The 61232-nt window shown below is 43.2% G+C and overlaps 1 protein-coding gene across 1 annotated transcript; it reads right to left on the reverse strand.

The window, feature by feature from the left end:
• Nucleotides 1-34875: 34875 nt before the first annotated feature.
• On the reverse strand, nt 34876-59768 carry SLC2A8 (solute carrier family 2 member 8; the record flags this gene model as incomplete). Its single annotated transcript, XM_077479190.1, is given in 8 exon segments — nt 34876-35762; nt 36530-36675; nt 42558-42722; nt 46020-46128; nt 46212-46361; nt 46452-46663; nt 46744-46843; nt 59562-59768. Coding segments are annotated over 8 exon segments (1269 nt in total), but the record flags the coding sequence as incomplete, so codon positions are not given.
• Nucleotides 59769-61232: the final 1464 nt, after the last annotated feature.

Raw genomic sequence — 61232 nt, forward strand, 5'->3', positions numbered from 1 at the left:
GGTAGTACTTTACCCACTGGAGGCCTCCTGGGCTGCCAAATTCTGTTGCCAAATGACCCAGAGCAAGTGGCCAGATGGCTTTCGGCACTGCAGCCAGTGTTGTGACACTTTCTGGATAAAAGCCAGTGACGTCTGTTCTGTGGCCTACCGTGTGAACTGCATGTCGTTCCCCCCGCCCCTTCCCCCCCTGTTACCTGTCTCAATGTGAACTCCCAACACTATGACGAGCCTTGAAGAGAACATTTAAAAAAGAAAAAAAAAATATTTTTTTGCAGATTTACATATTTATTATTAAATGTTTAACTTGGTGAATGGAAACATGTTACATTGGCAAGGTTTGTACAGTTTTTTGTTTATTTTTGTTACCTTTTCCCCCCTGTCGGGTCAGCTTTTATTTGTTTTCTTACACTCCCAGAACTTTTTGCAGTGGTTTTGTATCTGATTCTGTACTGTTAGACTGTTGCTGAACTTCTGTGATACAAAAAAAAAAAAAAAAGATTACCACCAAGTGTCTTAAACTATATTGTACTTCATTGTTTTTAAGCCAAGTGATAATGTAAATGTTTTGGTGTTTCAGACGTGGCCTGTATAGATACCGAATTATTGATAAATAACAATTATTACCACAATATTTTAAAGTGCTGTGGGGTCACTGCTGTGGAGGTGGATATTTTTGTTCTGATATATAATAAATATTTATGAAATTTGGTCTCAGGATTTATTGCACTTTATCAGTCAATAAAACGATGGAGCAGAGTTTGGAGTGTTAATTGTGTCGCCGTACAATTCTTTTCATTTTTCATTCCCTAGGTACATTCACAATTAAGCGTCATGTTTTCAAGCTTTTTTTTTTTTTTTTTTTTTTTAGCAGAATTGCATGTTTTTTGCAGCTTTTATCAGGCGTTTTTCAACTAAAAGGTGTGGAGTGCTGCTGAAAAGGGGCATGCACAACAAAACCCTTAAAAAATGTTCAGAAAAAGTACATGTTGTGCTTTTCAGGTGTTTCCATTGAAGTCTATGGCAACAAAAACACTAAATTCTGCCTGAAAAGTAGCTTGTGTATTTTTTTTCAGTGATAGTTTGCTCCGGTGAGTACAAGGGCTATTGAAAACAATAAAGTAGTGACTTTAAAGAGGGATTCCACCAAAAAAAAAATATTAAAAGCCAGCAGCTATAAATACTACAGCTGCTGACTTTTAATAAATGGACACTCACCTGTCCCGGGTTCCAGCGATGCCGGCAGCCGAGGCCGATCGATCGCTCGGCTCTCGGCTGCTGTCACCACCATTCTAGGTGAGGGAATCAGGAAGTGAAGCGAATCGGTTCCCTACTGCGCATGCGCGAGTCGCGCAATAGGAAATCTCCGCGCTGTCACTGGGACCCGTGCGTGTCCCAGCAGACAGCGCGGCAGGGCAGGAAATGGCGTAGACTCCCACGGGAGTCTATGCCCGGAAGTGGGTGAAAATACCTGTCTTTGACAGGTATCTCCACCCCCCTCCCCCCTGAAAGGTGTCAATTGTGACACCGGAGGGGGGGAGGGATCCGATCAGCGGAGGTTCCACTTTAGGGTGGAATCCCGCTTTAAAAACATACTAGACTATGGTTGCTCTTATACTTATTCTCTGAGCTATATTGGAACATCTTGCTGGAGTATATTGTGACAGAGATCTGAGAGTGACCCCCTGAGGTCCCCCCTTCCACCCCCTTTCCTGGGACTCCTGGTATATCCAAGAGGATATTTTATATAGCGGGAAGGTAATTACCCAGTGTGCACACTTATGCGTGGAATCACCTATGTGGAGGAAGAACCTCCGATACATTTCCCAGCACAGAATCACTTTAGATGTTTATGTGACATCATCATGGGACTGTGTTCACGTCATTAACAGCTGGATATAGTGCAATTTTTTGCACACAATAATTCTATAGCTCGATTATTATATGTTTTTTAGTAATATTTTGTGTTACACCAAGCACTTTGCTAGCATTTTTTGCACTTTATTTTTGCTTGCTTGCATTTTTTGCACTGTAGTTTTGCATATTTTTGCACTTTATTATTGTCACTAGTTTGCGCTTACGTAGCCAGTAACTGTTTATATTTCAGTCACTTTGGTTTTGCTATGATGCACTCAGCACTTTCTGTCATAGAAGTCTGATTTATAGTTCGACCACTGTATGTGGTTTTGCGTACACACTGTTGCAGGCACTATTGATAGAAGAATTTCCACATTAGGATAAGAGTTCTCCCTTACTACTTTACCATACTAGTTTGAATATATACCACCTGACATATCTCCATCTGAATAATTAGCTCTATAACATTTTCGTGTAAGGTCCCATTTTTTTGGAAGCGCAGCACCACCATTTTTTCTTTTAGTCTATATACATGAGCTGGTGTCTCGTGAAAGTGCTTGCGGCATCCACTAAAATAAGAGCATTCCTCACAAATCCCATTTAAGCGCAGGAGTCCATTGAATATTTATTGAAAACAAACATCCACTACTTACTGGCCCTGTAATCTACTTTTCACAAATATATTTATTTCTTAGTGTTTTTTCTGTCTCTTTGTACAACCCCCCCACAGTCAAGTGCACTGCTCTATGCATACAAATCCCATAGTCCATCTCAGGAGCAAGCAAGAGAGGGTGACTGCGTTCCCATATACATTGGGACCATGGAGAATGAATATAGCCCCCCCCTCTAATAGGAAGTCATATCATAGGAACAAAAACACATTTGGGGGTATCTGAGAGCAATAGAAGGGACTGTTTTTGCGTTAAAGTGAGAGTAAACTCCCATTTCTGACTTGTACCTATAGGTAAGCCTATGATAAGGCTTACCTATAGGTATTGTAAATGTCTTCAAAAGGTGCACCATTTAGGAGATATTTACTGTACATGCAACTGATGACGTCGCTGGCACATGCGCTCTTTCAGGAATGGGCACCCATGCATGCTGGGGGGGGCACGTCATCGCGGCTCCGGCCAGTTACACAGCTGGAGTCTGTGGACCCGTAAGGAAGACCGGGTGAGGATGGAAGCGGCCTCCTGCGATGACAGCACATCGCTGGAATGCTTAGTTTTCAGGCAAGTTTCCACATAATGTGCGAGGATGCGATGCATACTAGCACATTTTGCCTTTACCTTTCAGGTAAACAAAAAAAATCACCCAGCGGTTTACTACCACTTTAAGAATATTTATTTCAGGTACTTGTATAGCGCAATCAATTTAAGCAGCACTTAACATATACATTGTACGTTCGCAACAGTCCTTGTCCTCAAGGCGGTTACAATCTAAGATCCCCATCTCACATTCATACATATACTAGGGCCAATTTAGACAGGTGTCATTTAAACTACCAGCATGTCTTTGGACATTACTTTTTTTAAACAAGAGTTTACTACCACATTTGATGGTCCTAACGTTTAATTTTCATCAAATTATTTCCTGTCAAATTTTTTATTTTTTTTTTAAATATAACAAAGATTGACAAATTGAGTACATACAAGGAGGATGGCGATACAATATTCAAATAGCAATAAAGCTAAACATATTGATTTATGAACAGGATGAGTACATAACAATGTAAAAAAAAAGTAACGAGTAGAGCAACGAATAAACCAATAAAGCATTACATCGAAAGCATTCAAAAATTCCATCAGAAGGAAAAAAGTAAGCTAGTGACTCTTGGTACTTGCAAGAGCAGTAATTAGGAGATCAATCTAATAGGTATATTTTAAAAACAGAAGAGATAATGTGTTTATAATTACTACACAATATTAAAAGAAAGGTAGAAAACAAAAAATAGGTGTAGATAGAGAGTTGAAAAAAGGGGGGGGGGGGGGGGGGTACAAGTGGTGATGCGATCCCAAATGAATAGAAAGTATAGTGAAGGCAAATAGACTAAAATTACCAAGGCAATAATAGCCTCTCATCAAAGTCTGGAGGTAAACAATGCTTAACCCAAGGAAGCCAGAGTTGAACAAAATTTACTAATTCTTATCTAATTGATAAATCTCTTTATTGCTTCCATTTTGGCATGAATAAGAGCTTCATTAGTTCTGTGTAATTCAGCTAGAATTAAATAACAGGATTTTTAAAACAGCTTACCTGTAAAATCCTTTTTTTTTAATGTACATCAGGGGACACAGAGCTATAGTACTTACTATGTGGGTTATAGGGCCACTGATAGGTGATGGACACTGGCACGCCCGAAGGCAAGACGTGTACTCCCTATATAACCCCTCCCACTACTGGGAGTCCTCAGTTTTGTAGCCAAGCAATACACGTGTACACCAAGATTTTACAGGTAAGTCGTTTTAAAGATCCTGTTTTCTTTTCTTACATCAGGGGACACAGAGCCATAGTACTTACCATGTGGGATGTCCCATAGCAATGGCAACTGAAGGGAGGGAGATACAACAAAAAAGGACGCCAGAGGACTCATACTGCAACCTGCAGTACACTGCGCCCGAAGGCAATATCCTCATGACCTTTAACATTTGATAAAATCTGGTAAACGTATGAACTGAAGACCAGGTTGCGGCCTTATAGATCTGAGCCATAGAAGTCCGATGATGTACCGCCCAAGAGTCACATATGTGTTTTCTTCTGCGCGCAAGCTCGTTGGGATGGGGTGTTTAAAAAAAAAATAATAATAATTCTTATTTATTTTATTTGATTTTATTGATTTTTACACCATTTAAAAAAAATAATAATCTGGATAACTTTTATTCCTATTACAAGGAGTGTAAACATCCCTTGTAATAGAAAAAAAGCATGACAGGTCCTCTTAAATATGAGATCTGGGGTCAAAAAGTCCTCAGATCTCATATTTGGACTTAAATGCAATAAAAAAAAATGGCATTTGAAAAAAATGACATTGAAAAAATGTTGCTTTAAGAGGTATGGGCAAAAGTGACGTTTCGACGCCTCTCCCGCCGCCGATAATGGTGATCTCCATTATCCTAAACGCGACCGCCTCCTGTAAAGATGGATGTCTCGGTTGTGGCAGCAGCTGCTGCCGTTATCAAGATATCCCTCTTCAAAGTGCCGACGTATATGTACAGGAGGCGGTCGGTAAGTGGTTAATGGACTGGGATACACCAATTGCGGCAAGAACTGGCTGCGCTACCGAGCTTGCCAAAGACATATGGCTTTTAGAAAGGAGTTCCAACTTCTGATCTGTTGGATCCTTTAACATTAGCACATTATCCACCGGACATGTGAGATTCTTGTTCATTGAGGCAATTGGTGCAGGTAGTGTAGTGGTTAGCACTAGAGGTCGACCGATATTTGCCGTTTTTTAAATAATCGGCATAGGCTGATTGTGCTGATAAAAAGCCGATTTAGAACTACAGTGGGACTTTGAAATGACTTCTGTAATAGAAGTCAGTGTGAGTTGCTGAGTCTTCATAGCAACACTTTCCTCCTCTCTGGGCAGACTGCCAAGAAAAGAACAGAAAGATACAATGTTTACACTTCTGAATGAATGAAATCATCTCTGTGTGTAGAAGTTCTCAGTTTAACCATTTAAAGACTAAATCTTTTCTGACACTTGTTGCTTACAAGTAAAAATCCAGTATTTTCTGCCAGAAAATCACTTAGACCCCCCAAAAATTATATATATTTTTTTAGCAGAGATCCTAGGGAATAAAATAGCGGTTGTTGCAATATTTTATGTCACACGGCATTTGCACAGAGGTCTTTCAAATGCATTTTTTGGGGAAAAAAATACACCATTTAAAAATAAAATAAAAACAGTAAAGTTAGCCCATTTTTTTTTTTCGTCCAAAAGTTTTGACTACCTGTTTTTATTTAATACATAGGTTTTTTTTTTTTTTTTTTTTTTATCTAAATCATACATACAAGTAAACTGATTGGAGGTTTGTTTTGTTTAATAAATGTTTAAATGTAAGAAATTTTCTGTATCACTTATGAAGACTGCTTTCACACTGGAGCGTTGATGGTAAAACGCAAGTTTTAGCGGCTCTTTACCATCATTTTAGCGGTGCTATTTGGCTGCTAGTGGGGCACATATAACCCAGCTAGCGGCCAAGGAAGAGGTTAAATGCGCCCATGAAGCACTGCTGCCAAATCGCATTGCATGCGCTTCGGCAGTGGTGCCCATTCATATCAATGGGCAGGAGTGGTGGAGGAGCGGTATACACCACTCCAAACGTGCTGCTTGCAGGACTTTTTTTTAAGATCCTGCCAGCGCATCGCCTCAGTGTGAAAGCACGCTGTCTTTCACACAGACTGCAGGGGAGCCATTTTGCAGGCACTTTACAGGCGCTATTTTTAGCCCAAAAGTGCCTGAAAAACGCCCCAATGGGAAAGGTGTGTTAGATCAAGGGGATTAAAAAAAAAAAAAAAGGAAAAAAATAAATAAATAAAATAAAAATCGGCCTAACATATCGGCCCAAAAAAAATCGGCATCATATATCGGCTATCGGCCGCCATGATTTCTAAATATCGGCATCGGCATTGGCCAGAGAAAAACCCATATCGGTCGACCTCTAGTTAGCACTCTCACCTAGCAGTAAGAAGGGTCGCTGGTTCGTATCCCAACCACGACACTACCTGCCTGGAGTTTGCATGTTCTCCCTGTGCCTGCGTGGGTTTACTCCGGTTTCCTCCCACACTCCAAAGACATGCAGGTAGGTTAATTGGCTTCTGTCCAAAATTGGCCCTAGTATATGAATGGGGACCTTGGATTGTGGGCTCCTTGAGGGTAGGGACCAATGTGAGTGTGCAATGTACAGGGATAGGGACAATTGTAGACACTCACTCAGGTTGGACTGGTGTCTTTATTCAACCTTACTAACTATGAAACTATGAATTGCAGCATCAATTGCTGGAACCCCCCCATTTTTTATAGAAGTCCTCTTCCATAGGATAAAGTGTGGAGAATTTCTTAGAAGGAAATATTGTTTATCCGGATGTTCCCATTCAGCATACATAAGCTTCCTTAGCCATGCATGAATAGGAAAGGCATCCCCAGATGGAAGGTGTTTTAATGATTACAAATTAGAGGTGGGTTCATCAAGAGCCTGCGCTCCAGGCAGCAAAAGGTTGCACAAACCAATTTAGTAAGGGAGTGCACAAGCAACCTGTCTTGTGATGTCACTTCTCCTATATCAGGATCCTCAGAAGAGGATAAACAAGTATCTTCAAAATCTTTGTGAAGATCTGCTTGATCCCCAGCCTCCTGAACCTCCATAAGAGGGTCTTGAGCACTAGATGGGGATCTGCTACATTTGACCACACTATGGAGAGATAACATAGAAATGGTAGAAGAAAAAAACTCTCGTGTGATATACTCAGGGGCTGAAGTGTCTTGCATAGCTGCAACTACAGATTCCCCTGATGGCTCAATCTGACCAGCCGCATCACTCTCAGAGGAGGATGACATTCTTTTGGAAATGGTTTTAGTTTTTTGTGTAACCATTGACCCTTTAGAACCCTTAGAGGAGTTCCTGGTCCCTTTGCCACAAAGCAGAGGCACTACCAGCAAAAGAATGTACACTGCTAGGCTATAGTCCAGCGCAATAGCTGCTATTAATACTAGCCTGTTAAAGTGCATTGTGTCAAAGGGAATGCCTGTGTCACCAAACCTGATCCAGCCAACCTCCTGCTCTGTCCCTCCACAGCCAGCAGCAGCTAAACACACATAGCGCTTAAATCAACTTCCTGCGCGTGTGGCCGGCATCTGATGCCGTTAGCCACGCTCCTCCTTTCCTTTCAAAGGAAAGTGTTTTCCCACTCTAGTGGCTTCCTGTGGAACCTACAGACATGACGGGGGCTAAATCCTCCGCTGAGCGGCCGCGGTCTGTCTTTTTATTTTTTGCAAAAAGGAAACTACTTTGGCATCCTATCCCCCGAAGGGAAAAAAAAACAATATTGGGGACGCAGGAGCAGAACCAGACCCCCCTTAACGGAGGATCTGATGTGGCCGGAGGAGAGGAGAAATTAAGGCTTCTGTGCTGTTTCCAGCATCAGGTGGTGAGTGCTCAATACAGCCCCCAGTGGTGACACATAGGCATGACAACATTATACATAGAAGGAGAAATTCCTGAGAAAATCTCCCTTACCTTTTCCTCGCAGCAGGGTTATCTTAGATAAAAAACCCTATCTTCACCCTTCACGGTGGGCTCCGAGACACCTTAGGAAACCTTCAGGAACAGGGGAACCTCAGGTTACCCTCAATGCTGGACCTGCGACAGCACCCTGCCAGTAAAAACGTTATGGCCTTACTACCAAATAGTACTGGATCCCAGGGTCCAGCTCTCTGAAGAGAAGCATTCGCAAGCAAAACCTTGTTTCTTTGGACACGAGCCCTGGGTACCATCCATTTACCCATGAAAGGACATCAGAACGGATCCGGTCAGCTTGGCTAGCCCCAGCAGGGAAGCTTCCGGTGGAGCTCAGCACAGCACAGCACATCTTTACTAGTTACCAACACCTTAGACACTGGCGAAAAAACTGAGGACTCCCAGTAGTGGGAGGGGTTATATAGGGAGTACACGTCTTGCCTTTGGGCGTGCCAGTGTCCATCCCCTATCAGTGGCCCATATAACCCACATAGTAAGTACTATAGCTCTGTGTCCCCTGATGTAAGAAAATAAATTTGTTTTCCACGCCTTAGCAATGGTTTGTTTTGTGGCTGTTAGGAGCTGTAAAAGAAGGTGAAATTGATTCTGTGTGATCCCATCAGGTTTCAAGTTTAATAGGGCTGTATAGGTGTATCATGGATTTTGAAGGCGAAGTCAAAAACTGCCTTCCAGAATTTAGGGCCAATCCTACCAAATATGAAGTTGAGCACCAGACTCTGAATAACTGCAAAAACAAGCTTATTTTTCATCAAATATTTTCATACCATGTCTTTCTGTCTATTTGTAACGTCCTCTGTGAGATCCTGCACCTCACCCCCCTCCCCTCTCCCCTCTCCTCATTTCTGCTTGTTTGGAATTAGCAGGACATGTTGCTTGCCACCACAAGCACTGCTCTATGTACACTAAACATCCCATAGTTCATAGTCTATCCCAGAAGCAAGCAAGGCTGGCTACATTCCTACATACATTGGGACCATACAGAACAACCGTAACAAGAGTTCAACAGAAAGTTGGGTCACAGCAGGAAAACCGGAATCTGGAGGAGGACGACATTAGAAGGTACTTCTTGAGTTTGGAGTACGTATAACAGATTATTATTTTTTTTTTATATAAAAACCTGAGAGTTTAGCATAACTTTAACATTAGTAAAGCCTGAGAAAAAACTGTCATACTTAACCACTTGCCGACCAGCGCACGACGATGTACGTCGACAGAATGGCACGGGCAGGCAAATGGGCGTACCTGTACGTCCCTTTAAATTTGCCGCCCTGCCATCGGGAGCGCGCCGCCGGCGGCACGCTCCCGCGCTGGTCGGGACCCCCGTGAGTCCGGTCGCGGGACCCGCGGACTCGATCGCCGCGGGCATCCCCGCGATCGTCTCACGGAGCGGCCGAATGGAGGAAATGCTGTGTAAACAACATTTCTCCATTCTGCCTAGCAACTAGTGACGCTGATCTCTGCTCCATGTGATTGGAGCAGAGATCAGTGTTCACTAAATGAAAGCCCAACCCCCCCCACAGTTAGTAACACACCCCTAGGAACACTTAACCCCTACACTGCCACCCACTGGTTAACCCTTTCACTGCCAGTGTCATTTACACAGGAATCACTGCATTTATATAGCAGTGATTACTGTATAAATGACAGTGGTCCCAAAAATGTGTCAAAAATGTCCGATGGGTCCCCCACAATGTCGCAGTCACAATAAAAATCGCTGATCGCCGCCATTACTAGTAAAAAAAATAATAAAAAATTATTAATAAAAATGCTATAAAACTATCCCTATTTTGTAAACGCTATAACTTTTGCGCAAATCAATCAATCGCTTATTGCGATTTTTTTTACCAAAAATATGTAGAAGAATACGTATCGACCTAAACTGAGGGAAAAAAAATGTTTTTTTATATATTTTTGGGGGATATTTATTATAACAAAAAGTAAAAAATAATGCTTTTTTTCAAAATTGTCGCTCTATTTTTGTTTATAGCGCAAAAAATAAAAACCGCAGGGGTGATCAAATACCACCAAAAGAAAGCTCTATTTGTGGGAAAAAAAGGACGTCAATTTTGTTTGGGAGCCACGTCGCACGACCGCGCAATTGTCAGTTAAAGCGACGCAGTGCCGAATCGCAAAAAGTGGTCTGGTCTTTGACCAGCAAATTGGTCCGGTCTGAAAGTGGTTAAAATGGAAGTAAACCCTTCCAAACAACTTTGACCTACAGGTAAGCCTAGATTAAGGCTTACCTGTAGGTCCAAGTAATATCTCCTAAACCTATATGGTTTAGGAGATATTTGCCCGAAAATGGGCACCGCTGTCTACGGCGCATGCGCCGTAGACAGCGGCGCGCATGCGCACTAAATGCGGCAAGTCCAAGAATGGATTTGCCAAATTTGTCGACTCCCGTGCGCATGCGCGGGGGTGACGTCATCGCGGCCTCGCCGTATGACAGCGGCGGAGCTGCGAGGCGCGACTCCCGTGCGCATGCGCGGGAGTGACGTCATCGCGGCTTCGCCGCTGTCATTGGTCAGAGCTGCGAGACGCCACCAGCAAGATGGACGCGGCGGACTACAGGGATCAGCGGCGACTTCGCTGGCTCCTGTGTCAGGTAAGTGACACATAATGAGCTACTATGCGATGCATAGTAGTCCATTATGCTTTACCTTTGCAGGGAAAAAAAGAGGAAGTAAACCCATCAGGGTTTACTTCCTCTTTAAGCTTCTGGATAACTGCAATTCCCAGCATGCCCTTCAAGCTAGTTTGTGCTGAGACATTTAATTCTATATGAAAGAATGCCTAAACTCACTATCATACTAGTTGCCTGTTATTCTGATCTACTGACTTGAATACTTTTAACAAATCACTATGTAGCCAGTAAAGTCAGTACTTGTTTTAGGTCAGTGATAGGGAAGGTGTTCTATATAGCCAGAGGATCAGTAGGACTGCCATGTATTTTATGCATGTTATTTACCTGTAAAAACAACCCAATTGTGTAGACTGTGACGAAAACGGATGTCAGACCCCTGTCCTCACCAACTCATGACAAAGAACTGGACAATCTCAGAATGTGCTGTCCACTTACATAACAATACCACTTTCAGTTGCACCCTTCACAAAGATTTTCCAGCTCACAGGACCCAATCTAGGTGCCAGCAGCCTGAGAGTGATTGTCACTGGTCTATGTTAATTAAAGTGGAGGGCCACCCAGAAAAAAAAAAAAAAAGACATTAAAAATTAGAAAAAAAATCAAAAAAAAAAAAAAATGAATAAAATTATTTTTTTTTACTTACCAGAAATGCCTGTTGCTAGGCACATCATCCTAATCTGCCTCTTCCTCCTCCGCGGAGATCTTCTTTCTTCTCTCCTCGTCGCGTTGTCTTCTGGGTAATGGGTCGCGCTGTGTTCTGGGAACTGTGTGTCCCAGAACACAGCGCGTCCCATTCACAAAGCGCTGCGCGACTCGCGCATGCACGGTAGGAAACGGGCAGTGAAGCTGCAAGGCTCCACTGCCTGTTTCCCTTACATAGAATGGCGGCACTGGGACCCGAGAGCCGAGGGACGGGTCGGCCTTGGGCAGGTAAGTGCTTATTAAAAGTCAGCAGCTGACTTTTAATTATTTTTTTTTTCTATAAGCAATTAACCCTTTACCTGCCACCACCGTTTTTACCTAGGAGGAAACTCACAATCTTAGCAATAACAACTATGATTTTAAAATAAACATCTGTAACACACACTGACATCATAGACAGGTATGTTCAGTAGCACTCTTCAAGGCACAGGAATGGGATCGCAGGCATCATGCAAAACTAGCAAACCTGCATAGAAAAATAATAAAACACACAACATATTTTGAAAAAAAATGGAAATGCCCTGATTTATTGGTTTAAACAAATTAATATAAACATGAAATTTTATTTTCATAAAATAATTTTCTCAACCGAAATTCATTTCACAATAAACCATACTCCGCCCAGCCACTGAGACTTGAGCTGACTCAGCATTTATCATTGTTGTACACTTATTTCTCCCAATCGACAGAAGGGTTAACAGCAACCCTTCTGTCAACACAGCCCCAGACCGCGGCCGATTCTAAGCATGTTTGCAAATCTAAATTAAAAATATCCAAGCCTACGTCTGATAAATGTATGTCGTCTTGCCTATACAAACCCTGAACTCCGCCTTCAAGTTTGAAATGACAAAACATACCTAAATTATGAACAAGAAATTTCTCTATAGCCCTATTTATCCATTTATGGACTTTGTCAAGAGGTTTGAAAACCATGGATTCTAACGAACGTATACGCAGAATTATTTCAGAATAAACCAAAACTGCTATTTTCAGAAATGTAAACGTATCCTTGATATTAGAAATTGAATCTAATGTTTTTATTTTCCCAATATCTTTACCGTTACCAAGGTGAACAATAATGATATCAGGTGCATGAAACATGGCATAAAATCTGCCTAACTAAAAAAAAAAAAATCATCGCATTACATACCCCTACGTCCATGCCAACGAATGCGGAAAGACAATGGATCCAGGCCCAGATTTTCCGAATAAATTCTACCTGCTGCTCTTTTCTGTGCCCAAGAAATAAAAGAATGGCCCACAATCCATACTGTATGATAAATACCTGCAATAAAACAATAAAATGAATAAGGATGAATATATAATCTATAACAGTTCGAACTCCATCTCCCCATTTTCTTAATGGCGCTTTCTTCTAAACCAATCCGAACAGCTTCTGTGGCTGCTCAGATTAGAAAAGACCAAGTTAGACTTACCGGTAACTTGTTTTCCAGAAGTCTTTCAGGACAGCACCTGAGAGATAGCGACTCCACCCTCCTCGTTAGGAAACACCTTCTTCCTCCAGACTTTAAAGGGAGGCGCCTCCCTACCACACATCAGTTGTAGAAGAGAACCTCCGGCCCCGGCTGGAACACATAAACACATACGTTAGTCACAGCGTAGCATAATATAATACCATAGGGCGGGATGCTTGCTGTCCTGAAAGACTTCTGGAAAACAAGTTACCGGTAAGTCTAACTTGGTCTTTCCCAAGGCGTCTTTCAGGACAGCACCTGAGAGGATAACAGAGACTTACCCCTTAGGGCGGGACAACAGCTTGCAGGACCTTTCTGCCAAACGCCTGATCGCTGGCAGAAGTGAGATCCAGTCTATAATGTTTCACAAATGTGTGAAAACTCGACCACGTCGCCGCCTTGCAGATCTGCTCAGGGGTGGCACCAGCTCTCTCTGCCCACGTAGACGCCAGAGCTCTGGTTGAGTGTGCACAAATTCCTGCTGGAGGAGATAACCCTGCCTGGGAATATGCCTCTGAGATAGCTAATTTCAGCCATCTAGCTAAAGTAACTTTAGAAGCCTGAAAACCCTTTTTTCTTCCTGAGAAAAGTACAAACAGTGAATCTGAACGCCTGAAGGACTCCGTCCTTTCTAAATAACTCAGCAGAGTCCTTCTGACGTCCAAAGTATGGAAAGAAGTCTCCTTATTTCCTTTGGGGTTAACACAAAACGTTGGCAGTACTATGTCCTGTATACGGTTCTGAACTGAAGCTACCTTCGGTAAGAATTTTGCATCTGTTCTAAGAATAACTCTGTCAGGAAAAATGGAAAAATATGGTTCTTTAATTGACAGAGCATTTAGCTCACTGATCCTGCGTGCAGAGACAATGGCAATCAGAAACACGGTTTTTAATGTGAGAAACCTAAGGGAAGCCTCCACAAGAGGCTCAAAAGGCCCTTTTGTTAGAGACTGTAGGACTACCGACAAATCCCATCTAGGAAAAACCTTAACAGGAGCTGGCCTAGATCTTTTAAGAGCTCTAAAGAACCTGATCACCAGCGGATCTGAGGCCACAGATTTTTCTAAGAACACCGTCAGGGCTGCTACTTGCACCTTCAGGGTACTAACTGCCAGTCCCTTGTCTGCACCATCTTGTAAAAACTCCAAGATGGAGACAAGGCTCCCTGTCACCTGGGCGGCTGACAAACACCAAGTTTCATAACGCTTCCAGACCTTAGAATAAATGGCCCTCGTAACCCTTTTCCTACTTGCTAAAAGGGTCGAGATCAAACGGTTGGAAAACCCCTTGCTCCTAAGGAGCTGCCTTTCAGAAACCAGGCCGTGAGAGCCAGGCTGGCCACTCCTGGATGGTTCACTGGGCCCTGCAACAACAGATCGTGTCTGAGGGGCAGACGCCAACAAGGCTTGATTGCCAGGCCTAGAACTGTCGAAAACCAAGCCCTTTTTGGCCAAAAGGGCGTGATTAGAATAACTGGTACCTTCTCCCTCTGAATTTTTCTTAAAATTAACGGGATTAACTGAAATGGGGGGAAAGCATAGCAAAGACGAAATTCCCATGGATAAGCTAGCGCATCTGTGCCCAGCGAGCCATCGCGACTGTCCAGGGAAAAGAACTGGGGAACCTGGGCGTTCACCCTTGAGGCGAACAGGTCTACTTCTGGTAAACCCCATTTTCCGGCAATCATTGTGAATACCTCCGGGTTTAGAGACCATTCTGCTTCCCGAATAGCGTTTCTGCTTAGGAAGTCCGCTACCCTGTTTAGATCCCCTTTTAGGTGGACTGCTGATAGGGATAACAAATGTTTTTCCGCCCACCGAAGAATCTCCATGGCCAGTACCTGAAGCGACCTGCTTCTTGTACCCCCCTGTCTGTTTAAATAAGCCACTGCCGTGGCATTGTCTGTTAGGACCTGGACGTGATGGGACTGCAGTTCCTGAACAAACAACTCCAGAGCTAAGGCAATCGCCTTGAGTTCCCTCCAGTTTGAGGACCTTATTGTCTCCTCTTTGGCCCAGGACCCCTGAGTGAAACGTGTTCCTAGATGGGCTCCCCACCCCCAGGAACTGGCGTCGGTTGTTAGTCTTTTCCCGACTGGAAAAGCCCAGACTAACCCTTCCGATAAGACCTCCTGTCTTTTCCACCACCATAGGGACCTTTTTACCTGGGTTGACATTCTCACCTCTGCCTCTAGGGATGCCACTGTGTGATCCCAAGATTTTAGAAGGAAAGCCTGCAGACACCTGAAATGCATTCTTGCCCACTGGACTGCTGGCATTGCTGAAGTCAGAACTCCCAAAGCTGACATAACCTGTCTTACTGTCAGATTTTGGCTGTTCTGTAATAAAGACACTGCACCGGAAATCCTGTCCTTTTTGTCTAAGGGAAGGAAGATTTTTTGCTCCACCGAATTTATTAGAAACCCTAAAAACCGAATCTCCTGAGATGGGTTTAGGGACGACTTTTGGAGGTTCAAAATCCAACCCAACGCCTCCAGATGGCTGCGAGCTTTGCCTAGATTGGTCTGCAATTCCTCGCTGGATGGGGCGAAAAACAGCAGATCGTCTAAATAAGGAATAACTGCGATTCCCTGAAGACGCAGTGGCGCTAAAGCTTCTGCCATTATTTTGGTAAAAATTCGGGGAGATGATGACAGGCCGAAGGGTAGGGCCCTGAACTGGAGATGATGAACCATACCCCCCAACCTCACCGCCAGCCTGAGAAACTTCTGAGACTGGGGAGAGATCGGAACATGTAGGTATGCGTCTTTTAAATCTACTGACGCCATAAAACATCCTGGCGTCAACAGGTTTCTGACCGAAAAAATTGAGTCCATTTTGAACTTCCTGTACCTTATGGACTCGTTTAAAGGTTTTAGGTTGAGAATCAACCGAAACTTCCCTGTCGGTTTCTTTACTAGGAAAACATGGGAATAAAACCCCTCCTGCTGTTCTTGCAGGGGTACCTGTACTACTACGCCCTGTTGCATCAGTTCCTCTAGAGAGGACTTCATGGCCAGGGCCCTTACTGGATCCCGCGGGGTGTTGGTAATCAGGAACCTTTTTGGGGGGTCGTTGACAAACTCGAGTGAGTAACCCTGCGCGAGAGTGGTCAGGATAAACTGATTTGAAGTTATCCCTGACCACTGCGGAAGAAATTCTTGTAGTCTTCCGCCCACCCGCAGAGACGAGTCATTGCGATTTTTTGGCCTGTGTAGGAGGACGGAAGAGAATTCCGCCTCTACCCTTCGGCTTCGGGGCGGACCAACTTTTCCTTCTCCCTTGCAACTTGCTGTCCTGATCCTGAGTTTTTTGAGGTCGAAAAAGACGCTTTGGTACCTGCTTTTTCTTTTTGACCGGAAAGGATCTCTTTTTATCGGCTGTCCTGTCAAGAATATTATCGAGGTCAGAGCCGAAGAGCAAGTCTCCTGAAAAGGGTAACCCACACAGCTTATTCTTTGAAGCCGAGTCACCCGGCCAGGTTTTAAGCCATAAGGCTCTTCTTGCAGCATTAGTTAGAGCTGCTGACCTGGCCGATATCTTAATTGCCTCAGCTGAGGCATCTGCAACATAGGCCACTGCCGTAATCAGGGTAGGAAAAGAATCTAAGATTTCCTGTTTAGGGGAATCTGCAGCTATATGTGACTTTAACTGGTTAATCCAGTATTCTAAATTTCTGGCTACACACGTTGTGGCCATTGCTGGTTTTAAATTGCTCATAACTGATTGCCACGATCTCTTGAGCAAAAGATCCATGCGTTTGTCCATCGGATCTTTCAAAACTCCCATATCCTCAAAGGACAGATCTGTGGACCTTGAAACCTGGGAAAAGGCGGCATCCAGTCTGGGCACCTTGTTCCATACTGCTGCAGGGTCCTCCTCGAAAGGAAAACGCCTTTTGTGGGCTTTGGAGAAAAAGGGCTTTTTCTCTGGATCCTGCCATTCTTTCCTAATGGCCTCAGAGATGACCGGATGAACTGGGAATGTTCGGCCCTTAGGCTCATCCAACCCAGCATACATGCGGTCATGGAGTGATAATTCCTTTTTCTCCTCACTTAAACCAAGCGTAGCATGAATGGCTTTAAGGAGCCCATCGACCTCTTCAAGGGACAGTTTGAATTTAGAGGGGGCTACCTCAGAATCCTCCAACTCCTCTTCCGAATCTTTAACGGAAAGAGCAGTGGACTGCTTTTCCCTATCTGAAGGGTCTTCAGGCAGAGATTCTAACACCGGGATTGAGAGAGACCCCTGGGAAGACTCTGAAGTGGAAGGCTGACTAGCAGCCGGGTTTGCTAGTGAGTCACGAAAATTCTGGATCGTGGCGTACAGCTCCTTCTTTACAGAGGCCACCAGATCCTCACATACAGAGGCAGATTCCTCTTTAACTAAAGAAGTAATGCAGGGACTGCATAAGGTTTTCTTCCAATTTTCTCCCAGCTTGGCCCTGCAAGAAGGACATCTTTTCTTTGGGTCAGAGCTCTTAGCCTATGAAGAAAAAGACAAAAAAGGGAAAAAAACCAGGGAACCCTTAGTGAGACCCAGTCTCAGCTTTGATAGGGATCACCACACAGGTGCACTAAGAAGAAACCAGTCAGCTTCTAGTGCCCAGACAGGCCCCTTGCCACCAGGGGGGAAAAAAGAAAGGAGAGAGCGAGACCAAACGCCAGGAAATAGAAAAAGAAAGGCAGACTTTAACTGCTGCCTCTTACCTGGGCCTTGCTGGTGCCTGTGCCTGTCCCCACCGCTGCAGACGCTGAATCTTCCATAATCAGCTGTGCAGAGATCCACTTGTGGCTAAACGCCGCCTCCGGAGTCACGCCGTGCAGCTGCACCGGACCGGAAGCGGAAATAGGCACCAGCACCTGTTCTCCCTCCTCCCCCCTGCGTCCACGCCGGAAACGACGTTTCAGCTGACCCGATGACCCGCTCTGTCACTTCCGGCGCGACCGCCGAAAACAAACATGGCGGCGGCACACGCGCGCCGCCGCGCCTACGAACGTGCGGGCCACCGAGTCTTCGGCTCTCTCCGAGCACAAGAGGGGAAGAGGAGCCCGCTTGCTACCGCTGACGAGGCGTGGGTAGGTCGGGAGGACAGCGGGTCTCTAAAGGAGGAAAAAAAGGGAAAGAAGCCTAGTCCCTCAGGAACACCTAAGAGAAACAGACTCCTTCCCAAAAGGTGTTCCCTCCGGGCCGGAGGAAACACAAAAACTGATGTGTGGTAGGGAGGCGCCTCCCTTTAAAGTCTGGAGGAAGAAGGTGTTTCCTAACGAGGAGGGTGGAGTCGCTATCTCTCAGGTGCTGTCCTGAAAGACGCCTTGGGAAAGAATGGGTTATCTTTAAATGACTTAACTGAATGTGTGCCAGACATTTTTTCAGTACCACTGAGAAGTGGTACACAGGCAGTGGAGAAACATCCCTGTGTATGAATAACAAATCTGAAGTGGTCTTATGTCAATATAATGATGGAAAGCTTTTACCGGGCAAATACTCCCATCTTTGCATTCCCTTAAATTGATCCAAGACCCAATACCTAAAGCATCTGTTTTACTAAAACGCAGAAAAAAAAAAAATGTAAACCCTCTTTAAACAATATATTATTGGACAATAAAATGCCCAGATTACTAGCCCGTGAGGCAGGTAACATTTCTGAAATTCTGAATGCAGCAAACAATGCCATTGAAAAAACTGAATTAAAAAGGGTGGCTTCATAACTAGAGGAGCAAACCAAGGAGGTTGCCACACAAAGCCCTGATAATATATTAGGCGTAATAGGAGACTTGACATCTTTGTGCAAAGTAACTCTTGTGTACCCCTTTAAAACCTGTCTCACTGAGAAAAAACTGACATGGAGGCAAACTATAAAGGTGCAAGAAAAAAAAAAAGAAATAACTGACAAAGTTTTACTAATATGAGACCAAGAATATTCCTTCTGAATTAACGAATGAAGAAATAAAAATACAAAATTCTCTGAATGATCGGAAACAGTAAGTTGTAATGACAATAGGAAAGTTGACCATAATAACCATGCAGAATTGTAATTCTTCCAAGTAGAAAAAGCCACAGAATTCTTAATGTTTTGAAAAATCAAATGAGATCCCACAAATGGGAAGGGCAAGGTGCCCCAACCAGCTCTGCCTCTGGCATTAACTCAAAAAAAAATGATCCATCTGCAGTTGAGAGACAGCATCAGCAATTATGTTATTCTTACCTGGGATATACTTAGCCTTCATCCAAATGTTCTACTGCAGGCATAGGAAAAACAAATAACATAAGAAACCACTGGAGGAGATTTGGATTAAAGACTATTAACAGCAAATGTTACACTCTTGTTGTCCGTGCTAACTAATAACCTCTTATTAGCAAAGGAATAACCCCAAATTTCTATTGAAACTATAATCGGGAATAGCTCTTAAAGCACTAGGTTTTTACAAAAAACATTAGTGATCCACCTACATGGCCAAGTGGACGCACACCACTGATTCTTCCAAATTGTTCCAAAACCAACTGAGCCAGCTGCATCAGTTGCTAGTTGAAAGTCACTATCAATAATAAAATCCTGCTGCCACAGCGTTCTCTCGTTAAAATGTTAAAAAAATTGTAACCAAACCAACAAATCCTTTTTAATATCCGTTGTAATTCTAATATGTGCTGATGGGTTTTTAAGACCAGAAGTGGATGAATATAACCTAGAAAAAAACTCTTCCCATTGGAAGAATTCTTGTTGTAAAGGCTAAATTGACCTAAAATGGATTGCATTTCTTTTAATGTCACCTTACCCTTTCTAATAAACAATCTCAATAATTGTGTAAGCTTATAAATTCTCACTAGGCAAGCTAAATTCCATAACTATTGTATCCAAAGTTATCGCTAAATAATTGCATACTAATTGGAACAAACTTATTAATTTAAGACAAATTGCTGGACCCTCCTGAACCCATAAATAAAAAATCATCAAGATAATGAATAAGGAAATGGGAATTGGCTACTGTACTTACCACCCATTCTAAAAAAGTTGCGAATGCTTCAAAATACAAGCAAGAAACAGAGCATCCCATCTGCAAAGATTTATCAAAATAAAACTGATCCTCAAAATTAACACCCAGGGAATTAAAACAATTTGAATTCAACAGAAGAAGCCTGAAAGCTGACTGAACATCCAATTTCGCCATTAATGCATTCTTCCCTAACAAACACAGCTTTTCTACCTCTGAATAAAAACATGTATATGTCACCGATGCTGAATCGGGGCCAATTTGATCAGTTAAAAAACTGCCAAAATGAAATAAGTCATGAATTAGCCAAAATTCATTCGGCTCTTTCTTGGGAACTAAACCCAACGGGGAAGTTCTAAAATTTGCGAAAGGAGGATAATCAAACGGCCACTTCCTCAAGTAATTTTTCTTACCAATTGTGGACATTCCTTGACGGACTGAAAATTTTCAACCAGTGTACAACCCAAACCTTGAAATATTGGTAACTGAAAACCCACCGTGAAACCTTTAATTAGCAGAGAAGCCATCTGCTGATTTGGATAAATTTGCAACCATGGAAGCATTCTTGGAAATATCACTGGAGTAGTTGCATTTTGAAAGATTTTCTTTTTGGGTTGCTTGCAGCCTACGAAAACACTTAGAAATCGGGTGATTACCAAAGCAAAAAGCACACTCATGCTTGCATTTGCATGCTGTCAATCGTTTACATTGGCTATCATTGTATGCAAAACACAAACCTTTTTTATAATTAGCCCCAGAAGCATGAGAAGTAACAGTACGAACTGAACCCACGAAAGGCTGTTTTTTGTGGCAAACATAAAGTAAGCCAAAGACCAACATCCTTAGACCCCCACTGTAGCGATGGTTGAACCGACAATTTTTTCTAAAAGCCTCATCATAAGATAACCATAAGAGACCACTAAAGCTCCTACATGGCTCCAGGATTATGTCAATATGCTGGAACAATGCTGAACTCTTTGCAGGAATTTTTTCACACAATACACTTGCATAGATGCAAAAAGCTTGCAACCAACTGTAAAAAGATTTAAATAACTGGTTTCCTTTTTTGTCCTCTGTTTTCTCATCTTTCTATCATATTTGGAAAATTCCCTTAAAAGAGAAAGTACCATGTTTAAATCTATGTAATCCTCATTCCAAATTTTCTCCTTCAGCATTGTATTCAAATGAAAACCCAGAGGCGAAAGTAAACATGGCAGACATTCTTTAACCCTTTTATCCTGCATATTTAAAACTGAACTGCTCTGAGAAGCCTGAGATCTAACAGCAGAGGACTGAGGTATAGCCCTTGGGTCTGCCAATAAAGCAACCCAGCATGGCCGCTGCTGTACTCCAGCATCTCCACTTGTTTCTGGTGCCGACTCCAAGCTTCATCCGCCTTCTCCAGCTTCTTGACCCGCAGGTAAGGAGAGGCAATCCCATGAGACAAAGGGAGTGCCTAATACGGCTTCCCCCTTTTTTCCTGCCATTCTTTTAGTTTTCATTAAAAGCTTTAGTGCCGGTTCATACTTGTGCAACGTCAGACATTGCATGTGATTCGCACCAAACTGCTGTGCAGATCACATGCGATGTTTGTGCGATGGAAATTCAGTCATACAGATTCATGGCTGGATTTACATCACATTAGGATCAAAATCGCACAGGACCCTTTTTTTTTTGTGAACACTCATGTGATCCGATTCTTGTCCGAATTCACAGTTCGCACTGCGAACGGATCTGGGGGTGTCATTAACTTTGTATTGACACCCACAGCAGTTCACAGAGGGCAGTGTGAACTTCTGGCGGCTCGGGAACCGGCACTGGACTTGCAGGTTTTCACACATCGCACCAGTGTGAACCGAGCCTTAGAGAGACAATTTCACACTTTGCAAAATATGGTTTAATAAGGAAAAGGTCAAAGTGCTGCAAATAAAATGTTTACAGAAAAAGGGTGTTACAAAAAAAAAAGAGAGAGTGCAATAGAGAAATAAAAGGAGTTGAAAATTAAGAATACTTGCAAATCCTGGTTTCAGCAGAATCCAGCGAATAAGAAAAAATGGTACAGTAGCCCTCACAAGTCCTGTTAGGTTTGAGGTTAACGAGAGCTCCCAAACTGTCCTGGCATTTCCCTTTTTTCTTGTATCAAATGGGAATTGACAGAGGCCATCTTACCAATTAAGCATCTGAGGAGTGATTTCTGGGATGTCGCTATGTTTATGAGGTTATGGAAAATACTGGGATAATGCATTCTACCGAGAGACAGATATGTGTATTCTAGGGTTGTAACTGAGGTATTTATGACCCAATGTCGGTTACCCCTCTAGTTACTGAGCCAAATAAGTTGTACACTTTTATGTGCCCACTTTTTCTGACAGCAGCTAAGATGTTGTGGATTGCATGTACTGAAAGGAAGAGAGGGAGGGGGAGATAGGAAAAGGACGCTGAGGCTTTTTCCTTCTCATGACAAAATGGCTGAGATGAGCTGGGATGTAACATTCGGCTTTTCATGAGCCCAATGCGCACAACCATTCCATAGACATCTATATGCATGAAGAGTGTCTTCTTGGAAATTATGTCAGCAGTCCCAGGACTCAGGTAGATCTCATTAGGGTCCCTGCATTGCCTACCCTCAAATGTTCCTCCCTCACCTGCAGATGGGTGCAGGGAAGGGATGCCTGCCAAAAAGCAGTCAAAGCTGACATTCAAGGTGGCAGAGCCATACCCCACCCAGCAGCATACCCCTTGCATACGTGTGGATGATGGGCAAGGAATGCCTCTGCGGCCTATGATTCACTGTCTGCTTTGACAGCTTTAAGGTGGGATAGCTTGGGTAGATTTAGGCTCTTGTCTAAACATGGCTGAGCTCATCCCCTTGAGTGTTCTGCACCAATCTCCACCAGCCCTCCTCTCCAGTTCATCCCAAGCGCATGTGAATGACATCATGTGGGATGGAAGAAAGTGTCTGGAAGAGTGCCACAGAACAGGTAGATCAATCACAGCAGCTTCCCTGCGTTGTTTTGTATGAGGAAACCGCTTCTGTAACATTCTTGTGTCCTCCTGAACCTACCTGTCCTCTGCCCTACTGACCCCTAGTCCTAATACTAGACTCACTGCACTTGTCATTCCAGCAGGATTAGGAGTTTTGGGACAAGTCTGTGGCTCCTGCAAGTCTAGAGACATTCCAACAGCTAAACAAAAGCCAGCGCCCCAACCGGATCATAAAACAAATACATGGTTTTATTGATATAGAAGGTAAACCATGATGATGACTAATGGCCCCTGTACACTGTTCTACTTACTACTGACCTCTGTACACAGCCCTACATACTACTTACACTGACCAGAAACAGGACAGAATTGCGGTCAGCCAGACCTGAAACAAATTGAACAAGTCAATCCGCAGTACAAATTGTCCTCTCTTCATGGACTCCTGCATCAGTCTTTTGGGGGTCACCAATTACTCTCCAGACATGAAAAAAAAAGATAGTGGATGAAAGTGAATGCCAAGTTTCTCACTGAAGCGAACTTTTAGGGTAGGCCAAGTTTAGAGGACACTTTTTTCATAATTTTTCTAAGCTTTCTTCATAACATCTGTGCTTTTTATATCGGAACTTGCAAGTAAGGCACCACACCTGGTGATCTTTGATCGCTTTCATGTTGGCCAGGTAGATCTCCACCTCTCTAAGGTTTCCTACCCCTGCTCTAAAGTATTCCACTTAGAGTGGACTATAACCCGGGGGGTGCACAAAAGATAAAGATTATGTAGGGGGACAACATACAAAGAAGCAGGAGGTTGTACTTAGGAAATCAACTATTCAAAAGTAGTCAAATCTGCTAGCAACTTCAAATGCACATTACAAGTAAAGAAAGAAAATATAGAAAGGTAAAATGCTTCAAAATAAACATTTAAAATAATTGTTTTTAAGATGGTGACAAGGTCTCTTTAAATATAGAACGTGTACCCAAGTTTGTGATCGGACTAAAGAATTATAAATACAGGGCTGCCTATGAGTGCTGCCAACCATGGATAACACTTTGAACTCCACTCCACATGTGGTTGTCAGCAGTCGTTCAGGTAGATCTCTGCTTCCTAACAACCTTGCTGAGCCAAGGCTTTCTGCAGCAAAGGACAGCTGAAATGAATGAATGAATGAATGAATGAAGCAGCTGCAGTTTCCCAAATGTAATATATAAGCACAAATCTGTAATCAACCAGACACTTTGAAGCTGCAACTAAATAGAAAAGTTCTGCAATTGTCCAGAATCACATCAGATCTTCTGACTGGCTGCAGTTCCAGTGTGTCTGATTAGTTACACTTTGTGATTACACATTGCACTCAGTGAACATGACTTTTATTCATTTGAAATGGTATTAAACCCAAAAGAAAACATTAATTGCAGCTTACTAATTCTTAGATGTGATAGCTGGCTTTTTTTTTTTTTTTCACCAGCTACTTTTCAACAGAACAAGCTGTACTGCAGATGTAGCAGTTAGCGTGTTAAGACAAACCATTTAACACGGACAGGGGTGCTTACAACGATCAGCTTTTATGTAAGCTATATTCCCAAAGTGGAAAAAAATGTTTGTTTTAACTGCTTATAAAAAGTGTTAGCTGGAGTTGATCTTCAATTTGTTAGTGTATCTGAATCTGCTAGTACATCTAACACTTCTGTGCCTCGGAATACGTCATCTATGAGGAAACGACTCGGGAAGAGCCTGTTGTGATGTCATCACGTTCACCGGCAGTGACCCAGAAGTGTGGTGTTTTACATTCACCGGGGATTTTATACAGCGCTATCTTGCTACATTTGTTTGCAAGTGTAATTTTAGTATATTTTAATAGCTATACAGTTCTCACACTATGTGGAGGAGTCTTTGTATGTTCTTTAATTGATACATACCTGCAGGCATGGAATAATGGCTGGAGAAACAATTGGACGACGGTTCCCCCTTGAAGTAGTAGATTCAGACGGAGGAAGATATCTGGAGACCTGGCTGAATAACGTACATATATTTGTAAAGCTTTATATGAATCCTCCATTCAGAGAGTCATGTGTGTCTGGTAAGCATTTCTGAGTGCCTTTGTATGGTGGTGGAATGGTGTTTAACCACTTGCCTACTGGCCACTTAAACCACCCTCCTGCCCAGACCAATTTTTAGCTTTCGGTGCTCTCACACTTTGAATGACAATTATTCAGGCATGTAACACTGTACCCAAATAAAAATTTTTGTCCTTTTTTTCATACAAATAGAGCTTTCATTTGGTGGTATTTGATCACCTCTGGGTTTTTTATTTTTTGTACTATAAAACGAAAAAAGACCGAACATTTTGAAAAAAAAATGCATTTTTCTTTGTTTCTGTGATAAAATTTTGCAAATTATTTTTTTTTCATGAATTTTGGCCACAATTTTTACGGCTACATATCTTTGGTACAAATAACCCAAAATAGTGGATATTATTTGGTCTTTGTGAAAGTTAGGGAGTCTACAAGTTGTGGTGCAAATCATAAAAAATTGATCACACCTGATGTACTGGTGGCCTATCTAATTTCTTGCAACCCAAACAAGCCAGGAAATTACAAATCCCTCCCCCCCCCCCCAAATTACCCCTTTTTGGAAAGTAGACATTCCAAGGTATTTAGTAAGAGGCATGGTGGGGTTTTTGGTTGTTGTAATTTTTTTCCAAAATTCTTTGCAAAATGAAGATTTTTTTTTATTTTTTATTCCCACAAAATTGTCATTGTAAGAGGTTATTTCTCTCACATGGCATGTGTATACCACAAATAACGCCCAAAATACATTCTGCTACTCCTGAGTATTACGATACCACATGTGTGGGACTTTTTCACAGCCTGGCCACTTAGAGAGGCCCAACATGCAGGGAGCGCCATCACGTGTTCTAGGAGCATAAATTACACATCTAAATTGTTGACTACCTATTACACTTTTGAAGGCCCTGGAGCACCAGGACAATGACGTGGCACTGATGGCACTGATACATGACACTGATGACAGATGGCACTAATAGGTGGCACTGGTGACAGATGGCACTAATAGGGGCATTTCTATATATATTTTTGTATATACAGGTATATACAGTTTATTGGTATTTGGATAGCCCTGTGCCTTTAGGAGACATTTATTCACATCATTTTCATATCTTGTCTTTCCGATTACAAGTTGAAGAAGAGGACCAAGACTGTATTCTTTTATTTAGCTTTTTTTGTTTTCTCTTTAACTCTTCTTCTAGCGTCTCTACATGTCTTATGGAATAAAGGGTACTATATAAACTGTGGATTGTAATCCCTTGTGTTAAAAGGCAAGTTCACCTTTACAGAAAAATCTGTAAAAGTGAACTTACATAGTACCCCCCCACCATCCCCCATACCCTCGCTGACCTGCATGGCGGCGATCATCCATTTTGAAGTTATTCGCGCAAAAGGAAAATATGTTTTACCACGTTCTATTATATATCTCTATAACCTGATATGCAAGTTATGAACAATATCAGATGTTGATTTACCTGTCAATTCTTACATTTTGTTTTACATTTCAATAAAAAAAATATTGGAAGAGAAACTGGAATGTCCACGCAATTTATGATGTTTTATATACACCATTTCTCCTTTTTTTATTTTTGCTATATAATTTTTAGATTTTTTTGCTTTTAGAGAAATCTTGCAAGATATTTTCCTGGCTTATTCCCCCATTTATATCTATCCTTGGCCACTGTTTTACACACTTGTCTTTTGCACCATAGGATCTTTCAATTTCTCTCTTTTTAATACTAGGACGTGTTGTATCTCCCTATCCAACTTCTTTTTATGCATCTGTTCTAGTTCACATAAAATTGCCTTGCAAAAGTATTCAGCCCCCTTGGCTTTTTACCTATTTTGTTACATTACAGTCTTTAGATCAATGTTTTTTTTAATCTGAATTATATGTGATGGATCAGAACACAATAGTCTAAGTTGGTGAAGTAAAAATAGAAAAATATATACATAAAACTATTTTTCAGAAATAAGAAAAACTGATAAATTGCCATGTGCTTATATATTCACCCCCTTTGTTATAAAGCCCATAAAAAGCTCTGGTGAAATTACTTTCAGAAGCCACATAATTAGTGAAATGATGCCCACCTGTGTGCAATCTAAGTGTCACATGATCTCTCATTACATATACACACCTTTTTGAAAGGCCCCAGAGGCTGCAACACCTAAGCAAGAGGCACCACTAACCAAACACTGCCATGAAGACCAAGGAACTATGTTGTTAAGACGTACAAGTCAGGATTAGGTTATAAAAAAATATCCAAATCTTTGATGATCCCTAGGAGCACCATCAAATCTATCATAACCAAATGGAAACATGGCACAACAGCAAACCTGCCAAGAGACGGCCGCACACCAAAACTCACGGACCGGGCAAGGAGGGCATTAATCAACGAGGCAGCACAGAGACCTGAGGTAACCCTGGAGGAGCTGAAGAGTTTCACAGCAGAGACTGGAGTATCTGTACATAGGATGAAAATAAGCTGTACGCTCCATAGAGTTGGGCTTTATGGCAGTATGGCAATAAGAAAGCCATTACTTTCAGCAAAAAAACAAAAAATGGCATGTTTTGAGTTTGCGAAAAAGGCATGTGGGAGACTTCCACAATGTATGGAGGAAGGTGGCTCTGGTCTGAGGAGACTAAAATGTAACTTTTTGGCCATCAAAGAAAACGCTATGTCTGGTGCAAACCCAACATATCCCCCAAAGAACACCATCACGCTGTGGGGATATTTTTCAGCAGTCGGGACTGGGACTGTCAGAGTTGAAGGAAAGATGGATGGTGCCAAATACAGGGATATTCTTGAGCAAAACCTGTACCACTGTTTGTGGGATTTGAGGCTAGGATGGAGGTTCACTTTCCAGCAGGACAATGACCCCAAACACACTGCTAAAGCAACACTTGAGTGGTTTAAGGGGGAAACATGTAAATGTGTTGGAATGGCCTAGTCAAAACCAAGACCTCAATCCAATAGAAAATCTGTGGTCAAACTTAAAGATTGCTGTTCACAAGCGCAAACCATCCAACTTGAAGGAGCTGGAGCAGTTTTGAAAGGAGGAATGGGCAAAAATCCCAGCGGTTAGATGTACAAAGTATTGACTATAGGGGGGTGAATAGTTATGCACATTGACTTTTTCTATTATTTTGTCCTATTTGTTGTTTGCTTCACAATATAAAAAAAAAAAAAAAAAAAAAAAAAAACACACATCTTGAAAAAGTTGTGGGCATGTTCTGTAAATTAAATGATGTAAATCCTAAAACAATCATTGTTAATTCCAGGTTGTGAGGCAACAAAACACGTAAAATTCCAAGGGGGTGAATATTTTGCAATCCCATGGACTTCAGCACCAGCCATGTGTACGATAAGTTTATATGGAATATAAATAATTGAATAGCACATATTGTTTAATTTAAGATTCCTATTTTTCTTATGGTCAATTTTTTAATATAAAGTTATGACTGTAGGGTGTAAATTTCTATATATGTATGCCCGAATCTCAGAATCATTTCTAGGTGCCTGAAAAAGTATAGCTGCGAAATGCATTGAACTGAACTCACCACATGTATTTTGTATCACTACAGAACATTGATGCCTCATTACATTAACAAACTGAGTGGAATTGGAATTTGCTGGCACTCATTTATGCCGTTTATTGAACGGTTTAATGTTTTGTATGAAAATAAAAATTGTGAAGAATAATTTCGTGTGCATGATGTTGTGCTATGAATGATAGTGGGAAAATCCCAATACCTTTTTGGCAACTATTTAAAACTTCAAAATATGATGCGATACATTTTTCAGTCCCAATAATATATGATAATTGAACCTCTTCCATGTTCGCCAACAGCTGAGAATAATTTGAGGGACATCTTAAAAGGGATATTAAAAAAAAAAAAAAAAAAAAAAAAAAAAAAATGCGGCATGTTCAGTCCACCAGTATGTTGGTGTGGCCAAAAAATGTAGCGTAGTAAATAAAGTGGGCATCATTTCACAGTGTTTGGCACCTTTCCCTCTCGTCTTACACAAAAACTGGAGTTAGTACTTACCGGTAACTCCTTTTCCGGTGGTCTTCCAGGACAGCCCTTGAGAGATGGAGCTCCTCCCATCGACACAGGAAACACATTGCCACAGTTCAAAAGGCGGTCCCTCAGGTCCCTGGTCAGTCATTCACCAAGAACCGAAGGATGGAACTGAAAAACATATAAACCATAACAGGTAATAACATTAGTACATCACTATAATCAAATAAAGGGTGGGATCGTGCTGTCCTGGAAGACCACCGGAAAAGGAGTTACCGGTAAGTACTAACTCCAGTTTTCCCAAGTGTTCTTCCAGGACAGCCCTTGAGAGGATCCCCAAGTACTTACCAGATTAGGGGGGGACCACGGCCTGGAGGACTTTCCTCCCAAAGGCCTGATCCTGACTAGACATTAAGTCCAGTCGGTAATGCCTTGTAAAGGTGGAAAAGCTTGACCATGTGGCTGCTTTACATACCTGCTCCGGGGTGGCACCAGCTCTTTCTGCCCAGGATGCAGACAACGCTCTTGTGGAGTGAGCTTTAACACCCTCAGGAGGATCTCTATTCAAGGCCTTATACCCCTCTGCTATAGCTAGCCTAATCCATCTAGCTATGGTTACTTTTGAAGCTTTCTGTCCCCTACGCTGTCCGGAAAAAAAGGACAAAAAGGGAGTCTGAGATTCTGAATGGATTTGTTACTTTAAGGTATTCTAGAATACACCTCCTCACATCCAATAAATGAAAACGTTCCTCTTTCTCATTTGCTGCATTTTGACAAAATGAAGGGAGGACAATATCTTGGGACCTATGGAAGCTAGATGCTACCTTTGGTAAGAACCCAGGGTCTGTCTTTAGTATGACTCTGTCTTCTAGGATCTGTAGAAAAGGTTCCCTGATGGAAAGGGCTTGGATTTCACTGACCCTACGGGCTGAAGTGATTGCCACCAGGAGTACTGTCTTAAATGTAATAAGCCTTAAGGAGGCCTCTGAGATAGGCTCAAAGGGTGACCCCAAGAAAGCTTTTAGTACAACTGCTAAATCCCAGGATGGGACTTTGGTGATTCTGACTGGCTTGCGTCTAGCGACTGCCTTACAGAATCTAGCGACAAAAGGATTTTCCTGTAAGCGTTCATCTAGGTACACACTTAAGGCAGCTATCTGTACCTTAATAGTACTTAGGGTTAAACCCTTGTTTACGCCTTCCTGTAAAAACTGTAGAATATTAGCCGTATTTATGTCACGGCTATTCAGCCAGCTATTAAATTTTTTCCAGACTTTTTTGTAAATAGCCCTCGTGACTGGTTTGCGACTCTGTAGTAAGGTCGCAATTACCTCGTCTGACAGGCCCTTACTCTTTAAGATTTCCTCTTCAGTAACCACGCTGAAAGCTTCAGTGTGGCGACCTGTGGATGGTAAAGAGGTCCCTGCGACAGGAGGTCCTGTCTGTAGGGAAGCCTAGAGGCGGACAATCTGTCAATTGTAGCAACGTTGTGAACCATGGTCTCCTGGGCCAAAAAGGTGCTACTAGAATCAAACAGGTTTTCTCCTTGAGGAATCTTGCTAGGACCCTCGGAATGAGATGAAGAGGGGGAAATGCATACGCCAGACTGAAAGTCCATGGAGTTTGCAAGGCATCTACAGCCAGGGGCTGATCTCCTGGGTTTAGCGAGAAAAAATTTGGAACTTTTGCATTCTTTTTGTTCGCAAAAAGGTCTACCTCTGGTTTTCCCCAGTGAGTTGTTATGAGATTGAATGCCTCTGGGTGTAAGGACCATTCTTGGTTCGAAATCTTTTGTCGACTCAAGAAGTCCGCCGTGTTGTTCAGTTCCCCTTTCAGGTGAACTGCAGAAATAGATTCCAGATTGGCTTCTGCCCACTGGAAAATGCGTCTGGCTACCAACATCAAACGAGGACTTTTGGTACCTCCTTGTTTGTTTATGTATGCTACAGCCGTCGTATTGTCTGAATGGACCTGTAGATGGTGACCCTGTATTGTGGGGTGAAAAGCTAGAACAGCTCTCAGGATTGCTGTTAGCTCTTTCCAATTGGAAGAGAAACATTTCTCTTCCGGGGTCCACTTGTCCTGGACCCAGTTTGAGCCGAGGTGGGCTCCCCAGCCCCAACTGCTCGCATCCGTTGTTAGTGTTGAAGTGATAGGAAGGACCCAATGAACCCCTTTGTTTAGGTTCTCCCTGTCCTTCCACCACCAGAAGGAGCGTTTTATCTTTGAGGGGATCGATACCTCCTCCTCCAGATCTCTGCCCTTTAATTGTTCCAGCAGAAATCCCTGAAGGTCTCTCTGGTGGAACCTGGCCCATTGTACGGCTGGAATGGCTGCCGTCATAAGACCTAAGACCGACATTACTTCCCTCACCGTACATTTGGGGCTGCATTGAAGAAAAGATATTCTCTGCCACAGATTCAAAATCTTTTCTTCCGGCAGTATAATTTTCTGATCTACAGACTTGATCCAGTAACCCAGATACAGGATCTCCTGTGTTGGGGTTGTCTTGGATTTCTCCTGACTGACAATCCACCCTAATCGACTCAGGTTGAGTTGAGTCAATTCCAGATCCTGAGAAAGACGACTCTCTGAGTGTGCTGTTAGGAGCAGATCGTCTAGATAGGGGATAATTGAGACTGATTGAAGCCTCAGTGGAACTAAGGCCTCTCCGAGAACCTTGGTAAAGATTCTTGGGGAGGATGACAGACCGAAGGGGAGCGCTCTGCACTGAAAGTGGTAAACCTTTGTGTCTATCTGCACTGCCATCCGAAGGAATTTCTGGCATTCCTCCCTTATTGGAATATGCAGATAAGCATCCCTTAGATCCAGGGTCGCCATAAATATCTCTTTCTGCAGGAGATTCTTTATGGAATAAATGGACTCCATCCGGAATCTCTTGTAACAGATGGAGCGATTCAATGGTCGGAGGTTCATAATTAGCCTGAATCTCCCTGACGGCTTTTTTACCACAAAAATGTGCGAGTAAAAACCGTCTCCTTGTTCCTGAATAGGGACTGGTGTCAATACCTCTTGATTCACCATTTCCCCTATCAGTAAAGGTAAGGCCCTGGCCTTTTCTGAGTGACTTGGAAGCTTTGTCACCAGAAATTTGGAAGGAGGGCTGCTGTGGAATTCCAGCGCATGACCCCTTTTTATTATGTTTAAGACAAACTCGTTCGAGGTTGTCTCTTCCCATTGTGGAAGAAATTTGCTTAATCTTCCTCCCACAGGAACCCTGACGTCACTGGGGTTTGGGATCCTGATTGGGGCGGCTAAACAGTATGCCCCCTTTTCCTTTCCCTTTATGTCCCGACCAATGTTTTTTGGGGGTTGAACTCTTCTCTGATTTAGAGGGTTCCTTAAAGGGACGAAAAATTTTTCTTTGAAAATTTTTCTTTTTTGCGGGAAAGGTTTTCTTTTTATCCGCCGTCCTTTCTAAGGCGGAGTCTAATTCAGGCCCGAAGACTAAGTCTCCTGTAAAAGGGACGCTGCACAGGCGGGTTTTAGACGCCGTGTCTCCCCCCCAAGTTTTCATCCATATTGACCTCCTAGCTGCCACTGAAAGTGCTGCTGACTTGGCCGTAAATTTTACGGAGTCCGTGGAGGCGTCAGAGATGAAACTGGTGGCCTTAAAAAGCATAGGGAAGGATTTCAGAAGCTCCCCCCTAGGAGTGCCTGCTTTTAAATGTTCCTGTAGTTGTGATAACCAGAACTCCAGGTTTCTAGCTACACAAGAAGTGGCTAGAGCTGGTTTTAAGCCTGCCATAGAGGCATCCCAGGCCCTCTTTAAGACAATGTCTGTTCTCCTGTCCATGGGATCTTTCAGATGGCCCATATCCTCAAAGGCCAGATCAGCTTGTTTTGAGATTTTGGACAGAGGGGCGTCTAGTTTAGGATTTTTATTCCAGACCGCCTCTGGGCTCTCATCAAAAGGGAACCTTCTCTTAAGGGATTTAGGAAAGAAAACCTTTTTATCTGGTTCCGACCACTCCTTAAGGACAAGGTCAGAAAGCACCTTATGTATAGGGAAAACCCTTGCTTTCTTTTTTCCCAGAGCCTCATACATCATATCATGTCTGGATAACTGAGTTTCTTCCTCCTCAATTTCCAGCGTGTCATAGATAGCCCCCATTAGCTCATCTACTTCCTCAAGAGACAATCTATACTTTGAGGCTTTGGATGTTGCTTGATCCTCTTCCTGATCGGAATCAGTGTCAGAGGAATCGGGGCTAATCAACGTGGGGCTAGGCTCCCTGAACATACGGGGCTCCCCTGAGCTGGGTGTTGTAAAGCATGGTGAGGAGGAGACTGCAGTTGTTTTACTCGTGGAGGCAGCCGCAGCTGACCCCACGTCAGTGATTAACTCTCGGAGGGACTTAAAGGTCGACGCCATTTCCTCTTTAAAGGAGCCCAAAAATTTTGCCAAAGGGGAATCTGTCTCAGATTTAAGCAGGTTTGTATTGCATTGCTTGCATAGGGCTTTGTTAGAGCCAGAGGACAACCTATTCCCACAATTAGGGCACTTTTTGCGGCCTGCCTTGTCTTCCTTTGGTATCTCTTTAACCTGAAAATAAGAAGACAAAGGATTTTTAGCGCCAGCCCCCTGTCCCTCCTTAGAATCACCACTAACTGCACACAACCTAGACTGTGAGTAACCACCACCGTGGGGCACTACAGAACCCATCCTACAAACACCACCGCTCCCATAGTCCCCATAGTCCCCCTCTGGCGCTCCGGATCCCGCCGCTAGTCCGGTATTGCTGGACGCTGGTCGGGCTTTACAGGCACAGCGCTGGCTCTCCCTCTCCCCCTTGTACCCTAGAGACCCGGAACCGGAAGTCTCGGCACACAGAGATGACGCGGTTCCGCCGGAAGTGAACGCTCGGCGTCTCCGACCCCCTGCAACGAGGAGGGAAGATGGAAGGTTCCACTCACCACTCCTGGGGGAAACCGGCGTCATTCTGCCCCTGGCCACCTCGGCACTGGAAGGAGGAGGGTAACGGGTCTGCTCCGGTTCAGCTGGACGGTACCCGAGCCAAAGAAAAAAGGTATGGACCCAAACTGCAGCCATAAACCAGGACCCGGTCCCTTAGGCTTGCAGGTTCTCAGGCAGCCCGAGAGGGGCCTCCAGGTTCCTGGCAACATGTTCCTCCGACGGAGGAAACACAAATGACTGACCAGGGACCTGAGGGACCGCCTTTTGAACTGTGGCAATGTGTTTCCTGTGTCGATGGGAGGAGCTCCATCTCTCAAGGGCTGTCCTGGAAGAACACTTGGGAAATAGGGCTTAAGGGTACACAGAAGAGAAAATGTGAGTAACGGAAGTCCTTATTGTCAACGGAAGCAATATCATTGGTGTCATTGTATTAATATTATTAACTCCCAGCGTTGGTGTCAGTGGGTGCACTACTAGCCCCCAGCATTGGTGTCAATAGGTGCACTACTAATTCCCAGAGTCGGTGCCAGTGGGTCCACTAAATAACTCCCAGCATCGCTGTCAGTGACTGCACTACTAACTCCCAGCATCGCTGTCAATGAGAGTACTACTAACTCCCAGAATCGCTGTCAGTGGGTGCACTAATAAACCCCAGCATCGCTGTCAGTGGGCGCACTAAAACCCCAGCATCGCTGTCAGTGGGCGCACTAAAACCCCAGCATCGCTGTCAGTGGGTGCACTAATAATCCCTAGTATCGGTGTAAGTGGGTGCACTAATAAACACCAGCACTGGGGTCAGTGTGTGCAGTAAAAACTTTTCAGACGTGAACAATCATATCAGTCTCTTGGGACACGCATATAAAGTTTGCTGAAAGGTCTACAGTATATCTGTTGTGTTTATTGTTTATCATCCTTAGAACATATATCTAGATCATGTGCATGCTTTTTCTGTGAGGTTTTTATTTAATTTTGTACCAAAAAAATATACATTTATAGCAAAAAACACATAACACACATTGCAAATGGCAAACAAACACACAACAACTGAAGCAATCCCACCACAATAATGCCATGTAGAAGAGAGGTTTGCACACAGCAGTTGTGTCATTAGTGCACAAAGATGTTCCAAACATGGAGTGTCACACGTATCCTGGAACTTTTCCGATCTATAATAAATCCAAGTATACCTTAATATAAAGCAGAAGCAACAAGCCCTCCACAATGAATGGAGAAGCTGTAAGAAGAAGCACAGAGGTGGAGGTAAACACTTATTTGGATTTTTTTGGCTCTGCCATCAGCAGCTCTAGCTTATCATACCTTCTGCTTCAGAGTGGGTGGAGCCTGACTGGCATGGCTCTCCCCACTCCAGCCATAAGAATAAGAATGAATTTATGGTCCAATAAGAAGTCTTGATGCTACATATCTCAGTAATATATTCTTCATTGCGTCATCGTGATATTTATTCCAAAAAAGTTGCAGGTAGCCACCCTTAACCAAAACAAAAGGCATCCTTTGCGCTCAGTGCAGCTGACTCCAGACGAGTTGGGCAAATACGTTTTTTAATGGCAGCCCAAATTCAAATATCCTTTCAGAAGAAATAAATCTTTGTAAAGTAACAGTACCTTCCACCAGGTAGCAATTTTACAGTTACTGTATTGTATTGGAGAATGATCCAAATCTTGCTGTGCCCCGTCCAGATTGAAAGTGAGATTCAATCTGTTCCAGACTTTTCCCCTTTGTCTCTGGGACGTAAAGAACCGTAAAAAGAACATTGAGGGCACAGAGAGCTGCAAATAACCAGAATGTCCCATAGGAAGTCAGAGAATCCTGCCAAAAGAGAGGACTGTTAGAAGACCGCGTCATCCAAACCCCACATACACGGCTGAGTTAGATGATAACCAGAGTGCTAAGTAACTGGTGGTGCTGTACATCAGCATGCAGCACAACGGAGGATGAGCTCAGGCATGTTCAGATCCCAGTCTGAAGCCACCATGGCTATCCTGCCAGGAAGTGGTCATTGCACAAAGCCAATCATAAGCAGTCGAGGCATTTCCCACCCCACAAGCTGAATTTACACCACTTTTATAGGCGTTACTGCAGGGAAGCGAATGCCTTGGCCACTTAGGATTGACTTTGTGCAATGAACATTTCCTGGCATAGCTCAGGTGTGTCAGGACTAGGATCTGAACATATCTCATGACTTTTCCTAGCTAAATGTCATTTACTATTACCTCTAACTTTTCAAAAGCACATTTCACCCCCCCCAAGTAAAGCTTGGCATTCAGCATCAATAAGATTTACTGGTTTCGTTTATAGATAAAATGTTGTAATAACATCCTTAATATTTCACAAATCCTCAAAAAATATGGACTAATTAATGTACAGTAGCTTTTTTTTTTTTTAAATCACTACTGTTTATTATACCTTTCTGGCTTTTGAATAAAAATAATTGCTTTACTCCTCAACCCACAATTACAAAAGATAAAATAGCTTATAGAAAGGTGTTAATACCTTGTTCTTAAAAAGTAAAATATAGACTACACTAAAGGTAATACAGTAATTCACAGTGTATAATACTAGAGCAGCAAACCTACCATCATGTCCTGAAACTCCTTTGTCACCAGGAAAGCGCAGCCCCAATTAGTAATGACACACACTCCACTGGCCACACCCCTTGCACGCAGAGGGAAGATCTCAGACATGACCAGCCAGGGAATGGGACCCCAGCCGATTGCAAAACCTGCAGAGAACCCAAAACATAGAACAAACACTAAGGATTGCTATCAGACCAATCTGAATTTTATTTTTCCATTTGTAATGACCCCCACCCACATGGGGGGAAACGGATGGGGACGACAGAACTCCCCTCATCCCTCCCACTGGGGACACATGCCTACCTACCCCCTTACTCCTGCTGGACATTACCCCCGCAATTCCTTCCACTGGATGGTGGTTAAGGCAGGGAGTTGATGAAAAAGGGGCAACTGGTGTGGTGGTGACTAAAGCCCGCAAGGGATGAAACACGTCAGATTTCTCTTTATGTAGGATTTTCTTCTACTCTTATATATTAAAATACGTTTTTAAAGTCGGGTTGCTGACCTTTCTCAAATTGAGCAGTGGTGACAATGGAGGTCAGGCTCGACCATGCAAGCCTTGCCATAAGGGTCAGGAACACTAGTCAGGGCGAGTCGGCAGGCAGGTGCGATGGTGGAAGTGGAGTGTACAGGTGTGCTGATTGGTGTTGGGTGCAAGGTGGAAGAATGTTGAAAGCGAGAATGGGAGTTTGTACAAAAAGCAAGTTATCTGTTGCTATCAGAGTAGGGGGAACAGATGGCGGACGTAGTACTTGCAAAGTAGTTGAAGCATGTTGGGGGGTGTAAGGGTTTGATTGCTGGCAGAGAGCTAAGTAGTGGAAGGGGAGATGATGGTGGTGCTGAGAGAGTGACAAATGTAGGACTTTAAAGTGGTGATGGGTTTCAGGGAGGGCAGGCATAGGAAAGATTGATGCTAGTACTTTTGGAACTGCACTCATGTCTCTCACTACTGAAAACAGCTTATATTTATGATGCAACCACCAGCCATATTAGATGGAATTTAAAGGCCATCGTGGAGAATTCCAAGGGGGTGAAGTTATTATTCAAAATTGTTAAATATACACTGGAGATCAAAATTAGAGATCAATGAACACTTATTATTTTCAGAAATAATGTAATATTCATTGCTCAACATTTGATGGAATTTTTGTTGTGGCTATATCATGCAAATAGAACACTGTTTTTCAAAATAACCAAGGAACTTAAAAAAAAATTTTAATATGTATTTTGTAGAAAACACAATGATCAAAATTAGAGAACAGCAATGACTGCAGCACGGAGAAAGCTTACAACTAAAATATCTGAAGGTTACAAAAAAATCAACAATTAGCAGGAAGTGGGGGGCCATTGCTTTGAATGACTTCAGCACATCTGCTTTCACAGGACATCACTAGTCTCTCACACTGCTCTGGTGTCATTTTTTTCCCCATTCTTCTTACAGTCTCTTCCACAGTTCAGGGATTTTTCAGAGGTTGTCTGTTGGGTTTAGATCAGGACTCGGGGCAGCGCATTTCATTATTTCAATGTTTTCAGCTTCAAGAAACTGCTTTACCTGTTTTGCTGTGTGACGGGGCATTGTCGTGCATGAAAATTGCTGGCTGGGTGATGAGCACAGGGAAGGCACCGCATGTTGTCGAAGAAGGTTCTATCAGAACATTTGCATTCACTCTGCCATGTAGCTGCCCAACTCTGCTGCAGAAAACATCCCCCAAACCATAGCGCTTCCCCCTCCACCTTTACACGCTTTGGGTTCAGTCCTTCCTCAGTTTGATGACAATGTTTTCCCATCAATGTATGACAAGACAGATCCTTACTATGTTCAGCTCTGAACTGGCGAGCAACCGCAGCTGCAGTATTGAACGGATTGTCCATTGCGATTATGCGCATTATCCTTTGTCGCTTCTTGCATTTGTCTTTTTTTGGACGACCAACCTTCTTGGGGGCATTAAATGATGCTTGTGACGTTTTAAAGATACAAAAATCTAGACATCACAGATTTGGAACGACAAACTTCTCTTGCTATGGCCAAAGCCCCATACACACCATCAGTTTTTCTGCTGAGTTTTTCCTTCAGATTTACCAAAACCATGTAATATGAGGTCAAACCTTAAGAGTTTCCATTTGTATCCTATCAGGCAGGCCCTTGTACTACATGGTTTGGGTAAACCTGATGGAAAAACTCAGCAGAAAAACTGATAGTGTGTATGAGGCATAAGGGTCATCCCTTTGGCCTTTATCTGGACAACCTGCTGCCGGAGGGTTTCAGTCACTTTAGAACGGCTCACCGTTTGCAAAACCAGTGAAAAATGGAAAGTTAGGCTGCCAAGTAAATAGGGTTTGTCGGATAAAGAAATTAGCACAAGGTGCCAGATTAACTCCAATAACTGGGGAGGTATCTGAAAGTGTTCTCCAATTTTGATCAAATGTTCTCTTTTTCAATCTCATTGAAGTTTTTTATTCTGCGCTTCGAAAGCATATTTCATGATTTACATATATTAACAAAATTGCTCTTGAAATGTAGGAAATTATAGGTTGTTCTCTAATTTTGGAGGAGATATATTATTTATAATTGTGTAATATATACATTATATACACACACACACACACATATATATATATATACACACACACACATACACATATATACATATACACACACACACACAGTGGGGATGGAAAGTATTCAGACCCCCTTAAATTTTTCACTCTTTGTTATATTGCAGCCATTTGCTAAAATCATTTAACCACTTGCCGCCCGCCCTATAGCAAAATGACGGCGGCAAAGTGGTTTCAAAATCCTGACCGGCCGTCATATGACGTCCTCAGGATTTTGAGCCACTGCGAGCCCTCGGGGCGCGCATCGCGGCGATCGTTGTTGCGGGGTGTCAGTGACACCCCGCAACTACGATCTCGATAAAAAGTCTCAGACGGAGACTCTTTACCACGTGATCAGCCGTGTCCAATCACGGCTGATCACAGTGTAAATAGGAGCCGGTGATCGGTTTTCCTCATTCGTGTCTGTCATACGCGAGTAGAGGATAGCCGATCGGCTGCTCCTCTGACAGGGGGGGGGGGGGGGGGGTATGTGCTCATCGATTATCAGTGCAGCCCTCCACCCCCCCGGAGGATGCCCACACTGGACCACCAGGGACGCCACCAGACCACCAGGGATGCCCATCACCAGGTATGCCCCCTAGACCACCAGGGATGCCAGTCAGTGCCCACAATGGATGCCAAGCAGTGCCCACAATGGGCATCACTGATTGGCATGCATTGTTTGGCACCGATTGGCATCCATCAGTAAAATATAATACAATACTGCCTATCAGTGCCCATCCGTGCCACCTATCAGTGCCCATCTGTGCCGCCTATCAGTGCCCATCCATGCCACCTATCAGTGCCACCCATCAGTGCCACATATTAGTGCCCAATGCCACCTCATCAGTGCCATCTCATCGGTGCCCATCAGTGAAGGAGAAAAACTTAAATTTACAAAGTTTTGCAACTGAAACAAAGAAAAAAAACTTATTTTTTCAAAATTTTCGGTCTTTTTTTTTATTTGTTTAGCAAAAAATAAAAACCGTAGAGGTGATCAAATATCACCAAAAGAAAGCTCTATTTGTGGGAAAAAATGCTAAAAATTTCATTTGGGTACAGTGTTGTATGACAGCGCAATTGTCATTCAAAGTGCGACAGCGCTGAAAACTCAAAATTGGTCTGGGCAGGAAGGTGTTTAAGTGCCCGGTATTGAAGTGGTTAAGTTCATTTTTTCCCCCTCATTAATGTACACACAGCATCCCATATTGACAGAAAAACAAAGAATTGTTGACATTTTTTCAGATTTATTAAAAAAGAAAAACTGAAATAACACATGGTCCCGAGTATTCAGTAGAAGCACCCTTTTTGATCTAATATAGCCATGAGTCTTTTTGGGAAAGATGCAACAAGTTTTTCACACCTGGATTTGGGGCTCCTCGGCCATTCCTCCTTGCAGATCATCTCCAGTTCTGTCAGGTTGGATGGTAAACATAGGTGGACAGACATTTTTAGGTCTCTCCAGAGTTGTTCAATTGGGTTTAAGTCAGGGCTCTGGCTGGGCCATTCAAGAACAGTCACGGAGTTGTTGTGAAGCCGCTCCTTCGTTATTTTAGCTGTGTGCTTAGGGTCATTGTCTTATTGGAAGGTAAACCTTCGGCCCAGTCTGAGGTCCTGAGCACTCCGGAGAAGGTTTTCTCCAGGATATCTCTGCACTTGGCCGCATTCATCTTTCTCTCGATTGCAACCAGTCATCCTGTCTCTGCAGCTGAAAAACACCCCCACAGCATGATGCTGCCACCACCATGCTTCACTGTTGGGACTTTATTGGACAGGTGATGAACAGTGCCTGGTTTTCTCCACGCATATCGCTTAGAATTAAGGCCAAAAAGTTCTATCTTGGTCTCATCAGACCAGAGAATCTCATTTCTCACCATCTTGGAGTCCTTCAGGTGTTTTTTTTAACCAAACCACATGCGGGCTTTCATGTGTTTTGCACTGAGGAGAGGCTTCCGTCAGGCCAATCTGCCATAAAGTCCTGACTGGTGGAGGGCTGCAGTGATGGTTGAGTTTCTACAACTTTCTCCCATCTCCCGACTGCATCTCTGGAGCTCAGCCACAGTGATCTTTAGGTTGTTCTTTACCTCTCTCACCAAGCCCCGATAGCTCAGTTTGGCCAAACGGCCAGCTCTAGGGAGGGTTATGGTCATAACAAACGGCTTCCATTTAAGGATTATGGAGGCCACTGTGCTCTAAGGAACCTTAAGTGCAGCAGACATTTTTTTTGTAACTTTGGCCAGATCTGTGCCTTGCCACAATTCTGTCTCTGATCTCTTCAGGCAGTTCCTTTGACCTCATGATTCTCATTTGTTCTGACATGCACTGTGAGCTGTAAAGTCTTATATAGACAGATGTGAGGATTTCCTAATCAAGTCCAATCAGTATAATCAAACACAGCTGGACTCAAATGAAGGTGTAGAACCATCTCAAGGATGATCAGAAGAAATGGACAGCACCAGAGTTAAATATATGAGTGTCACAGCAAAGTGCCTGAATACTTAGACACCTTTCACACCAGGGCGTTTTGCAGGCACTATAGCGTTAGAAATAGCGCCTGCAATCCGCCCTAAAGAAGCTGCACCATTGTGTGCAGTGTGAAAGCCCTGAGGGCTTTCACACTACAGCGGTGCGCTGGCAGGACGTCAGAAAAAAGTCCTGCCAGCAGCTTCTTTGGAGCGGTGAAGGAGCGGTGTGTTTATCGCTCCTCCACCGCTGCTCCCCATTGAAATCAATGGGGCAGAGCTGTAATGCCGCCGGCAAAACGCCGCCATTGCGGCAGTTTTAACCCTTTCGCGGCTGCTAGCGCGGGGGGGTAAAAGCGCCCCGCTAGCAGCCGAAATCCGCCGCTAAAAATAGCGGCGTTTTACCGCCGACGCTATCAGCGGTGTGGTGTGAAAGGGGTCTAAGGACCATGTGATATTTCAGTTTTTCTTTTTTAATAAATCTTCAAAAATGTCAACAATTCTGTGTTTTTCTGTCAATATGGGGTGCTGTGTGTACATTAATGAGGCAAAAAATGAACTTAAGTGCTTTTAGCAAATGGCTGCAACATCACAGAGTGAAAAATTTAAGGGGGTCGGAATACTTTCCATTGCAAAAGTGTGTGATAGATAGATAGTTAAAATAAAAAAAAAAAAAAAGAGAATATAAATACTAAACAAAATAATCTAATGCTCATCCTAAATTATGAAACTAAAATCTGCATTTCAACATGAAACTAAGGGGCGGGGGGGGGGGGGGGAATACAAAAATGCCATTGCACTTCCTGTACTCTTAGCAACATGTATATATCATTCTTGAAACAACTGCAGCATTTTTTTTAAATATGCCAGTGTGACCACTTACAGAATTCTGCCTACTGATTTCTACCTGCCCTAGACTGGTAAATTGTCCAGTATACGCACAGATGAAGCCTCAATTGACGAATACTCACCAGAAATAAAGAGGGCCATGCTGGCCAGAGGCAGCCATGCCAATTGCTCTTCTGTGCTACCCGGCATAGCTGTCACAGGCAGGACACTGGAGGCATTCTGCGCATGCATCTCCATAATTTTAAAGTACACCCCAAACAGGGTGGCGCTGACAGCCATGATGGTACCTGAAGGGGGGAAGAAGACAGTGTGTCAGTTGAACAACCAGTCAGAGCAGAATGGTGGGAGAGGGGAGACTGGAGGTACAGGGCAACAGAGAAGCCTCCTACCAGGGCAGAACAGCTACATCAAAACTAATGCCGCGTGCACACGATCAAATTGTGTTTTGACTCAAAATTGTCCGCCGGACCAATCCGCCCATCTGTGTGCTAGTCCGCCAGACTTTTGAAATTAACGGACTTGCCCACACACGGAGAAAAAGTCCATTCATTTTGAACGTGGCTTCCGGTAGACGGAACTAGCGAAGGAAGTGAATGTCGCCGCCTCCATCGGCATCACCTGGTATGGCTTTAAAGGGGAACCCCTACACCAAAAAAAAAAAAAAACTGTGTGGGGGTCCCCCCCCAAAGTCCATAGTAAAAGAACTGGAAGAAGAAAGCGGAGGCCCAGCAAGAAGAACCAAAGAGCGGGACAAGACCCCCGAAGTCGGAAGAAGACCCCGAACTGTGGCAGCTACGAAGGAGAAAGCCGGGCTATGCTTAAAGTAAAAGAGCTAGCAAAAGAGCAGAAGATAGCGGAGGAGTCCACTTTTTTTCACCAGGTGAATGGGTAGGGGTACAATGTACCCCATATTCAATCACATAGGGTAGGGGGCCGGGAATCTGGGGGCCCCCTTATTAAAGGAGGCTCCAGGAATCTGATAAGCCCCCCGCCTGCACACCCCGACAACCAACAGCCAGGGTTGTCGGGAAGAGGCCCTTATCCTCATCAACATGGGGACAAGGTGCGGCGCTCACTCATCCCCACTCCCTTTCCTGACCGGCTGGGCTGCGTGCTCGGACAAGGGTCTGCTATGGACTTTGGGGGGGGACCCCCACAGCGTTTTTTTCGGCGTAGGGGTTCCCTTTTAAATCCATACCAGGTGACGGGGCTAGCGAGGTGTCAATCTCGCCGATGGAGGTGGTGACATTGATTTTCTACGCTAGTTCCGTCTACCTGGAGCCACGTTCAAAATGAATGGACTTTACGCCGTGTGTGGGCAAGTCCGTTCATTTGAAAAGTCTGGCGGACTCCCGCCGTAGTCCGGCGAACTGTCCGCTGGAAAAGTCCAGTCGTATGTGGGCAGGTCCGCTCGTTCGGAAAGTCCGGTGGACCTCCGCCGGTGTTCTGGCAGATAGTGTCCTGCCATTATATAGTGTCCGCCCCGTACTGCGCATGGGCAGTACGGAGCAGAAGAAGCTTCGGAAAATCTCCGAAGATTAACGGCGCGTGCGCCGTGAGTGGAGGTGGTAGCCCCACCATCCAAGCGGACATAGGGTTAGGAAAATTAGAGGGCCCCTCGCGGGCTCGCCACGCTTCGCAGTACACAGCGGACACTATCCGATGGGGGACAGTATATGATAGGACACCAGACTAAGTCCGCCGGGTAGTCCGATCATGTGTACGTGGCATAACACTCATCACCATGTTGTTTTTTGATCAATTTTATTGTGAAGCTGAGCTCCGGGAAGATATAAATACAGAATTAAACCAGATGTGCATTAATACAAAGGAATTACTAAATGTATTTTTACATACAGCTAGCATAAGTACCTGAATATCAGCCTCCTGTAAAAAAAATGGAGTGCAAAGGGCAGTACTCTGAGCCAATCGGGGTGCTGTGGCTTTGAACCATGCTCTGTCAGTAACACAGGGAACATTCTTACAAGAGGGCGAAATGCAGGGACAACCTCATCCATGTACAGATATTTTCCTCCATCCATTCACATATTGTGGCAGACCCTGGAGCAGGTCACATTGCTAAACAGCAGTGTAGTCTGAAGGGGAGTCAAAGCCAGGTCTGACTTAAAGCGTTTACTATTAAAAACTGACCACACTAAGCAAGAGAGCTCATCGTAGGTCAGTTCTCTAGCTCTGCAGGGGAATCAGTGTTCTCTCCCCTCCAACCATCAGACGGGCGCAGGGACCGCTGCTCACACCTTGGAGGTGAATCAGTCTTCCTCAGAATTCCTCCTGGGCAGCCCTTGCTTATTTGAGGTGGATGTCTGCCCTGGCAGTTCTTCCAAGTTATGCACCCCACTTCTCTTTGGACCTAGGGTTTGGGTGACCCGAGCCTTTTCTAGCTAGGGAGATTCAAGCCTTCCCCTACCAGAACTTAAATTTCAGTTCCTCTGTCCTAATTTAACACTTGGGGCCATGAGGCTTTGTCAGGCATATTATGCACGATCACTTGCCTGACAAAAGTGTCCTGTGCAGCCCCAAAACACTGCATTCTTCTGCTGTAATGTGATCACTTAGAATAAAACCTTTGGGCATTACTTGAAGATCCATGGTGTGCTGGATGTACATTGATCTGTGAAGTTTCCAATCTCCAGCTGCCGGTTGTTGCAGCACCTGCTATTCTTAACTCTTTAACTGCCACAGAAACTATGTCAGAAGCAGATGGGGGTTTTACACGCCCACAAGTAGCTACAGCCACTGGTAAAGCAAACAAGCAGACTTTCTTGTGGTTTAGAAGTACAAAAATTATATATTTTTTTTTCTTAAACATACATTTCCACAGGATGCTTTCTGACCCTTAGATTGCAAACAGGACAGGTTCTCTAAAAGAAAACCCAGACTTTTATATAGTCTATACAGGTCAAGTCTCTGGCTTGAATCATTTAGATGTGCAATTTGATCTCCTACTATTAGACCCCTTTCACACCACACCGCCCTTTGCGTCAGCGGTAAAACGGCGCTATTATTAGCGGCGTTTTACCGCCGGATTTGCGGCAGATTTTCGGCGCATTTCGGCCGCTAGCGGGGCGCTTTTACCCCCCGCTAGCGGCCACAAAAGGGTTAAAACCGCGGCCAATACGCCGCAATAGCAGCGTTTTGCCGGCGGCATTACAGCACTTCCCCATTGATTTCAATGGGGAGCAGTGGTGGAGGAGCTGTAAACAAACAATGGTGCAGCTTCTTTAGGGCGGATTGCAGGCGCTATTTCTAACGCTATAGTGCCTGCAAAACGCCCTGGTGTGAAAGGGGTGTTAATGTCAAAAAACTTGGAGCTGCAGCTTCAAGTGGCAGCTGCTGACTGCAACCAGTAAATATGAAATTCATATCTACACAGCAACAGTCGGTAAAGTATTGTTATTACAAGCAAAGTGTGTACCAGAGAGGTGAATAGAGTACCTGCTGTCAACGGGAATAAAATGTCTCTTTGGCAGTAGTATTGCTTACACAGCACAGTGTTCTCATTACTGGTCGCAAAGGCTGGATTGTATTGGAACCATTCCATATAAAGAACAAAGTGAATATACCTGAAATAATTAATAGAATTTTTCTTCCTGCCTTGTCCATGATGAGCGCCGCCACAGCCGTGAACACCACCTGGATCAACCCTACAATGACAGAGGCCAGGCTGCTGTTCTGAAAAATATTTTTGAGAAACAGTCATGGAGATATTTAGTGTGGTCAATCTTAATTACTGTACACCTGGAGGCACCACAAACCTTGAAATTTGCTTCTTCGAAGATCATGTCGGCATAGAACATAATTGCATTGATGCCAGTGAACTGCTGGAAGAACATTAGGAAAATCCCAATGAGGAATGGCTTATAAATGGATGGATTCAAGAGTTCTACCACCTTCAGACTACCTTCCTGGATGGACACAAAAGTGGATGATTACGTACGTCAGAAATTAATAACAATTTTCTCATGGATCACAAAGACACACAGAGAAAACGCTACCTTCTGGTCTGCACTGGACTCAATCTGCCGGTACTCCCATTCATGGTCTACATCTGGCCCCCGCAGGAATCGGAGCGCAGACAAGGCCTCGGCCCTCTGGTTTTGGCTGATAAGGTACCGTGGTGTCTCCGGCATGAAGATCATAAATAGTGCCATAATGACAGGTGGCACTGAGCAGAGAACAGCAAGCCAGCGCCAATCCAGGAACATTCCTGCAGGAAACCATGATACATTGCTGCAGACAATGAGACACACTAAATATTGCTTCCTCCAGTCCACCACTACCTCATACCTGCAATGTAGGATCCAACAATTCCAGTGACCACCATCAACTGCACACAAGAGCCCAGCAGGCCTCGAACTCTAGGGTGGGAAGTCTCCGATATATATACCTACAAGACAGAATGGTACTTGAGAGAGGGCTTCTTCCGTCATAACACAGGGGTATTCCATGCAATGACATAAATGCGCGTCTGTGGCGCCATTTCTGGTTTGAACATTCAGCCAATTGGGACGCATGCCGGCTCGGACCGGGATGATGTTCAGGATAATCGAACAGGCCAGTTGTGTTGGTGCTGACTATACCATCTTTAAATGACAGTGGTAAATTTATATTTTTAAATTCTTGTTTTGACTTTAAATAAATTGGTATCACACTATCCTGGATTATTATCTCTCCCTGGGTCTCGGTTATTGATGTTTGAGGAGATCAGCTGGTGGTTGTTTCCCATATATTATCAAGCTGGGACATTGTGAAAACAAATGTGCATAAAAGGGTGGTACCCTATGACATCAAAGGCACATATCATAGATGCTGTATGTAAGAATGCATTTTGTACATTTTGTGGTGGAGCACTTCTATGAGGAGTATCTGAGGCACCTTTGACCACTGGGCACCTAAACACCCTTAACCACTTTCAGACCGGACCATTTTGCTGGTCAAAGACCAGACCACTTTTTGCGATTCGGCACTGCGTCGATTTAACTGACAATTGCGCGGTCGTGCGACGTGGCTCCCAAACAAAATTGACGTCCTTTTTTTTCCCACAAATAGAGCTTTCTTTTGGTGGTATTTGATCACCCCTGCGGTTTTTATTTTTTGCGCTATAAACAAAAATAGAGCGACAATTTTGAAAAAAACGCATTATTTTTTACTTTTTGTTATAATAAATATCCCCCAAAAATATATAAAAAACATTTTTTTCCCTCAGTTTAGGCCGATATGTATTCTTCTACATATTTTTGGTAAAAAAAAAAAATAAAAAATAAAAAATAAAAAATAAAACACACAATAAGCGATTATTGATTGGTTTGCGCAAAAGTTATAGCGTTTACAAAATAGGGATAGTTTTATAGCATTTTTATTAATAATTTTTTATTATTATTTTTTTTACTAGTAATGGCGGTGATCAGCGATTTTTATTGTGACTGCGACATTGTGGGGGACCCATCGGACATTTTTGACACATTTTTGGGACCATTGTCATTTATACAGTAATCACTGCTATATAAATGCAGCGATTCCTGTGTAAATAACACTGGCAGTGAAGGGGTTAACCAGTGGGTGGCAGTGTAGGGGTTAAGTGTTCCTAGGGGTGTGTTACTAACTGTGGGGGGTTGGGCTTTCATTTAGTGAACACTGATCTCTGCTCCAATCACATGGAGCAGAGATCAGCGTCACTAGTTGCTAGGCAGAATGGAGAAATGTTTACACAGCATTTCCTCCATTCGGCCGCTCCGTGAGACGATCGCGGGGATGCCAGCGGCGATCGAGTCCGCAGGTCCCGCGACCGGACTCACGGGGGTCCCGACCGGCGTGGGAGCGCGCCGCCGGCGGTGCGCTCCTGATGGCAGGGCGGCATTGAATATTGGACGTACCTGTACGCCAATATGCCTGCCCGTGCCATTCTGTCGACGTACATCGTCGTGCGCTGGTCGGGAAGTGGTTAATAACCAGACCAATTTTCAGCTTTTGGTGCTCTCACATTTTGAATGACAATTACTCAGTCATACAACACTGGACCTATATGAAATTGTTGTCCTTTTTTTCCACACAAATGGAGCTTTCTTTTGGTGGTATTTAATCACCGCTCGTTTTTTTTTTTTTTTTTGTGCTATAAAAGAAAAAATACCGAAAATTCGGTAAAAAAATGAATTTTTCTTTGTTTCTGTTATAAAATTTAGCAGATTAGTAATTTTTTCTTCATAAATTTTGGCCAAAATTTATACTACTACATATCTTTGGAAAAAATAAGTACAAATTGGTGGATATTATTTGGTCTTTATGAAAGTTATAGAGTCCACAAGCTATGGTGCCAATATCTGAAAATTGATCACACCTGAAGTACTGACGACCTATTTCAATTCTTGAGACCCTAACATGCCAGAAAAGTACAAATATCCCCCAAATGACTCCTTTTTGGAAAGAAGACATTCCAAGGTATTTAGTAAGAGGCATGATGAGTTTTTTGAAGTTGTCATTTTTCCCCCCAATTCTTTGCAAAATCAAGATTTTTTTAACTTTTTTTATTTTTTTCACAAAATTGTCATATTATCAGTTTATTTCTCACACACAGCATATGTATACCACAAATTACACCCCAAAACACACATTCTGCTATTACTCCCGAGTACGGCAATACCACATGTGTGAGACTTTTACACAGTGGCCACATACAGAGGCCTAACATGCAGGGAGCGCCATCAGGCGTTCTGGAGCACCCAGGACAATTCTGACATTTCTCTCCTACATGTAAAAATCATCATTCAGATGAAAAATCTTTGTACATTCACTGAAAGAATTTGTTTTAAATTTTCACTTCATTTCTGAACAAAAAACACATACACTGTCTGAAAATTCCTTTGACGAAGAAGTTTTCTATTTTCAAATTTTCCCGTCACTGTGGTTGAAAATGAACATCAATTTGACCCACTTTTTTTTTTTTTTTTTTTTTAAGGTTATTAACCGATAAATCGAAACAATAATCGCCCAACTAATTGATTATGAAAATAATCGTTAGTTGCAGCCCTAGTCCTCATCCCAGTCACTGGAAAGACCGGGTTCAAGTAAGTAAAAAGGGGGGCTCCAGCATGACAGGAGGTTTTTCAACCCCTTTAAGACCAGGAGCATGGTGATTGGAGGTTTTTTTGTTTTTTTTTTTGTTTTTTTTACTGTGTAATATTTATTAACAGATCCTATAAATAAATTTTTTATTTCACCTTTGGACTCTTATTGGATTGTATTTGAATTCTTTTAGACATGTAATTATCACATATGTGTTAGGGCCTTACTTTTCATTGGTTTGCATCCCAGATTATAACGCCACAATGACACTGGCTGTTTAGGTGCTCACAGTTCCTAGCAGACCATTGTCAGCAGTTTGCAGTCCTAAAATAACCTCCTCATTTAGGCTGGGTTCACACCGCTGCGGGGGGAGATCCGGATGTGATTCACACAGCAAATCACATCCGATCTCCGTAGCGATGCGAGTTCAGCCATACAGATAGTATGGCTGAATTCGCAGCGCTCCCGCAGCAAACTCGCACGGGACCCTTTTTTGGGTCCGCAACAGAATCGGATCGCATGGGGGTTCACACCATGCGATCCGATTCCTGTGCGAGTCGGCAGATCGCACTGCGATATGCCGACGGATCTGGGGGTGTCATTAACATAATATTGACACTCCCAGCCGTCCGCATAGGGCAGTGTGAACTGCCGGCGGGAGGTGTGAGATGCGGGTAAACGCCGCGGATTCGCGGCGTTCCCGCATCGCTATAGTGTGAACCCGGCCTAAAAGCAGGAATGGCTGACAATTAATTAGATGAATATCTTGAGTGAATGAGAAGCATTCTGCAGTTCTGTTGTTGTGTAAAAGATGGTATCCCCAGGTATCCTGCAGATGTGCTTGTTTACTGCATATCTTTGTAGGACATTAGGGACTGGAAAGAAAAGTAAAGTACAGTGTCTTGAAAAAGTATTCATACCCCTTGACATTTTCCACATTTTGTCATGTTACAACCAAAAACGTAAATGTATTTTATTGGGATTTTATGTGATAGACCAACACAAAGTGGCACATAATTGTGAAGTGGAAGGAAAATGATAAATGATTTTCAAATTTTTTTTGCAAATAAATATGTGAAAAGTGTGACTTGCATCAATACTTTGTAGAACCACCGTTCTCAAAAAAAATAAAAAAAAAATAAGTCTTTTTGGGGATGTCTCTACCAGCTTTGCACATCTAGAGAGAGATATTTTTTCCCATTCTTCTTTGCAAAATAGCTCAAGCTTTGTCAGATTGGATGGAAAGTGTCTGTGAACAGCAATTTAAGTCTTGCTGCAGATTCTGAATTGGATTTAGGTCTGGACTTTGACTGGGCCATTCTAACACATGAATATGCTTTGATCTAAACCATTCCATTGTAGCTCTGGCTGTATGTTTAGGGTTGTTGTCCTGCTGGAAGGCGAACCTCCGTCCTAGTCTCAAGTCTTTTGCAGACTCTAAAACAGGTTTCTTTTCTAAGATTGCCCTGTATTTGGCTCCAGCCATCTTCCCATCAACTCTGACCAGCTTCCCTGTCGCTGCTGAAAAAAAGCATCCCCACAACATGATGCTACCACCACCATGTTTCATGGTGGGGATGGTGTGTTCAGGGTGCAGTGTTAGTTTTCCACCACACACAACATTTTGCTTTTAGGCCAGAAAGTAAAGTTTTGATCTCATCTGACCAGAGCACCTTCTTCCACATGTTTGCTGTGTCCCCCACATGGCTTTTCTCAAACTGCAAACGGGACTTCTTATGGCTTTCTTTCAACAATGGCTTTCTTCTTGCCACTCTTCCATAAAGGCCAGATTTGTGGAGTGCATGACTAAGCCCCTGTACACACGGTCGGACATTTCGACAACCAAATCCGTCGGATTTTGTCAGTCGGATCTTGTCCGAAACTGTTGCATACACACGGTCGGACTAAGTTGTCGAAAAATCCGATCTTTTTAGAACGTGATGACGTAATTTCGTTACGATGGGACTACATTCAGGCTAGTAGCCAATAGCTTTGATGTAGGAATTTGATCTGAGCATGCGTGGCACTTGGTCCGATCAAAATTCTCTACACATGATTGGAGTATGTCCTATCGAACCAGTTGGTCGGGAAATATTTCCAACAAGTTGGAAAATTGGGTCCGACGGATATTCCGACGGAATCAGTCCAATGCATACCACACACAGTCGGATTATCCGACAACACGGTCCGATAGGACACATTCCGACGGATTCTCCGACTGTGTGTACAAGGCTTAATAGTTGTCCTGTGGACACCTGAGCTGTGGATCTCTGCAGCTTCTCCAGTTACCATGGGCCTCTTGGCTGCTCCTCTGATCAATGCTCTCCTTCCCAGCCTGTCAGTTTAGGTCAACAGCCATGTCATGGTTGGTTTGCAGTTGTGCCATACTCATTCCATTTTTGGATGATGGATTAAATAGTGCTCCATGAGATGATCAAAGCTTGGGATGTGCATTAAACTTCTCCACAACTTTATCCCTGACCTGTCTGCTGTGTTCCTTGGCCTTCATGATGCTGTTTGTTTACTAAGGTTCTCTAACAAATCTCTGAGGGCTTTGCAGAACAGCTGTATTTATACCGAGATTAAATTACACAGAGGTGGACTTTATTTACTAATTAGGTGACTTCTGAAGGCAATTGGTTCCACTAGATTTTAGTTAGTGGTATCAGAGTAAAGGGGGCTGAATACAAATGCACGCCACACTTTTCACATATTTGTTAAAAAAGAAAAATAAAAAAAAACATTTATCATTTTCCTGACACTTCACAATTATGTACCACTTTGTGTTGGTCATAAAATCCCAATAAAACAAAACACATTTATATTTTTGGTTGTAACATGACAAAATTTGGAAAATTGAAGATTGTGAATACTTTTTGAAAAGACACTGTAGGTACAAGGATAGCTTTTCTGATATAACTATTTCAGAGTATGGAGACATTTTGTAAACAGTTTTATCATAAAATAAATATGAACCAGCTGGGCCACTGAGGTTTCCAATGGAGTTCTATAAAATGCGACGGTACAAAAAGATCAAATGCTCTAACTTTCTTTATCATAACAATTTGATTTTTTTTCCTAAATATAGACCTAAATTTGTTTAATTAATTTAGTGTGAAAGTTGAACGAGTAATGTGACATGATGCAACTCCTATACTGCGCCTTGCTACAGTTGGCAAAGCTGGGGTTCAAATATGGAAACTGCTTTACTTACTGTGAACCAAAAAACCCCATTATATCAACCCAATATAAACCATATTTTTATAAAGTGCATCAGTGCATATAGCCTCTTACCATAATATTAGACCTAATATATAGGGGTGCACTGAATGGAAATTTTGGTTCCCAAAAATGGAAGATACACTAGGCCAAAAACCGATACAGATACCGAAAAAAAATTTTTTTTTAAATAAAACATTTTTGATATATAACAATTCAAAATTGTGTTATATTTGTTATTATTCATATTCGACTTTTAATTATCATAAATTTTATGAATATAAAAATAGTACAATCCAGTAAAGTATAATAAGTACTTTCTTTAATAAACGTAACCCACATAAATCGGACACAGAAAATAAAAAATAAAATGAAATAAAGTAGCTTAACTTAGGCTGCTTTCACACTGGGGCGAGAGCAGCGTCGGCGGTAAATCGCCGCTATTTTTAAAGGCGCTTTACCGTCGTTTTAGCGGCGGTCTGTGGGCGCTAGCGGGGTGGTTTTAACCCCCGCTAGCGGCCGAAAAAGGGTTAAACCCGCCCGCAAAGCGCCGCTGCAGCGGCGCTTTGCCGGCGGTATTGCCGCGGTGTCCCATTGATTTCAATGGGTAGGAGCGGTATAGGAGCGGTGAATACACCGCTCCTTCACCGCTGCAAAGATGCGGCTAGCAGGACTTTTTTCACCATCCTGCCAGCGCATCGCTCCAGTGTGAAAGCCCTCCGACTTTAAAGGGGCCGGTTTTTTTCAGGCGTTACACAGGCGCTATTTTTAGCGCTGTAACGCCTGAATACTGCCCCAGTGTGAAAGCAGCCTTAAAGTGGATGTAAACCCAATGTCATCCTTTCTAAACTACTGCCATTGGGGTTATCTATAAGGATATACATGCCTCCTGCATGTATCCTGTCAAATGTGTCTCCTCTGCCTGCTAGGAGACCCCTAAAAACTGCAGATTCAGCGGGCGGGTCTGTTGTCTGGAGTTTGGTGGGTGGAGACGTGATGTCAGTAGACTCCCCGCTCACCTCTACACTCTCCTTGGCAATATGCATATTCTCCTGTGTATTTCTTACACTGAACTTCTGCTATGATCTTGAACATCCAGTGAAAAGCCAAATCCAGCCAAATGATGCTGAGGTGGGGAACATCCAATTCTGGCAGAGCAGCAGAAGAAAGTGGGAGGGAATTAAAAAAAATAATGAATGTCTTAGGCTAGTGAACGAGATATGTAAATCACTTGTCACTCACAGCAAGGAGGAGGATTTGACAAAGTTTTTCTTTGTTTGTCAAGATTTATCTCACTGAACAATAAGAGAGGATTGCTCAGAGATGGAATAACTCTTTGTGGCAAGACTGGGCTCAAATGATAGGAAATCTTATACTCTACATTATGACACCCACTTTAAGCCTCATACACATGATCGGACTTTGTACAAACTTTCCTGTATTGCATACGCACGATCTGACTTTTTAGGCAACAAACACCAACGTAGTGACGTTTCAAAGTACTGATGACACTTCAAAAGACGACGTTCAATTTCTCCGGCGCCACCCTTTGATCAACTTCTGTATTGTTGTCTGATCTTTTGCATTGGTTCTGAGCATGCGTGTTTGTACTTTGTACAAAAGTCCCATGGTTTTCTGTACACACAATCGAACTTTGCTCCATCAGACTTATGTTTTCAAAAAGTTTGTCCGTTCACACAGCCAACAAAAGTCAGATGAAAACCGAAAAAGTTTGTCCGATGGAGCGTACACACGGTCGGATGTTGCCTTAAAACAGCTAATTTGCATGTTTGTTGTCAAAAAGTCTGATCGGGTGTATGGGCCTTTACAGTAACAGTACACATATGCTGCTGCACAATAATTAATAAAAAAATAAAAAATTTTAATATTGACAAAAAAGTAAAACCAGGCATAATATAAAAATGCCAAAGACTAAGCCTCTATGTTTGAGTAGACGTACGGTATTTGCACCGTTTATTGTTCAAAAAATAGAAGAACCATAAAACAAGACAGAGTGCGCACGGGCTATTATACACATCATACTACTAAGCCGTCAGTTCTGCATCAAAGCTTGTTGTCAAAGTAAAACATCAGCTTCCAGTCCACGATACATCATCATTCACATCACATAATGGGAGTGGGACAACTGGAAAACCCAAAGGGCTAAGGTGTTTCAAGGACTTGCCTCCTCCTTAGAACCAGAGCTCTGAGGAGACGAGGCAAGGCAAGTCCTCAAAACATGTTAGCCTGTTGGGTTTTCCAGTTGTCCCAGGCTATAGATGATGTGAAGTATTGTGGACTAGAAGCTTACTTTGACGACAAGGTTGATAGCGTGCACCTGTTGGTTTGTTGTATATTACTTAGGTTACCATATTAACAAAGAGAGGTCTTTCTTAATGTACTAGGCCAGGAAGCCCTCTGCCTTGTTTTATTTTTACAGTGTAAGTATAAATTCAATCTAAAAAATTAAACCCCAAGCAGCTATAAAAAAAAAAAAAAAAAAAAAAAAAACCCACACACTAAACCCAACGACCCATCTTTATTTTAACAGTGCACTTTTCTTGCCATGCACTGCAGTACATCTGACTTGTACCAAAGTATATATTGAATTTGATTGCATGCCATTTGTGATTATATTTTATTATATATATATATATATATATATATATATATATATATTCAGCAGTATATTGCTGCATAGTGCATGCTGTCATGTTTAAAAAAAATGAATGTGCTCGTCAGTGTAGTAATAGTATAACATAAAAACTGAATGCTATATAAAATTGACAGAGCTATATAAGTAGTACCTTAAAAAAAAAAAAAAAAATATATATATATATATATATATATATATATATATATATATATATATATATATATATATATATATATATATATATATATATATATTTTTTTTTTTATTATTATGCATGCAATTATTTATTACATGGCCTGTTAGTTTAGTAGTAGAAGAACTAGTAGAAGAAGTAGTACTAACTAGAATACTACAAAGTACACATACAGCTGAATAGCTCGATTTCAATAGCAAAATTTGTATTTTATATTATATACTAGTACTAGATGGTTTGTCACTGTCAGTAGTTAAAGAGAATGCTCACCGGCGAATAGTAGCCATCCAGGAGGGATGGTGCCCACTCTCCAATGCAGCTGCCTCCCGAGTCACAAATGCGTCTCAACCACGTGGAACGTACGTGGGGAAAGTGATCCCAACTCCTGCGAACTCAGCGTCTCCACCGCAGGGAACGTGCTCACGAGTCCAGCGTCTTAACCACGAGGAACGTGCGTGATGTCACACATCGGTGCGCGCACCGCTATTGCGCATGCACAATTTTCGGCACCATTAGCGGCAATTTTTTTCTTTCGGCAATGTGCCGAAAACATCCTTTCCGGCCGATATGTTTTGTCAGCCAAAATTTTGGCGCATACAAAGATGCAAATATATCAAGCACGGCGCTGTCCCATCCTGTCCAGTTCCTCCAGAATACTTTTAAACAATATATATGTTTGTTACATCCACTCTGGGCGTTGCTGCTCTTACTAAGGTCCACTGGGTGGCAGACAATCCTAAAGAGTACAAGAGCGAGAAAGAGCGCACACCAGCCCTAGTGCATTAACGTTTATTAAACTTAGTATAAGATTAAAAAAGCCAAGTATCTCACTCACAAACAGCCGAGTTGCTCTTCCTGTTTGGTAGATGGGCTTGTCCCCTCCCCCAGATATTAAGCTCCCTGTGATTGGCACTAGCGGGGAGGGTGGGGAGGGTGTCAGCGTATTTACATTGTAAAACACACACTAGGGCGGCACCTGAAGAAGGAGGCCACGCCTCCGAAACATGTTGTCATGGAAACAGTCTGCTAGAGCCAGCACACACGCCGATAGATCCGCCCCCCGCTGCGAGTGACGTCATCCACAGCCGGCAGGTCCGTACGTGTGAGGCGTGGAGAGAGGGACAGCGTACCTGCAGCAAGCAGGCGAAGTGAGTGCCTGGTCATCTATGTTGTCAGCCGCTGCAGGGAGCTTGAAATCGGGGAAGGAGGCAGCCGTGGAGGCTTTAATTGTCAATGCAACTACCAAATCGGCTGTTTGTGAGTGATATACTTGGCTTTTTTAATCTTATACTAAGTTTAATAAACGTTAATGCACTAGGGCTGGTGTGCGCTCTTTCTCGCTCTTAAAATTTTGGTGCATACCTACTAACATAGGTCAATAGTCGCCTTAGTGAGCTACGCTTCCCATTTTAGGTCTGGGCTACCTCTGAGTTTTCAACCACCCTTTCCTGGTATTCACAGGAAGCACCAAATAGACTTCTCCTTAGCAGGATTCAGACCAGATAAATGGCATGGCAACAAGAAGAGGAAAGACTCATTACGCAACATCTAATGTAAATGAAGAAATATTTAAGATTCTACATACAGCAGCAAGGATAAAACAAGCATTGGAATATACAATCCGTCCTACGCAGGTGTGCTGACATTACCGCTATTTCCTATGCCTTGCCTGACGTATGTTTCGTCCTAACAGAAGTCTTCTATGAGGCAGTCCATGCCGTTTATCTGATCTAAATACTGCTAAGGAGAAGTCTATGTGGTGCTTCCTACCAATACCATCAAAGGGCAGTTGAAAACGCTGAGGTAGCCCAGACCTAAAAGTAAGATGTGAAGTTCACTAAGGCGACTATTGACCTATATTGGTGTCTAATATTCTGGTAAGAGGCTATATTTGTTGATCTGAAAAGGGGTGCACTGGGCGATTGCCACTGGAGGATTTATCAAGTCATTAATTTGGCACATTTGGATTATCACAATATTTACTTTTTTCCTGGAATGTTTTTAACAATTTTACTTGCACTTTATTTTTCGATGACTGCACTTTAATCTACCATTGATGAAATTTTATATCAATTGTCATATTCAGCACTGATGCACTTTATAAAAATTTGGTTTATATTGGATTGATATAATATTGTTATACAAGTGACAGCGCAACACATTTTTTTTTTTTTTTTTTACCATAGATCTGTTAGTATTGATGTGTACAATCCTGTGAGTTGTTCAACACACAATTTAAAGGATAATTATTTTTCCTCTAAGTGAAGGTCGTTTTGTTGCTTATAACCAAATAACCCTGCCAGGTGCAGGACCTCTTTACACAGGCTGTACTGCAGTTAACAGATATACAGCCTAATTCACTGAAGGGTGAAATGGGTTTGGATGATGCTATTTTTTCATCAATTTAAAGTGATTGTAAAGTCTTGTTTCATTTTCTCTCTAAAAATAATAAACATGTTATACTTACCTATTCTGTGCAGTAGTTTTACACAGGGCAGCCCAGATCCTCCTCTTCTCAGGTCCCTCACTCTTGTCGAGTGCCCCCACATAAAATGCTATGTGGGCAACCGAGCAGAGTCATAGCTCCCTGTGTCCATTCAGACACAGAGCCATGGTTCAGCCCCACCCCTCTCTCTCCTGATTGGCAAACTGACTTGGATTGACAGCAGCGTGAGCCAATGGAAACACTGCTGTGTCTCAGCCAATCAGAAGGAGAGTCCCAGGGCTCAAGTAAGTAGGTATTGGGGGGCTGATGCTTAATGCATCAAGATAAAAAAAAACCTTCTGACTTTACAACCACTTTAACTTTTATTACAAAACTGTTATAAACTTTTATGCACAAAATGGATGTGCAAAAATATATTTTTTGCAAATAGGTGCACGTATGCACACATACAACATATGCATTTTGTAGGCATTCTAAATGCATGAGCAATTCCCTGACAATAACCCTAAAAATATTGTATTAAAAATAAATTTAGCCTAAAAGGTAACCTGTCCGTTTAACCTCCCTGGCGGTTAACCAGAGTCTGGCTCGGGCTGGGATTTCAGTACCATAAGCGGTAACCCCGAGCCAGACTCGGGATCGCATTGCTTTATACAGGGAGAAGTTACTTACCTTGTCCCCAGGATCCAGCGATGTCCTCCGCGCTGTGTGATCGAGCTGTCCTCCGCTCGATTCACACAGTGCCCGGAGTCCCGCTGAGCTCCGTTCCCTGCGACGTTACGGCGCACGGGAGCGGAGATCGGCGCCAAATTCAAAAAAGTAAAAACACACAGTACTGTAATCTTACAGATTACAGTACTGTATAAAAAAAAAATTACACACCCCCTTTGTCCCTAGTGGTCTGTCCAGTACCCTGTATGCACTTTTATATTATAGTTTTTTCTGCCTGGAATTTGGAGATTGTCCATAGCAACCAAAAAGTGTACCTTTATGTCAAAAGTGATTTTAGACCAACTAGAAAACAGCCATAATAAATTATAATCACTTGCAGAATTGAGCGATAGTGATTTGTGGGGAAATTCGTCATCAAACACTAAATCTAATGACAGCGACAATTCTGCAAATGAGCAAATTTCAGTGTTTTTGGATTTGATTACATTATTGAATAATTTTTATTATTATTTATTATAAACTTTATCATACCCGGGATGTCTGCTAGACTCTGGTTTGAACAGATTTAAGAGAGTTATTCCTAAGAATTGCAGGCCTACAATATAAAACGCCAAATTTCCATGCAAAATAATTGTACCGCTTTCAGCACCTAAAATCAGAACTAATCATAATACCACCAGGGAGGTTAAGATGCTCATACACACAAGACTAAAAAAAGTTTACAAATCCCAGGAGCAGCTAGTATCTGACCTTTCTGAGCCCATTCTACTGCTGTCCTGGATCATAAATTAGATTGACTGCTTCCTGAACTACGTTTAAAGGTGTCTTCATTGCTTTACATAATATGAGAGGAAACTTACAGGTACTACCAATGAAGTTATGCCACTGGCCAGCCCAGAAACCAGTCGTCCCCCCAGTAACATCCAGACATTCTGTGCGGATATGATCAAGGTGAAGCCCAAAACAAATGGGATAGAGCAGATCATAAGCGTGACCTTTCGGCCTAGTCGGTCCACCATCCAGCCTCCAAACAGTCCTCCAACGGCAGCTCCAATGGTGACAATAGACTAACCAGAAAAATAGAGAAAAATAAATAAATATATAAATACGGTGCTTGCTTATCCAATAACCGACAGAAGCCAATCAGAACTTAGTTTGCCGTAGGCAGAGGGGATGTTAGTGCAGTGTATAGTCTGTGCAGTCACCATACTAAAATTGCATATTGGAGAGTTAGGCCGCGTACACACGGGCGGACTGTTTGCCCAACTTTGTCCGCTGAACAGTGTTTCAGCGGACAGTCCGCTCGTGTGTGGGCTTTCAGCGGACAGTTTGACGGACAAAGTCTTTCGGAAATTCCGAAAAACTGTCCGCTGAAACTTGGTTTGAGCGAACAGTCCGCCAGTGTGTAGGCTACTTTCGAAATGAGCAAACTGTTGCCGCTCGGAGGAAAGTCTGCTCATTTCGAGCGCGTGTGAAGGTAGGCGGGGCCCGCGACGGAGACGTCGCGGGCTCCGCCGCCTGGAATGGACTTAAAGGGGAACCCCAACGCCAAAAAAAAAATCGGCGTGGGGGTCCCCCCAAAGTCCACAACAGACCCTTGTCCGAGCACGCTACCCGGCCGGCCAGGAAAGGGGGCGAGCGAGCGCGCCCCCCCTCCTGAGCCGTACCAGCCCGCGTGCCCTCAACATGGGGGGTGCCTTGGGGAAGGGGGGGGCCGCGCGGCCCCCCCACCCCAAAGCACCCTGTCCCCATGTTGATGAGGACAAGGGCCTCTTCCCGACAACCCTGGCCGTTGGTTGTCGGGGTCTGCGGGCGGGGGGCTTATCGGAATCCGGCCCCCCACCCTATGTGAATGAGTATGGGGTACAATGTACCCCTACCCATTCACCTGTAAAATAAAAGTACCCAAAAAAAAACACAACACACGAGAAAAAATGTTTTATTGCACAGCTCCGGGGGTCTTCCGTCTTCGGGGGTCTTCTCGCCGGACTCCTCCGCTATCTTCTTGTAGCTCTTTTACTAGCGGAGGAGTCCGGCTTTCTTACTCCCCGCCGCCGGCCTCTTCTCCCGACTTCGGGGGTCTTGTCCCCCTCTTCGGTTCTTCTGCCGGGCCACTGCGCCTTCTTATAGCTCTTTTGCAGGCGGTGGCCCGGTCTTCTGTCGCCGCTGTCGCCGCCTTCCGTTCTTCTTCTTCTTCTCCAGGAGATGTTGACACGACGCTCTCTCCGGCCGGAATGCCAGAGCCGCCCTGCGCTGCCACTTATATAGTGCCAATGGGGCGGTGTCACATGGGTTGATGTCACATGGGGACTATGACATCGTAAGGGGGCGGGGTCACCATGTGACATCAACCCATGTGACAGCGCCCATTGGCACTATATAAGTGGCAGCGCAGGGCGGCTCTGGCATTCCGGCCGGAGAGAGCGAAGAAGAAGAAGAAAGAAGAAGAAGAAAGAAGAAGAAGAAGAAGAAAAGAAGAAGAAGAAGAAAGAAGAAGAAGAAGAAGAAAGAAGAAGAAGAAAGAAGAAGAA

This window comes from Lithobates pipiens, unplaced genomic scaffold, assembly GCF_037356315.1.
Source record: "Lithobates pipiens isolate NorthernLeopardFrog02 unplaced genomic scaffold, aLitPip1_a1.2 Scaffold_14, whole genome shotgun sequence".
Taxonomy (NCBI): Eukaryota; Metazoa; Chordata; class Amphibia; order Anura; family Ranidae; genus Lithobates; species Lithobates pipiens.